The sequence below is a fragment of the Anolis sagrei genome, chromosome 1, assembly GCF_037176765.1.
Source record: "Anolis sagrei isolate rAnoSag1 chromosome 1, rAnoSag1.mat, whole genome shotgun sequence".
NCBI lineage: Eukaryota > Metazoa > Chordata > Lepidosauria > Squamata > Dactyloidae > Anolis > Anolis sagrei.
The window spans coordinates 141511164-141562162 of record NC_090021.1 but is presented as its reverse complement, the minus strand read 5'-3'; the positions used below and the strand labels follow the sequence as shown (position 1 = coordinate 141562162).

General features: G+C 41.4%; 1 protein-coding gene and 1 non-coding gene across 2 annotated transcripts; both read right to left on the bottom strand.

Moving 5' to 3' along the window:
• Positions 1-10920: 10920 nt before the first annotated feature.
• On the bottom strand, positions 10921-33390 carry HSPA9 (heat shock protein family A (Hsp70) member 9). The gene is made up of 17 exons (XM_060786365.2): positions 33231-33390; positions 29739-29797; positions 28344-28431; positions 28071-28252; positions 26462-26586; positions 24883-24956; positions 24472-24578; positions 23732-23894; positions 22111-22203; positions 21333-21542; positions 19931-20158; positions 18980-19084; positions 18054-18171; positions 16772-16866; positions 14344-14436; positions 13427-13567; positions 10921-11641 (listed from the first exon to the last, which is right to left on the bottom strand). Exons 1-17 carry the CDS (start codon positions 33294-33296, stop codon positions 11573-11575), a joined length of 2016 nt encoding a protein of 671 aa, XP_060642348.2. The 5' UTR covers positions 33297-33390; the 3' UTR covers positions 10921-11572.
• Positions 17474-17541, bottom strand: LOC132762252 (small nucleolar RNA SNORD63). The gene has a single exon (XR_009630138.1). It is a non-coding gene; the product is annotated as a small nucleolar RNA SNORD63 (small nucleolar RNA).
• Positions 33391-50999: the final 17609 nt, after the last annotated feature.

The window sequence follows — 50999 nt, the reverse complement described above, 5'->3', positions numbered from 1 at the left end:
TGCAAGGATGTTGCTCGGGACGGCCGGATGATTTGATGTTTTTATCATCCTTATGGGAGGCTTCTCTCATGTCCCCGCATGAGGAGCTGGAGCTGATAGAGGGAGCTCATCCGCCTCTCCCCGGATTCGAACCTGTGGCCTGTCGGTCTTCAGTCCTGCGGCACAGGGGTTTAACCCACTGCACCACCGGGGGCTCCTATATTGTGGATGATCTGCCTTGATATTCTGGGATAGAAGGCTCTGTAGACGGGCCCCTAAAATATCAAGGCAGATCATCCACAATATCTGCTTTGAACTGGGTTATATGGCAGTATGGACTCTGACAACCCAATTCAAGGCAGATATTGTGGATGATCTGCCTTGATATACTGGGCTATAGGGCTCTGTAGAAGGGCCCCTAAAATATCAAGGCAGATCATCCACAATATCTGCTTTGAACTGGGTTATATGGCAGTATGGACTCTGACAACCCAATTCAAGGCAGATATTGTGAGTGATCTGCCTTGATATACTGGGCTATAGGGCTCTGTAGAAGGGCCCTAAAATATCAAGGCAGATCATCCACAATATCTGCTCAGAACTGGGCTATCTAAGGGCCTTTCCACACGCCCTTTATCCCAGGATCTGATCCCAGATTATCTGCTTTAAACTGGAATATATGAGTTCTCACTGCCAGATAAACCGGGATAAACATAATCTGGGGTCAGATCCTGGGATGAAGGGACAATGTGGAAATGCCTTGCATCCACACTCCCATATAATCCAGTTAAACATGGATTTTGTACAGTTGTGTGGAAGGTGCCAAAGTTACACAGTGCTGGAAATAGGTGCTTTCCAACATTTCAGTGGCCAAAGCCAAGCCAGTGCTGTCATTACTGGCTAAAAACATTGCCCTTGTTTGTTCAGTGCCAGTCTATGAATTTATTTGGCCATAGTTGACTTTAAAGCAAGACTGGGTGAAGTGTGGCCCTTACAAACAGGACTACAGCTCCCATCAATGGTGAAGAAGGGTGTCCATTTAAATAAAAATGCATCGGGACCTTCATGTTGTTTTGCTGAATCAGGCCTCACAGCTTGTGTCCACCCCAAAATTTAGTTTCCCAACAGTGGTCTGCCAATTGTTTCTCACTGCTCTATAAACGGAAAATGATCTTTGGCACAAGGGGTTGGGAGGGATAGCTAAAAGGGCTGTGCAATTTTTTCATTACTTGTCATAAGGCAGATCAAATGTGTTAAATTTGTACTTACGACGCAACATCCGATCTATAGGCATGGCCTGCACCCAAACTTAAGAATCGAAACTTACCCAATCCTTTTTTGTTTGAATTTTGTAAACCTCGGGAGCCTCCCAAAGTCAGTTTCATTTTCGGCGCAAGGAAGCAAAGCAAAGCCAAAAAGGCTGCCTTTCGTCTTTTAATTAATGGCCTCTCACCATTAGGAATGGGAAGCAGCAGGAAGAAAGCAGAGTTTGCTGGAAAAGAGACTAGAGAAAGTACAGAATTCTGGGAAATGTAGTTTGGGAAGGCGAGGAGCAATATGCCAGAGAATTCAAAGGGCCCTGCCCTAAACTACATTTCCCAGAATTCTGCTCAGCATCAGAAAGCCCCAGTCAGGATAGGGGAGAGATTTTTCCCTCCATAGAAGCAGCCAGCCAGAGTTCCAATAAATTGTTGAATCTGAGGAATTATACTTCTATTAAATCAATCTCTGTGCTGGGTTGGGAAGAAAGTTCTATTGGTTAATATGAGAGGCATTCAATGAAATAGCTGTTGTGGCTTTAAAAAAAAACATGTTTTTGTCAAAACCTTTTTTTAAAAATCCCTAAAATCAGTAGCTGTATTAAAGGGGAGCTTGGAGCAAGGGCAAAAGTGATATTCTCAGGAGAGAAAGATGGTTATGTAGCAATTGAATAAGAGGAAGATGATGATGGTGTGTTAAGAACCACAAGGCAGGCACGGAGGAATAAGTGCATACAACAGAGGTAAGACAAGATAGCACACACCTTTCCTTTAAGAACTGTAACCCAGTGTGTTCCAGATTTGAGTGAGAATGCCCAACCAGGGCATTGGTCACCAAGAAGGTCCTTCAACATGTGCCATTTACAAGTTCCAATTTGTTAGACTGGAAAAATGCATACTCTCCATATAGTGAGAAGCCAGAAGACTTAACTGGACTAGTGGAGTCAGTTTTTACGTCCCACAATCCAAATTAGGTGGATATTCACCAGCTAATGTTTTCTCTCTTCACTTCAGAAGAGAGGAGGTGCCTTTTTAACTAGGCGTCTTTGATTGCCGAGGAAATGCCCCCAGCTGGACAGAACTCTCCAGAATGGGGATACAGGTGCTTCCACCATAGATCCTAAGTGGGACCCCAACAAGGCAGAAGGCTGTGTAAGTCTTAGCCACTTCCAGCAGACAATAATCAAGGCTCTCAAGAAGGGTCCCCCAAAAACTTTGAACGTTAAGAAAATGCAAGGTAACCCAGGGCAAGTCTGAAAGCCCGGGTACATATTTAGAGCGTCTTTTGGAAGCCTACAGAACCTACTCACCTTATGACCCAGAATCCCCACAGTATGAATATTTCTGAAAGTTGGTGGGAATTATGTTATCTTGTGTCAATATCTTTATGCAATGCTTTTGCAGGGAACTAAAATAAAATCTTGTGTCACTGTATAGAAAATTAAGGAGAGCTCTTGTAGGTTTTTTTTAAAAAAGTTGTTTATAAAAGCTTTGAAAATTCTCCAAAAAGCAGTGGATAAGTGAAACGTTCTGAAACTTGATGTGCTAACAGTGGTTAATGTGTTCTACCATTGTAGCATGTTTCACCTTAATAGCTGTAAAACTGAGGGAGAAAGGAGCCCCTGAACTTTCCCCACTTGCACAATTACTATAATGAAAAAGTAACATAATTTCACTACTCTCGTTATACAAACAAAATTTTCACTAATGACACCTTAACAATTTAGAAACAAAATGCCAGCGCCCCCTAACTGCTTCTAAAGGCCCTTTCACACAGCCGTATAATCCAGAATATCAAGCCATATAATCCACATTATCTGCTATAAACGATTATCTGAGTCCGCACTGCCATATTATCCAGTTCAAAGCAGATAATGTGGGTTTTATACAGCTGTGTGGAAAGGGCCTTAGTTACCTGGCACCCATGGAGATTGGTAGATGCTGGGTAAATGTAGTTTCTGTCTTATTGTTGAAAATAGGTCTAACTAATACTATACCCCATACTATATCGTACCATAAACTCTGTCTTGACTTGATTTTAATATTGAAACACAGTAATTCAATACAAATAAAGACAAATTTAATAACACAGATCTGTATAAAAACAGCTTTTGTCAAAGTATTGTTTCTTTGGATTTTTTTTGCCAGTTACTAGAGTTCTGGTTAACCACGGCTTTACTGTATTACAGTGGAACCTTGACTTAAGAGTGTCCCAACTTTAGAGCATTTTGAGTTAAGACCTGTCATTTGGCTTAGGGTAGTCATGCTGGCCACATGACCTTGGAGGTGTCTACGGACAACGCTGGCTCTTCGGCTTAGAAATGGAGATGAGCACCACACCCCAGAGTCAGACATGACTGGACTTATTGTCAGGGGACTACCTTTACCTTTACCTATACTTGAAATAAGAGCATTTTGAGTTAAGCGCACTACTACCAGAGGGAGCGTTAGTGTGAGAGAACAGAGATTCAAGGGAGCAGCCCTCCGTGCCTTGTACTCTTGTCCACTTTGGGAGATTGCTGTCTTCTTTGTTCTTATCTGTTTTGAAGGACTTTGAATTAGTTGATTTTGTGTGATTTCTATTCCTGGTATGTTTGACTTCATGAAGAGGGAGAGAGCAAGAGAGAGAGGGAGGCTGGAATGAGCATGAAGAAAATAATGCTTCTGTCTCTTCACTTTGTGCTTCCTTGCCACAACTTCGTGCTTCTACCATTTTAAAGTTGATCTTTTTTTTTTGTTTCATTTGAATGTGCAGGTTTTGCCTTGCTGTTACACCAGCCAACACTGTTGCCTCAAATGTGCTTCTTTGCCATAACATTGTGCTTCGACTATTTTAAAGCTGGTATTTATTGTTCCATGTGAATGTGCATTTATACATTGTTATGTATGTTATTTATAAAGTACATTTTTTATTTAAAAGCACATAACAAAAATGGAGGGGGCGGAATGGATTAATAGCATTTCAATGCATTTCAGTGGGAAAATGTGCTTTGAGATAAGAATGGTTTGAGTTAAGAGTTCAGTCATAGAACAAAATAACCTTTTAAGTCAATATGAATGTATCACTGAATAACCATTTCCAAGCCATTTTAGGCCCCTTCTATACTGCCATATAATCCAGATTATAAAAGCAGTATTTTTTTGTTGTATCAGGAGCAACTTGAGAAACTTGCTTCTGGTGTGAGAGAATTGGCCGTCTGCAAGGACATTGCCCAGGGGATGCCCAGATGTTTTGATGTTTTTACCATCCTTCTGGGTGGCTTCTCTCATGTCCCCGCATGAGGAGCTGGAGCTGTTAAAGGGAGCTCATCCATGCTCTCCCCAGATTCGAACCTGTGACCTGTCGGTCTTCAGCCCTGCCGGCACAGGGGTTTAACCCACTCTTTCACCGGGGGCTCCATCAAAGTAGATAATCCACAATATCTGCTTTGAACTGGATTATCTGAGTCTATACTGCCCTTCGGGAGGGTTGAGAAGGCCAGGGTACAAATGTCTGAAATATAATCCAGTTCAAAGCAGATAATCTGGATTTTATATGGTAGTGTAGAAGGGACTCAAGTTCACCTTTTTATGTAGAAAAAGACCTGAAGGTATATTGAAATCACACACATCCAGCATGTCTAGGTCACTTTAACATAGGATGAGGAAGTAAACAAGAGTGCTCTAGCACTCTAGATTTTTTGTAGGGAATGTTGTCATAGAGCAGGCTTGCACAATATGTGGCTCAAGGGCCGGATGCAGGTCTTCCCAGCATTTAATATGGTCCGCAGAGGCCACACTAGAGAGGGAGGTCATATGCAGCACTACAGCAGAGTTGCTACTCTTCCTTTCATCGGTTGCCTCCTCCTCATTTGGGGACAAATCCAGCAACTCAACACCAGTTTTGCTGCTTGCTCTGAGGGAAAGACACCCTTTCACAAATCTTGAGTGAGGCACTATAAACCCCTCTGCGTGCTGGAGAGGTTTAGCCTTTTTAATTTCAGCCCCTTGCTACTGCTAAGATGTGCAGGCTTGACAAGTCATCCTTTGGTTTCTGCCTGTTGGACAAAGCTGAGCATTCAGCGCTGAATCTAGATGGGCAATCTAGAGAGTTGTAATAGTACAAAGAGCTACTGATAGATCTGAGAATCCACGAGACAGTCTTTCTTCTAGTATTGGGCATGCATTGTAATGACCACTACTTTGTCAGCCTAGAAAACAGGCCAGAAGCCAGATTGAAACCAGTCCAGGTGAAACATGCTCTCCAGGAATGTCTTGAGTCCGAGTCAGCAGTACCTGTTCCCATTCTGTTTGGTTTCCAGATTTCATAGTTACTGATAGATGTGTGTGTCATGAATTTAGATAAGCTGTTGTAAGACAGCAAGAACATTCCTGTGAATCACAAAGGTTGTGTAGCCATGATTTTGTTCTCATTGGGAATAATTTGATGCTCCCAAGGAATGTATGAGTGGATCAAGAAAATTGCACGTGTGCGCACACACACACCTATTATTTTTAATCCCGTGTAAGATAATATTCAGAGGTACACATGAAGGTTCAGCCTCTCTCGTGGGTGCTAATTAAGTTCTTTTCATGAATTTATTTATTCAACTGCTCCAGCTATGACACTGAACCAGATTTCATATCAGTGCAAATGCCATCTGTAGGTTAGTCATGCAATACTAGTGCAAACATTTTAAAAGGATATTGCCAGACAAATGGGCCTTTTGCTCGATATCCAATACTCTTTAAGTTAGTGCTTTCATAATAGACCATATTTCAGCTTCCCTTCATGTTTATGCTCAGAGTACTGAAGCAGAGTCTATATCTATATATCAAAGTATGGTTGATAACACAAAGGCTTGATAGATCTGAACCAAACTTAGCCCACAAACCCTTCAACTTCAACTAATTGAGTGGTTTGAATTTTTTTTTTTAAAAAGCATCCTTTTCAGGCCTGTTGTTGAGGGAAAGGACAAAGAGGCTGCAGTTACCAGTAGGTGAAGTGGCCCTCTGTCATGTGACTGGGAATGAAAGGAAGCAAAGCGGAATGGCTGTTGTTACGTCACATGAGTATGAGGGGAAGGGAGGAAGAAAGAAAAGGGGAGAAGAGAGAAAGAAAAAATAAGGGAAAAGATGAAAAAAGGATGAAGGAAGAGAACAAATAAAAAGAAGGAAAGAGAAAGGAGAGGAAGGTGTACAAAAGAGGGCAACAAGAAAAGAGAGTGGTGTATGAGAGAAATGGAGTAAGGAAAGAAAGAGCCACAAATACTACCTGCCCACTGTTGCCACTGCAAGTTACTTCTGGTGTGAGAATTGGCCATCTGCAGACATTGCCCAGGAGACGCCCGAATGTATTACCATCCTGTGGGAAGCTTCTTTCATGTCCCTGCATGGGAATCTGGAGCTGACAGATGGGAGCTCACCCCATATTGTGGATTCAAACCACTGATCTTCAGATCAACCGTTCAGCCGGCACAAGGGTTTAACCATTGCTCCACCATGGCTCACATTTGGTCTAGGTTAAATTCTGTGTATATTTTATGTATTTCACTTTGCACTGTTGCCATGTAAGCCACCCTGAGTCCTTTCAAATAAAGTTATTATTATTAGGCCTTCTCAGAGCTGGAGAAGGGAGAAAGCAGGCAGTAAAGGCATTTGGGCAATGCCAGGTATATATGCTATAGGTCAATTAAAAATGGGGAGCATCCTTTTCTTAATGTGTAAGTAAACTGGATCCCAGCTGAACTGTTTAAAATCTTAAAAGATTATGCTGTCAAGGTGATGCATGCCATTTGCCAGCAAATTTGGAAAACACAAGAATGGCCATCAGACTGGAAAAAATCAACTTATATCCCCATACCAAAAAAGGGAAATGCGAAAGACTGCTCAAACTTCCGTACAGTGGCCCTTATTTCTCATGCCAGTAAGGTAATGCTCAAGATCCTTCAAGGAAGAATCCAGCAATACATGGAGCGAGAGTTGCCAGATGTTCAAGCTGGGTTCAGAAAAGGCAGAGGAACGAGAGACCAGATTGCCAATATCCGCTGGATAATGGAGAAAGGCAGGGAGTTTCAGAAAAAACATCTACTTCTGCTTCATTGACTATTCTAAAGCCTTTGACTGTGTGGATCATAATAAATTGTGGCAAGTTCTTAGTGGGATGGGCATCCCAAGCCACCTTGTCTCTCTCCTGAGGAATCTGTACAAGGACCAAGTAGCAACAGTCAGAACTGACCACGGAACAACAGACTGGTTCAAGATTGGGAAAGGCGTACGGCAAGGCTGCATCCTCTCACCCAACCTTTTTAACTTGTATGCAGAACACATCATGCGATGTGCGGGGCTTGATGAATGCAAGGCTGGGATGAAAATTGCTGGAAGAAACATTAACAACCTCAGATATGCAGATGACACCACTCTGATGGCCAAAAGCAAGGAGGAGCTGAGGAGCCTTCTAATCAAGGTGAAAGAAGAAAGCGCAAAAGCCGGGTTGCAGCTAAACGTCAAAAAAACCAAGATTATGGCAACAAGAATGATTGACAACTGGAAAATAGAAGGAGAAACCGTGGAGGCCGTGACAGACTTTGCATTTCTAGGGGCAAAGATTACTGCAGATGCAGACTGTGGCCAGGAAATCAGAAGACGCTTACTTCTTGGGAGGAGAGCAATGTCCAGTCTCGATAAAATAGTGAAGAGTAGAGACATCAGACTGACAACAAAGATCCGCCTAGTCAAAGCCATGGTATTCCCTGTAGTCACCTACGGATGTGAGAGCTGGACCTTAGGGAAGGCTGAGCGAAGGAAGATCGATGCTTTTGAGCTGTGGTGTTGGAGGAAAGTGCTGAGAGTGCCTTGGACTGCGAGAAGATCCAACCAGTCCATCCTCCAGGAAATAAAGCCCGACTGCTCACTGGAGGGAAAGATACTAGAGACAAAGTTGAAGTACTTTGGCCACATCATGAGGAGACAGGAAAGCCTAGAGAAGACAATTATGCTGGGGAAAGTGGAAGGCAAAAGGAAGAGGGGCCGACCAAGGGCAAGATGGATGGATGGCATCCTTGAAGTGACTGGACTGACCTTGAGGGAGCTGGGGGTGGTAACGGCCGACAGGGAGCTCTGGCGTGGGCTGGTCCATGAGGTCACGAAGAGTCGGAGACGACTGAACGAATGAACAACAACAACAAACTGTAGAAAGCCAGTGTGGTGTAGGTGTTTGAGCATTGGACTACGACTCTGGAGAGCAGATGTTAAGTCCTGTTTTGCCATGGAAATTCACTGGGTGATATTGGGCAAACCACATTTTCTAAGCCTTAGGGAAAGGCAAACTCAACAAATCTTGCCAAGAAAACACTATTGATGGTTCACATTAGGGCCACCAAAACTTGGGGAATGACTTGTAGACACAAAAATGTAAACCACATTTTCTTTTTACCCCTGTCCCTCTCCTTTTGCTGTATGGACAGCAAATCCCAGTCCGCTGATGTCTCAGAACATTCTAAGCTAACATTCATTGAGCAAATAAAGATGGCAATTGCGGGAAGGCAGAGCATTTTTCTATATATGTCTCCATTTGCATAGGAAGGATGTGGGAATGTGTTATGGGGAAATACTGGTATCTATGGGCACTAATAAACATACAGTTGTGCCTCACTAAACAATACATCTCTTAAATTTGTTTTTTATGACTAGCGCAGTAGCATGATGGAACAGACCCATGGAAAAACAATTAGAAATAGGGTGTTCTTGCTATGCTTAAAGGTAAAGGTTTCCCCTGACATTAAGTCTAGTTGTGTCCAACTCTGGGGATGGTACTTATAGTGGACAGAATTCACCTTTTTCGATGAAAGGTGAATTCTGTGCTTTTTATGATGTTTTAAATTTCACAAGGGAAATCTGACAATCCATACTCACAAGTCAGCATGAATTATAATAAATTTAATAGGGAACCTTTACACTTTTTCATTAACTGTCATCAAATCAACTTCAATTTGTGGCAACCCCATGAATGTAAGGCCTCCAGGTTACCCTGTCCGCAACAGCCCTGCTCAGGTCTTCCAGACTCAGGGCTTCCTGGATTGAGTCTATCCACATAATTTTTTTCCTAGTGCTTTCTACATTCTCAATTATGATTGTGTTCTTCTAGTGAGTCCAACCTTCTCATGATACAGCCAAAAGACAACTGTATCTGTTTATTATCTTGACATCTGAGAGTTCAGATCTGATCTGCTCTTTGGCCCACTTACGTGTCTTTTTAGTCCACGGTATCTGTAAAACTATCTCCCAGCATATTTCAAATAAGTTGATTTTATTCTTATCGAGCTTTCTTCCATATTCAGTTTTTGGAACCATGCATAGTTGACCTACCATGTTTTTTACATAGCTTCACAAAGTAGGCTAAGCTGACGTAGCTTAACTATAAACCAGTAAATATAAATATAAGTACAGGACCCTTATACGTACCTGGATTGAGTTCCACCAATTGCAGAAAACCTACACAGCCACAACTTTGTGAGACAGGAGCACTACTAATAATAGAACAGAGTTGAAAGAGGCCATCGAGTCGAACGCCCCTGCTATGCAGGAAAAACACAAAGCACCCCTGACAGATGGCTATGCAGCCATCTGTTGGGGGTGCTTTGATTGTGGATGCCTACTTCTTTGTCAAGCAGACACCTACATATTTATCAAGCATCTGCCTCCTTGAAGGAAAAATATCTGCAGCTATTCTTCATTCTTCTGTCCCTACTACCTCCATTTTAAATGGAAGGGAATAGGGAATATAATGTATTCTTTACCACAAGCCTGGGCAACTGAAACCACAACACATAAACGATATACACACTGGGTTGCTTTGAATTTTCCAGGCTGTATGGCTATGTTCCAGAAGCATTCTCTCCTGAAGTTTTGCCCACATATATGGCAGGCATCCTCAAAGGTTGTGAGGTCTGTTGGAAACTAGGCAAGTGAGGTTTATATATCTGTGGAATGTCCAGGGTGGGAGAAAGAACTCTTGCTTGCTTGAGGCAAGTGTGAGTGTTGCAATTGGCTATCTTAATTAGCACTGAATCAAAGCACCCCAACAGATGGCTGGATATACACAACCATCTAAGGGTTTTAACACCATTTTCTGATTTGTGATTTTATTCCTTTATGAGAAATCAGATAGTTAAATAATAGTAGGTGCAATTAGTTAATTAAAGATGAATTGTGGATTATTTTAATGTAATGGGTCCCCGGATGTTTTGGCCTTCAACTCCCAGAAATCCTAACAGCTGGTAAACTGGGTGGGATTTCTGGGAGTTGTAAGCCAAAACACCTGGGGACCACAGGTTGAGAACCACTGCTTAATTTAGGGTCAACAATTTATTTCCTGTATTTCCCTGTAAATGGATGGCTGCAGTAGACATGTCTAATGAAGTAGAATCCATATTCACTTAATAAGCCACTTTGTGATAGTTAGGATAGATAGCAGGAAAACGTCCACATGCTTTTAGAGAGATAAATTGTTGGGTGCAATTTGTCTTTCTCGGGAGCAACGTGCAGAGGATGAGAAAGGATGTTTGAGCTCTCCTACAGTAACAAGATGCACCCCCAAAAACTCTGTCATGTATGATACTTTGCTAAGTAATAGGATTACAATTAGGCATTGGGGGAAAATGAGGAAAGTTGTGTACTTGTTTTAAAAATTCTTCAGACTAGATCAAATAAGAACAATTTTATTAATAAGGAAGCAGCATGTCTGCAGGGAGAGAAGAGTTGCTGGGCAGAGCAGAAAGTCTAGACTAGCAGTGCTTTGGAGTAGCTTTACTTATAGGTACAGCTACAATAAAAACAATCCGCTTCCTTTTAGACAAGGACACTAAATTAAGGTGCAGATCTGCATATTATCTACCAAAGTAGACCAAGCCCTGAATCCATGCCCCATTACAATCCCTTCATGCTAAAGCAGAAATCTGTTCCCAAAAGGAAGATCTATTACTAAGGGTGGAACTTATAATGCAGGGATCAAGAATCTTCACCCGACCATGAATCTGTAACATAGTTCTTAAACCTTCAGACATTACTGCTGCTCTTACTCCTCCTAATCAGAAGTAAGAACTCCACAAATCCTCAGGACACACTTGAAAATGTCACTGACCTTGGGAAGTCGTCTTGCATTAATTGACTTTTATAGAGTGATAATTACACAAGTAGACACCTTCACTACATGTATACATTCAGGAAATTATGTATAGAATACTGCAAAAACACAGTAAGACATAAGTCTGCCCACAGATGCTCAGGAAGTACCCTTACTTCCCAAGCTTTGGAACAATGTCCTCTTCCTACTCCAGTGTCTGCACGATTGCAGGTTATTGCTTTTCCTCCTTCTGATCGCCAGAAGTCCCGGAACTTCCAGAGCTCTCCCGCTCTGATGCCATCTGAAAGGAATGGGACAAAGAAAGTACAGTGTTAAGCACAGCGATGTTGAGGCACATGACATTCCTTCTAGCAAGCTGCTTTGAGAGATCAGGAGAATTTTCATTTTCCTGTGTCAAGGTGTTTCAACAATGAGAAAGGCTTTGTACAGGGTGAGGCAGCATAACTTCCTTTTTTAAAATGTGTGCCATTCAGTCGGTTGAAGACGTAGCAGTGCGCTAGTGGTCTCGTTCGAGAGGCGGGAGTATAAAGTTTTGTCCTGACACAGTTCAGTTGCCATCATGCGTTGGAACAGTGAGGGCGTGCTTTTGCCATTGAGGCCTACTTTTCGAGCGGATTTGAAATGGCCGGCCCGCTCTCCAGATTTGGCCCCTTGTGATATTTTTTATGGGGTTTTTTGAAATCCCGTGTTTATGTGAACCGTCCAAGGACCCTACAAGATTTGAAGACCAACATCCAGGAAAAAACTGCCAACATAACGCCTGTTATGCTGGCAAGAGTCATGACAAACGCCAGAAATTGGTTTACTCTGTGTATGCAGAATGGAGAAGGGGGGACGTCACCTACCTAACTTGATCTTCAAAACTACGTAAAACAAAACTTTAGGTATGTGCCTACATTATAAAAAAATTAAAAATTTCTGATTCATACCATGGGTTTTATTAAGTTTTGAAAAAAGGAAGTTATGCTGCCTCACCCTGTATTTGCAGAATTTATAGCAACTGGGTTAAGTTTTCAGAGACTTTAAAATCCTTATCAAAAGTCAAGGGAGCCATGCTGGCCAGAAGAAATATTTGTGAGTCCAGGTCAGTGCTATAGCTTCATGAAACTCATCAGAAGGGCACAAAAACATGTACAAACTCCTGAGACCTCATAAACGATGCAAGACAGACGGAAATCCTGGCTTGATGTTAAATTCGGAATATATCTACATGATGCTCTGAGATAAAATGAGGAGAGGTAAAAAGGTAAAGATTTCCCCTTACATTAAGTCTAGCTGAGTCCAATTCTGGGGGATGGTGCTTATCTCCATTTCTAAGCCAAAGAGCTGGCATTGTCCATAGACACCTCCAAGGTCATGTGGCCGGCATGACTAAATGGAACGCTGTAACATTTCTGCAGAAACAGTACCTATTGATCTACTTACATTTTCATGTTTTCAAACTGCTAGGTTGGTAGAAGCTAGGGCTAAGAGTGAGAGCTTACTCCCCTCCCCGGATTCAAACTGCCGACCTTTTGGTCAGCTAGTTTAGCAGCTCAGTGGTTTAACCTGCTGCACCACCAGGGGGCCCTTGAAGGAAGGTAGGATTCACAAATATACAAATGATACTATGGCAGGTGGTAATATATTTTTTTTTTTAAAAAAATTACCTAAACCTGGTGTTCTCGAGCTACTGGGATTAGCATCATTACACTCGCTCTCTCCAATGTTGTAGAGATTTGTGTCTATGTGATTTTATCCTGGATGGGAGATAGTTCCCTCCCCCAGACCACCTTATAAGGACACACACACCCCATGGCTATCTCCAAACTACATTTCCAGCATCCAATAGGCGTTAGTACAAGTCTGAAAGAAACAACAGCCAGCCTGTTCTCTTTTCTCTCGGCTGTGTATCGGCTTCCCTTTCAAGCTGGGAGGGAACAAGGGACTTGCAGGCACTCAAATGCAGACTGAACTGGGGGATGGGGGGTGTGTGTGTTAAGACCATAAGCCCCGACACTTCTAGGTTCAAAACCACCTCCATCCTCCCCTGTCCACTCAATTCTCCAAGATGTTGCTATCTTACCTTCTTGTAGGCCATTTCAAAAAGTTTCAGGGATGCTTGCTGTAAAGTGGTTGCTGCCTGCCTGATGTTCTCGCCTGTTTCACTATCTTTACGAGCCAACAGCTCTCTCATTTTCGCAATTTCTTCTTTCAGTTTGTTGCACTAAAAAGCAGAGTCAGAAAACACACCAGTAACTATTTCAATTCTCTGTCAAAGGCAGCAAATTGCAACATTAATCAAGCAAACCATAGCAAATCACATCTCCAGTAGTGAAGGGCCCTGCATATATTTCTCTTGTTGATGACTAAAGTCTACACCTCTGCTGTACTACAAAGAAACTCCTAAACTGCTTTGCCTTGCTGCTTTTGGAAATGGTAGCACAAAGAAGAATGTGGCACTACACCATCCACTGTATCATGTGCCAGTATCCCTACTCCCTACCTGCAGCACCAATCTGGAAGAGGCTCTGCAGAAGAGAGACTATGTGTACTACAAATGCAAACAGTAGTCTATCGTGCTTGGTTTGTATTTGATTGAATTGTAGTTTACCAAATTTTATACATTCAAGGCAGGGGTTATGAATTCAAGTGATATCAGTAGCTGTTGACAGAACAGCACTGGAAAGTTCCCTTCCCCATACACACCATTTGAATAATCAAGATAGCTTCTTTTCCCGCCTTTTCCAGCACTTTTTCCACATATAAGGGGGGCATTATCTCCATTTATATTGTCAGGTATTTAGCATGTTTTCTAGGGCTGCTATAAAGATAATGATTTACTTAAAAACCTGCTCACTGTCTTTAAGTTCTGAAAGAACTAAAACCAGCAAACACATGAACTCCACATATGTCCAAGGTGAATCACATCCATACACATTAATTACCAATGAAGACAAAGAACAACAACCCTTTTACCAAAAAGAATCAGATGATACCAACCTCATCAGCTGGCAACTGATCTTTAAATTCTTCCATCTTGGATTCTGTATCATGAATAATTCCTTCTGCCATGTTCACAGCTTCAACACGTTCCTAAAAACAGAACTCTTGTAAGATAGTGTGCAAAATACTTAAAAATCTCTTTTGTCAATGGGGTCACAAGGAACTAGACATCATTTGCATATATATAGGGTGTAGTTTTCCATAAGCATCTTCTGTCAAATCTCAGCACGCTTGTATGAATAGCAATGTGATTGTAAAAAAAAAAAAACCACTCTGCCTCCATGAACTTGGAGATGTGAACTTTTCATGACTTCCTAATCAGGAAGCCAGGGTAAGTGCAAGAAAAAAAGTGACAGTATCTAGTTAATGGTGGGAGGCATGTGCCCAACAGATGGTAATGTTTACATTGTATAAGATTTATTTACAGGCAGACTATCTTCTAAACCAGTGGTTCTCAAACTGGATCCCCAGGTGTTTTTGCCTACAACTACCAGAAATCCCAGCCAGTTTACAGGTATTAAGATTTCTAGGAGTTGAAGGCCAAAACATCTGGGGACCCACAGGTTGAGGACCACTGTTCTAGACTATGTGGGAAAACAGAGTTTGTAATTTTTAACTACTTTGACAATACATACTTTACATAGAGAGGAAAATGTGGTTTTCCAAAGTCATTCCTAGTGGCATTGGATGTAAAACTGGTACATTACATTGTCATGACATCAGATTTTTTAGTAAATTACAAATATTGCCAAAATCACAACTACTTATTCAAAGCAGGGATAATATTCCCAGATATTAATCGGGATATAATGAATACTTAAGTCATTCATGATGATATTTTCATACCATCAGTTCAATGTTCCAGCTAGTAATTCTGTTAGTAGAAAATAGTTATTATGAACCTGTTAATTTCCCCTGGCTTTTAAGACCAGCTAATGTTAGTAGTTTTGGATTGGAGCAATTTGATGTTACTGTTTATTTGATCAGACTATTATTTATTTGTGATGCTTTTATCTCTACTTTTGCTGAAGCTATATATAGGATATACATTATATAACCATGAAAGCTGGAAAATTTCCGTTCCAAAGCCAAATTCATCATGGTGTATAGTGATTGTGATTTATATATGATTGACTTGTGTGTATGAAATTTGCCAGTGGGGGATTGGCTGAGTGATTTACGAGAATTATCAACGCCTTGTTGGAGCAGGGACAATTACCATCTACCTTTAAATAAGCAACAGTAAGACCTATTTTAAAGAAGTTGTCCCTTGACTCCTCAATATTAAATAACCACTGGCCCATTTCTAATCTCCCCTTTTTTGGGCAAGGTTCTGGAGTCGATTATCTTGATTCTTCATAGCCTGGTTTTAGGCCTGGTCATGGAACTGAGACAGCTTTGGTCACCTTGGTGGATGACCTCCGCAGAGAACTAGACAGGGGGAGTGTGTCCCTCCAGGTTATCTTTGGAATCTCAGCGGCTTTTAATACCATCAGCCATGGTATCCTTCTGGGTTGGTTCTCCAGAATGGGTCTTGGGAGCACTGCTTTGCAGTGGCTCTGCTCCTTCGTGGAGTATTGAACCCAGATGGTGATACTGGGGCACACCTGCTCAGACCCCTGGACAATGACCTGTGGGGTCCAGCAAGGTTCGATTCTTCCCCCTATGCTCTTTAACATTTACATGAAATCGCTAGGTGAGGTCATCCGGAGTTTAGTGTTGGGTGTCATCTGTATGCAAATTACATTCAACTACTTTTTTCCACCTAATTCCAAGGAAGCTTCCTGGATCCTGGAACGGTGTCTGGCAGCTGTGATGGACTGGATGAGGGCCAACAAGCTGAGGCTTAATCCAGACAAGACAGAAGTCCTCCTGGTCAGTTGCAAGGTCGATCGGGGTATAGGGTGGCATCCTGTGCTCGACAGCATTACACTCCTCCTGAGGATCCAGGTCCGCAGTCTGGGGAGTCCTTCTGAATTCATAGTTGAGGCTTAAAGTTCAGGTGTCGGTGGTAATTCAGTAGGGGTTTTATATACTGTTTTATGTATGTTGTTATGTATATTGCCATTGTTATTTATTTTATTGTATGCTCTGTATTTTACAGCACTATCACGTGCTTTTGAAAGCTGCCCTGAATCCCTTTTGGGAGATGGTGATGGAATATAAATTATTATTAGTATTATTACATCATCACAAATATGGAACTGTGTGCCATTTTGCTATTCTCAAAGAAATGAAGAAACCATTAGCTCATAAGCTACATAACTCTTCTGTACATAACTCATAGATGTTTTAAAATGTTCTTTGAAGATTAGTGAGTATAGCCTGATATTGCCCTTGGAATTACTACAAAAACAATCTATTGCAAAATGTGATCATGAGGCACAGGCTACTGACTTTTTATTTGGCATCCTGATAACATTACCTTTTTTCGTCTGTCTTCTTCTGCATATTTCTCAGCATTTTTCACCATATTTTCAATATCATCTTTGCTAAGACCACCAGAAGACTGTATCACAACTACAGAAATGTGAAAAAAGAATACACTGTTTATCTCTAGTCCCTCAAAGTACCAAGATTAAACAGGAGGAGCACACTCTACTGGTAAAAGATTTACCTACTAGCCAAGCTAATCCCTTCCTCCAATGTTTAGTCTTTCTCACCCTTCAACTACCTTGGACTATAAATCCTATCACAATTCCAACTAGAATGGCTGACTGCAAATTGTAGTCCAATACGTCTGAAAGATGCCATGGTGGCAAAACTTGACCTGGGTTAACAACTAACAATCATTAGTAGCAATTTGTGCTCTCATTTAAATGGAGGTACCAGGCATTCATCAGTGTCTACACATTGTGAACACAGCTAATGAGCGGCCTACCTCTCTAGAATTCTGGTTCCACATGTATAGTTTAAGACAATACCGATGGCAACAAAGACACAGTCCCATGACCTCCACCATTAGCATTTCTTTATTGGAAAAGAGTGAAAATGACAGCCCATCTTTACTTTAAGTACCATGTCCTTCTTGCATAACCTAGCCCTTTTTAACATCTTTTATGTTCCGTAATCATTAGGGGCAAATTCCATACTCCCAAACCCCTTGGAGGCCAGCTTCCTAATGGTGCATGCTCAGTTATCAATCTTCCACACAACTTTTCAGAATGAGGCGTTGATATAATTGCATCACAGCACACACTAATCAGGTACTGGCCCGTAACCAAAGTTCAGACAACTAGTTCATCAGACTGGAAATGTTGTTTGAAGCTTCCTTCTAAAGTAGGGGGATAGTGGGAGCATCTTCCCCACTGCTATTTACAAGCCGCACAGTCAATTCCAATGAAACTAGAAGTAAAGTCATGATCTTTCCAGTCATTAACTGAAATATGGCAGATTATTCTAGTTTTTAGGAGTGGTGGAGGGCACAAGATGATAAGTGGCCACATTTTCTGGTAATTTATTTATTTTCTGTTTTTATCACATTTACTTTCTAAATAAAATTTATTAAAAAATAAATAAAACTGGGATCAGCAAGATGGCCACATGTGATACACTGGTTGTATTTTTCCCCACCCCTGTTCTAGATTATTCTTGGCTCAGCCTTTTAAGTGTGTGTGTTTATGGATTATTACCAAAAACACTAGATTGCAACACCAATATTGGTAATCTGTTCTCTCCTTTAGAGAAGCAAACATCTATGCACTCACTCTGTTGCTCTCGTCCTGTGCCTTTATCTTTTGCAGACACATGAACAATTCCATTGGCATCAATGTCAAAAGTCACCTCAATCTGGGGGACTCCCCTTGGAGCTGGTGGAATTCCAACCTGGAAATGCAAAGTGTTCTGTTGATAACTCTGAAGAAGTCTCCATTATTGACCTGAAGCCATGAGCATTATGAGCTTGAATGTGTCTTCAACTTATTTATTAATGTGGGCTGCTACTTTACTCATCCCTTTCCCCTAGGAATTTCAACAAAACTGATAACATAGTCAAGTCATCTAATTAAGGCCAACTGAACAACCTTGGGCAGGTGGCAAAAATACCATGCCTCGATCCAAACAGCAACAAAAACAAATGAAAACAGATTTGTTGATCACGGCTAAACCGGAGGAGGGTTGAAGTACAACTCCTCCAATTTCCCATGCCAAAGGTCTTAGGCAGTCACCCTGGAACCTCTAATTAATTTTTGATGAATTTCTGCCAATAAGAAAAAGGCAGTGTTGAATTAGCTGGAACAATACTTTGAACTATTATAAAACAGCTCCTGTGCTATAACTACCCCTCCCATTTGAGTGATGTATAGATGGTACTTGGGCAGATACTACAATTTATATTAGGAAAAGCAACACCAAGAGAACACCTGCTAGAGCCATTTTAAAATCTGCATGCTTTAAGAAAACAAACATAATAGTAGTCCAAATATTAGCTAAACTTAACAAACATAATAGTAGTCCAAATATTAGCTAAACTTAACAAATGGGAACCTGCTTTTAGATATTGTTTCTACTACAGGAATCACTTATGGTGCTTTGGAGAGATATCCTGCCAACCTAACAGGTAGAGTGAATTAACTTTCCACGATATTATAGTTATTAGTGTAGAAAAATGCCTCCACATTAGACATTAACGTACCAAAGTAAATTGACCAAGCAATTTGTTGTCCGTAGCCATTTCTCTCTCGCCCTGATGGACTTTGATTTCCACCTGAGTCTGTCCATCTGCAGCTGTAGAAAATACCTATGAAAGAGAAACGCATTTGATTCTAGCAATGTTTGTGACTGTGTTGTATAACTAAACAGTGGGAGGCAAAGACAAAAGACTTAAGACAGTCAAGCCAAAAGGAACCTAGGAATTTCTTTAGTGGTATTATGCTACCTCAATGTCTCCATTCTGTTAGCTGGTGGGGAGTAATACACAGATTAACGATTAATTAAATTGTATGACTTTGCTGTCATAAAATAAGGCAGTGTCCCTAATGGCCCATCAACCTTGCCTCTATCTCACATCTCTTATGTGAGATTCTTCTATATGCTACCAGCCACAGTCTAATGATTATGTCATGAAATCTGTCATCACGGAATAACACAACAGCTGTGTTGTATGACATATGTAAAAAATACAAAAAAATCACAATAGTTACAGATTACTGTAAGCGTTCTGGGCAAAATCCTGTCATCATCTAACACTAGTCTGACAGAGGAAAAGGAAGCAAAATCATTTGAAGTATTCTACTGAAAAGACGAGGTTTGCTGCACCAGTCCTCCAAAACCCATTTCAGATAGACATTACAAGAAGTACAACTTAGCCTTAGGAACTGGCTTGGAAACCTCTCTTTTCCCTTTTTTGATGTTTCTTTAACTCTAAAGGCAATGAATTTGAATTCACTGATTATATGCAAGCCGTTCTATAAAACTTTCAGCTGAAAAAAAAACCCAGGATAAATGTGCTTTTAATAATAGAATACCTTTGTCTTAGATGAAAGGGACAGAAGAAAAAGAAGTGCAAGAAATACAGTGAAGGGGTACAGAAAAGCACAAATGGACCTATCTGATTTTTCAATATCTAGAACACTGTCCCGCTCACCTGACTCTTTTTGGTTGGAATAGTTGTGTTTCTGTTGATGAGCTTAGTAAACACACCACCAAGTGTTTCAATTCCCAGAGAAAGAGGAGTCACATCCAGTAGGAGCACATCAGTAACATCGCCAGCCAAGACACCTCCTTGGATGGCAGCACCAATAGCAACAGCCTCGTCGGGATTGACTGCTTTGCTAGGAGCACGACCAAACATGTCCTGTACAGTCTGCTGCACCTGAATGAACACGCACAGAACATTAACACAATATTCAAAATTGCATCTCCAATTGGTCCTACAATACAAATTGCCAGTGTCTTCTCACAATGGCAATATACAATTGTCACTACACTCCTGTCCATTACTAATAAGGAGCAGAAGCTTTGAGATTCAATATGCAAGACAACCACTATATCTTACAGGAGACAAACATAGCTTTCACATATATCCACAGGTAGAAAACATTATGGGATTTTCACTTTTTTGACTTAATGTCAGGGCTTCCCCTGACATTAAGTCTAGCCGTGTCAGATTCTGGGGGTTGGTGCTCATCTCCATTCCTAAGCTGAAGAGTCGGTGTTGTCCATAGACACCTCCAAGGTCATGTGGCCAGCATGACTGCATGGAGCACTGTTACATTCCCGCAGAAGGGGTACCTATTGATCTACTCACATTTGCATGTTTTCGAACTGCTTGGTTGGCAAAAGTTGGGCCTAACAGTGGGAGCTCAATCCGCTCCCTGGATTCAAACTGCCAACCTTTTGGTCAGCAAGTTCAGCAGCTCAGCGATTTAACACGCTGCACCACCATTTTGACTCATTGTGAACCTTATGTAATCACATTTTGAAAAGTGCTGGGACCGACAAATATATGGCAATAAGTTTGATCAAAATATTTATTTACAAGCAAAAGGTGTAACAGTAAAGAGAAATGTGGGGAAACCTAAAAAGAGAAAGGTGATAGCTTGAAAAACATGGGTCTCTTATCATGACATAAATGCTTTCCCTCATTCTGCATTACAATCAGTGAACGTTCCTGACATCAGATGGAAGCTGCTAGCCAGTGCTTCAATGCTAAAAGAGAGTATATTGCCCAATCCTGCAAAAGGTCTTTGTAGCACCCTTTTGCCTAACACAGAAGTGCTTGTGAGCAACTGAAAACTCTCCAAACAGCCCTACAATCTGAAAATGCAAACCGTACATCAAAGCTAGTTCGATTTAAGGTGTAAAAAATAGCATGCACAAAGAAAGCAACTGATTCTTAACTGTATCAAAAGTTAATCTTTTTTCCCCCACCAAACCTCTTTACTTATTAACATATTGTGTTAGTAGCTGGACAGGTCCAAAGGGCACCCGACTGACTCCAAGAGTATGGGATCCAAGTTTCTCAAGTCACAGGGAATCCAGCATACCTTTGGCATCCTGGTCATACCGCCCACCAAGATAACTTCTCCAATGTCACTTTTGCTGACTTCAGCATCTTGCATGGCTTTCTGGCAGGGTGCAACTGTCCTTTTGATGAGATCAGCCACAATCCCTTCAAACTGAGAACGAGACAGTTTCATATTCAAGTGCTTTGGTCCTGAGGCATCCATTGTAAGGTAGGGTAAGTTGATGTCCGTCTGCAAGATAAGGAGAAGCAAACATTAAAAATGAAGCATAAAGTAATTATCAACCAACTTTCTTTGAACAGCGAGAGACTTCGTCCCAAGTCTTCTGAGAAATCTACTGTGTTGCTCTTCTGTATTCATATGAGAGATGAAACTTCAAACTATAAGGCATTTATTACAGTTGTTAAAGTTCAATAGATACCTCAGTGAATTATTTTTTGGGGTATTTTTGAAAAAGGGGAGCTAAAACAATTTCTCTAGCAATCTCAATGACCCACCAATGAGTACTCTTAGCAATCAAACTCAAAATCAAGACTGCTCATGTTTTTTGACTCAATAACAGGACATGTTGCTACTATCATCATAACGCCAAGTTCACTGTGCCTGCCACTTTACTGATGCAACAGAGAATCTAAACAATAAATGCTTTTGCCATAGCACCAATCACAAATACAGGATCACTGAAAACATCAGTTTGCCTTTAAAATGCTACAATGTGCGACAGCTTTAAATTATTCTCACAAACTGATGAAACCAAAGATCAAATATTGAAAATTACTGTATATTGGCAGTTGCTCACCTGGACTGAAGAAGAGAGTTCACATTTTGCTTTTTCTGAGGCCTCTCTCACTCTCTGTAAAGCCATGTTATCTTTAGTTAAGTCAACACCTGTCTAAAAGACAAAAAAGTCATATGTTTGTTTATTATTTATTTATCACATTTGCACCCTGCCCTTCTCACCCCTAGAGGAATTCAGGGTGGCGTCACAAAGGCAACAATTCAGTGCCACATAAACATAGACATATTGGTAAATCAACAATCACATACAATCCCACCCAATTAAAAACATAAGCATTAAAACATCAAAACAACAATTAAAATCACAGAATCCAGGTCATGTTCCAGGGCCAGTCTGAGTTGTCTTTCTGTTATTTGTAGTCTTTTACTGTACTGCTTACTGATCAAAAGCTTGGTTCCAAAGCCATGTCTTTAAATTTTTCTGAAGGCCAAGAGGGAGGGGACCAATCTGATTTCATTTGGGGGGGGGGAGTTCCACAGACAAGGGGCCACCATTGAAAAGGCCGTCTCTCGTCCCAACCAGTCACGCTTGCGAGAAGGGTGGGACCAAGAGCAGGGCCTCCCCGGATATTAGCCTCCGAAGTGCATCATAGAATGAGATATGTTCGGACAAGTAAGCTGTTCCTTTATTAATGAAACAAATCCATGACTTGGTTGTACATTAAATATTCAAACCATTTTTTTTCTGATTCCTCCGGCTCCAAATATTGAGAAGCAAGCAACAGTATCAATACTTTGTGGTAAATGTATTCTAACATACAAAATATCCTGAACTTGAGGCAAATTTCTCCATTGTAGCCTTTTGTTGGATCTTTGAAAAGTGAGAATGGGAACTTTTTTCAAACCTAATTCAGTTATAGTCCAGTAAGTGAAGGTGAATTATCTATATCCTACTAAAAGGAAAGAATAACCCACCATTGCTGCAAAATTTAAAAAGGATAAATGACATAGCATCTATCCAGAACTGTTTAAAGTTATCATATGCATATGGTAACAAGCAAGCCACTCATTACATACATACACTATGCTTTACATTTATAGTATCAAGTTTAGTAAGATATATCATTTGTATTCTGCCTTTCTTCTAGAGTGGGACCCAAAATTCTCTACAGGTCTGAATGTAGACTTTCATCAAACTTCCCCTAACACAGCTAAGAAAAGTGGGAGAGCCAAAAATCTTTTGGCTCTCCAAGTCTCTTGGACTTTAACTTCCAAAATCGCCAGCTGGAATGAGCCAACTGTAAGGATTTGTGGAAACTGTATGTCAGCCCCCATTTATAGTTCCTAGGAAGTAACTACAGAACTCATGTCTATTACAATTAAACAGACCTTATATAAGTAGAAGTCCACAGATAAAAGGAATAGACACATATATTTGTTTTTCAGAGAATGCTATCTCTGTACTACTTTCGAAAACCAGAAATGTATTTTGGAGAAAACTTAGTTGATGCATGGTCTCCACAAGATCAATGGGACAAGAAGAAGAAAAAAAGTCTTGAAAATCAGTAGGTGATTTGTTAATCTATGCAAATGTAATTACAGATATATTTTAAAGATTGGATTAAACTCAAAATATGAAGATAACTTTTTGAAAACTAGATTATGGAATATGATTTACTTACCTCTCTTTTGAATTCTTTTACAATATATTGTAGCAATGCCTGATCGAAATCTTCACCGCCCAAGAAAGTGTCACCATTGGTAGATTTGACCTCAAAGACTCCCTTCTGAATTTCCAAAATAGAAATATCAAAAGTGCCACCACCCAAGTCATAGACTGCAATACTAGATGAAAGAAAAAGCAGACCTCAGTATTTAATGTATCCATGCAGCATGGGGAACTTTGTTTAATCAAAGGCTACTATATTAATTGCCCTTTTCTACCTTTTCTAATCTAAAACTTTCAAAATATATCAATTTTTCAGTATCAGTTATGCAACCTTATTTTGGTAAGCAATTGATTAAAACTGAATTCTCTTCAAAAAAAGAAAAAAACAGTAACAAAAATATGGTTCATTTATAAGAGAAGTCGTTGGCATCAAGGCTTCCGACTTTTAAGTAGTTGCATATAAAGGGTGTATTATTTGTTTACAACATTTATATGCCACCCTTCTCACCCTGAGACTGAGATTTTGCATTACATCTGATGAAATATTTATTATTTGCTATGTCAAACAAGACTTTATCTGCAAAGTTACTTGCTAATTAATGAATCTTCAATTTCAGGAACCAGTCCTCTTGTCCTAATATATCATACAACAATACTCAGAAGCTGGCAGCTAAATGAGCCAATCTACTGGACATGTTTCCTGAAGATATGAAGTAGGATTGTCAAAGTCATATGGGATAGTCACGTGCTTACACTTTGTCTTCAGCCTTGTCCAACCCATAGGCCAGAGCTGCAGCCGTAGGCTCATTTATCACTCTCAGAACATTCAGTCCGGCAATCTGTCCAGCATCCTTAGTAGCCTTGGAAGAAGAGGGAAGCATGTTAATTATTGTTTGAGCATGCATACGTCTAGATCTGATGCTACATTTTGTCACTGTGTGCCCCCAAGTCATTTCTGGCTTATGGCGATCTCAAAGAGAAGCTGTCACAGATTTGTTCAGAAGGGGTTCCCCATTGCATTCCTCATACTATGCTATAAACTTCTTTTCAGGGATAACTTTTGACAACCTGGCAAGAAATTTCAATACAGAAAGATACACCGAACTTTATTCTGAACTCATTGCAGAATGAAAGACAATGGAAACCCGATTGCAGCAACCTTACCTGCCTTTGAGAGTCATTGAAATAAGCCGGGACTGTGATGACAGCATTTTTTGCTGGATGTCCCAAGTAGTTTTCTAGAAAACAAGTAGAACGTATGTGTTAGAAAAAAACTTGACTCTCTTATCTTAGAGAAAAAGACAGCTGACTGCATTACAGCTACTAAAATGTATGCCACTGTATTTCAAACAATGCAGATCTTGCAAGCCCATTTGCCTCTGAATTATCTGAATACTATTACTTGTTTAAAATTTTTAATCATCTGTTATAGCTAGAGCTTCAGAAAGAAAGCTGTACCAACCACAGCAAAAGCAAAATACAACGATATAGTTTAGACATAGGAACAATAGTCATTATCAGAATCAAAAGAGAATATAGTAGGCCATCCACAATTATAGTGAGAGAAGAGTACTAGACCCCAACAAATCTGGAAACACAGTGAATAAAAATTGCTCTTTTATTATTTTATTTACTTTTTGCTTATTGAATTTATATTCCATCTTTCTTTCGAAGAGAGATTCAAGGTGGCTATTACGTTAGGGACATTTATCTAGGGCAGTGGGTTCTCAATCTTCCTAATGCCCCTTTAATACAGTTCCTTTAATACAGTTCTTCATGTTGTGATCTCCAACCATAAAATTATTTTTGTTGTTACTTCATAACTTCATTGTGTGATGTTGTTCTCCAAACTATAGGCTGTCTCTGAGTTACAAACAATTCCTACTTAAGAATGGGACTGAGACAACAGGGAGGCAAAGGAATCTATCCTTTGGAAGGGAAGTTCACTCCTGAAAGGGTTATCAAAATTGTACTTTGAAAAGTGGCTCTGAAATAGAAAGTAATATTCAGCTCAGTTAAAGGCATGACAGAAATAAAGGTCTTTATGTTTCATTCAAACTCCTGTTCAGAAGGGGCAATGCAATTAGATCTTCCATAGCTTTGGAGCTTTTATCAGAAGCCCCAGATAACAATATGCCTGTATGGAAATGCATTTTGTAAATGGTCTTGGTCCATGTATTCAATGTAATTGTCATATATTTCTATACAAATTAATTATAAATCCATTGATTTATTGTCAAAGGCTTTCAAGCTGGTGTTGTTGCCTGCATCCCTGGCTGGCATATTCAGAGGATGTGATGCTGGTAAAAGCAAGTGGAATATATACTTACCACCATCAGATACTCTGAAGATGGCAGCCACAGATGCCAGTGAAATATCAGGAGAAAATGCTGGTAGAACACGGCCACACAGCCCCAAAACCACACAACAGCCCAATCCATTCATTTTTTTTTGTATTTGTGGAGAAACTGATTAATATTTTGTACTTCCTTTGAGGAGTTGAGAGTGCAATATAAGAAATATTATTTCTTCCTCTGCCTTGTGGGAAACTTAGGCTGGAAGAAAGTGACTGCACATAGGTACTTGTATTTTAATGTTTTAGTGTATTTTGGGATATGATGTTTTAAACGATTGTCTGTGATGTTGTTGTGAACCGGCCAGAGTCCCTCTCCGGAGGTGAGAAGACCGGTATATAAAAGTTCTAAATAAATAAATAAATACTTAAGCATTTTTCTATACAAACCTGCAGTTTCTTTCATCTTCATTAATATGAAGGCACCAATCTGGCTTGGGGAATACAGTTTCCCATGAGCTTCTAACCAGGCATCACCATTACTGGCACGGACAATTTTAAAAGGAACATTTTTGCTGAAAATGTAATTTTCAAAAAATTAGAATCCACGGCAGCAAATTCAACACAAACATAATAACTCCACTGGCTGATGAAAATGAAATCAATTCTGGCAGATGGGACACTGTAACATTACAGCGTCTTATACTGCATATAAAATGCAATGAAAATATAGTAATAATTTCCATAGCAGCACTGCTTCCCCAAAATAGAATTTTCTCTATTCCCCTTTCCAACATTTAATTCTGTAATTGCAGGCTTACCTAGGCTTCACTAAAATCTGTTTCGATGATAATGCATAGACTGGCTGCATCCTCTCCACTTTCCAGAAAGGAGAAAGTGAGCAGCTTTCTAGTCTTCCCAAATATGAAAACTGCACATGCTGCCATCTCACAAGAATCCCCCTCACTCCAAATGCTCAACAGTGAGGCTTTCTTACAAAGCCATCATGACTTTCTTCATCCTTCTTTCCTATGCAAGACTTACAAGCAGATTTATTTATGTTATTTACTGCATTTATATTCCACCCTTCTGACTCCAAAGGGAACTTAGGACGACTCATAACAAAGGCACATTTCAATGCCATGAATACATATCACAGATTTAAAACATATAAACTTAAAACAATTACTTAAAATCACACAATCCAAAAGCATATTCCAGCAGCCATCCCGGTTATCACTTGCATTATTCATTATTGCACTGAGACCATTATTGCACTGGGAATCATTGTCCAAAGGCTTGGTCCCACAACCTCTTCACTTTCTTCCTGAAGGTCAGGAGGGAGGGAGTTCCATAGCGGAGAGGCCACCTCCGAGAAGACCCCGTCTCTCATCCCCACCAGTCATGCCTTTTCTCAGGATACCATCTTCACATTTATCAGTTCAGTTTTAGATGGGCCTAATCTAGCCCACAGAAGCTCCCAAACCAGTGCAGACCATGAAGTAGTCCAAAATCAACAGTGGAGGTTCTCTTCCTGTTTATATCCCATCAAAGATAAAAGAAAAGAGCAGGGAATCCCAATGCTGCTTTATTGCCCCCATTTACTCTTCCTGACTGTGAATAGTACACCGTGGATGAAACCATCCCCGACTGGGCCACAGATTTGTGAAGTGGCCCTAAAACTGTGGCCATGTAGGGTGTTGCCCACACCACAATGTATCCAGGTGGAGAAGACATGACATGAACAAATCTATTCTGATAAAGCCAGCCTGGAAAAGTGACCCTGTCCCTTGATATCATCCAGCCCATTCTTGGCCATCGCTGAGCTGTACAACTGCAAGCCTGGAGACACTTGTAGATAACATAGCTCTACAAACACAAATTTATTTATTTATTTAATGCATTTATACCCCGTCCTTCTCGACCTCCGAGGAGAGACTCAGAACGGCTTCCAAACAGGCAACAATTCAATGCCATGCATGATATAAAACACATAATAAATAATAAAAAACTATTACAACTCCCAGAAGCTTTTTGAGAATTTTTTAAAAATGCTTACATATCTTTCTGCACTTCTGAATCATCATATCGCCGTCCAATTAGCCTTTTGGTAGCATAAAGGGTATTGTGTGGATTAGTTACAGCCTGCCGTTTTGCTGGCATACCAACCAATCGCTCACCATCATTTGAAAATGCTACAACAGAAGGCGTGGTTCTGGCACCTTCAGCGTTTTCCAGCACCTGCATAAGAGAAAATAATTAAATGTTACCAATAGTTAGTAGGCTAAAGTAATCAACAATTTAAAAATACCAACAGTTATTTCTCACTCACTTTAGCTTGCTTTCCTTCCATGACTGCCACACAGGAGTTGGTTGTGCCAAGATCAATTCCAATGACAGCACCTTTGATTGCTTCTGAGCTGAAAGATGAAGGTTACCATCTAGGTTTAGGTCACTGAGCAATATTTTTTAATAAACAAAAACCTGCTTCCAAAACTCTAAATTAACATACAGATTGCTACACAGAAACAAACAACAACATGGAGACTAGCATACTTTATTCCAAGCCAAAATTATTGTTAATTGCTATCAGGCTAGCTTCAATGTAAAACCCTTTGAATAATAAGACCTCCAAGTCACCCTGTCATCAAAAGCCCCACTCAGGTCTAGCAAACTCAGTCTAACCACCTAGTGAGAATAAACAGTATTATATGGCTGGCTCGCACACTGCAGCACTTTGTTGCAAGATCTACATTTACCGTAAATGCTTGGAACAAAGAGGGGAGCATTATCACCGTTGGTAGTGCTTATACACATTTCAATCATCAAATAGAAACCAGAAGAAAACGTGTTATTGATGCTACACTTTCACCTATTCAGTACCCTGAGTAGGTTGCTGGTCTACTCTTTAACTATAAAAGGAATATTTGACATTTCTGAAACTGTTTGAAATGCTTAAAACGAGTAAATATCCACAAAGACAATGATCCACATTCATCATGAACTTTAATCAGTCAATTATCACACTGCAAAGACACAACTTTGCTTGTTTAAACCCTTAACCTTAAGTATGGCATCAGTTCCCTGTACTTTTTTATACCCACCTTTATCCAACACTTTGAACCAAAATAATTCACCATTCTCACTCTAACCACACAATTCTTCACCTTTAATCTTTGCAGCCTTTGCTTCTCCATGCTCCATATCCCTTTCTCCATTCCTGTCCAAAAAGAATGGAGAAAGGGTCTGCTATGACGTATCTCTCCCCCTTTCTCTATTCTTGTCCTTTCTCCATTCCTTCCCTATTTGTGACCTTTGTTCACCTAGCTATCATGTGAAGGCTCCTGCAAAAAAACAAAAAACCCAAACCTATGATCTTCCTCCTTTGCTGTTCCTTAAGCACATAATACATGCCAAATACTCTTTTTTTAAAAAAAAATAACTCTTCTCAATATCCAATATGAAGGCTTTTGCACAATCATGCTCTCCTTATAACCAATATTCTCTTGTATCTTACGTTCTTCTTCTTCTTTTTTAAGATACTAATAAAGAGAAAAGGTTATGTCAGAACTCTTGTAAAGCATATGGCATTCTTGGACTCTGGAAATAGATATGGTTATTTGTCTGTACAACAAAGATAAGTACATTTATGTGTAGGATTCTCAATACAGGTTATTTCAACACTTCAGGATCCATAATTGTTGGTTTGTTCAAAAACACTACTTACGCATATTTCCTGCTAGCTACAGCTCTGAGGATATCTTGACTTAACCCATCCCAGATAACCTACAAAAGAAAAAAAATGTTTTGCAAAGTCATTATCTCTAAGGAGAATGAGTCAATTTTCACAATCACAAATAATTTTCTTAAATCATAAATCACACCCTCTAGCAAAGTGAATTATAACTGAAAATACAGCCACTGAACAAAACCATACTGGTTTATTATAGCAGCCAAATCATAAAAAGTGCTAGACTGAAATCCCAGCCCTATGTATGTTTAGTCAGAAACAAATCCCAGTAAGCTCAACTGTGTTATCTCTCATGTAAGTATATTGAGGATTATAGTCTCAGCATTCAAGCTACATGAAGAAAACATCAATATACAAAATTGTATATTCTAGAGCACTGGTTCTCAACCTGTGGGTCCCCAGGTGTTTTGGCCCACAAGTCCCAGAAATCCCAGCCAGTTTACCAGCTGTTAGGATTTCTGGGAGTTGAAGGCCAAAATATCTGGGGACCCACAGGTTGAAAACCACTGCTCTAGAGGAAGGTTTTTATACATGCAACAGTATGTTCAAAGAAACCAATACTTTTCATCCCAAATGCATCCAATCCAATCCAGTGAACATTTACAATAAGTATTATATATATAAAGTGCCCCCCCCCCCCCGCAAATGATCCACTGTATGTCCTGGTACGGTTTGGGGAAAGATGGGCTACAGTTGATGGGACTTGCAATAGCTTTAGCCACATCCAGAGACTACTACAAACCCCATTACTCTCTTTACACTCTGGTGAGGTTTCAGGAGATGTTCAATGGATGATAGGACCTGCAAACCACATCCAGAGACTAGTGCAAATCCTTTTGGCTATGGATCTGCACCAAACTTGGGGCACTGGCTCCTCATGACCCACCTTACACACTAGTGAGGTTTGGGGGATAGGACCTGCAGTACCTTCATGCACATCCAGGAACTACTGCAAACCCCATCAACCATGGATATGGACCATACTTGGGGACACATGACCAACTTTTGATCCTGGTGAGATTTGGGGGAGAATGGACAATGGATGATAGGCTCTGCAACCCACATCCAGAGACTAGTGCAAACCCCATTGGCCATGGATCTGAATTAAACGTGGGTCACAGACCCCTCATGACCCACTTAACACTCTGGTAAGGTTTGGGGGAGGATGGACAATGGATGATTGGACCTGCAGTACCTTCACCTACATCGAGAAACGACTGCAAATTGCATCAGCCATGTATCTGCAGCAATTTCAAATAGGTCCATATGTAACACTCGACAACAAACAATGCCTTTCTCTAATAGCCTGGGGGTACCCATACTAAGTCCCAAGAAGAAGCTCAAGCAGCAGAGGCCCTCCAATCAATGGCCCCATGACTAAGCCAATTCTGATATAAGTCCAGTCACCACCATCAGTCTGCTGAGGACTGATGATGATGATCATAATAAAACTTTATTTATATACTGCCCTATCTCCATTAGGGGACTCAGAGCGGTTTCCACATATGCAAAATAATACAAAAAACATACAATATAAAACAAAAACATAACAAGAACACCCTCAAAACTTGGCTTTTCTGTTGCACTTTTGGAGGGTGATTTTACATTCCCTTTCGTTCACCCCCCCCCCCCAAAGGGTGTCCTCATATTGCACTGCCTCCTGCCTGCATGAAGGGCTTTCTCCACTATCCCATTTATGAGTTTCCCTTACAATTATATATGTTTTATTTCTATCTCATCATGTGTTTTTATCACTGTAGCTTGCTCATGTGGTCATTGAGACTGTGTTTGATTTTATTGCATCACTTTGTTTATTGTATTTTATGCTTGTTTCATTTCATTGTAATGTTATTTTATGCTTCTTATGTTATTGTATTGCAATGCACTACTGGGCTTGGGCCTCGAGTCCCCGTTGGGGAGATGGTGGCGAGGTATAAATAATGTTTACTGTTGTTGTTGTTATTATTATTATTATATACATTTATTTTTTATTTACATCACTTATATCCCGCCCATATCAGCCCACAGGCGACTCAGGGCTTAATGAAAAACATTGAGGCTATGCCCCATGCAACTGTCTTAGGTCAAAACCTAACATTTCAATGTTAATAATATTTTTTAAAAGATGGTCTACATATTGGCACAATTCGATGACAACAATACAATATAACAGCAAAAACAATTAAATGCATTTAGACAAAAAAAGACAAATTACAATAACAATTTAAAAAGAGCTATATCCGCTCATTCCAATCCTCATCCATTTCATCGTCTTGGCCGTTCCTGGGTCATTCTCCATCTCAAGCTTGACTATCTATTCTGGGGTTCCGAATGCTTGCTCAAAGAGCCAGGTTTTTACTCTCTTCTGAAAAATCAAGAGGGAGGGGGCTGATCTAATATCCCTAGGCAGGGAGTTCCACAGCCGAGGGGCCACCACAGAGAAGGCCCTGTCTCTCGTCCCCGCCAAGCGTGCTTGCGAAGCAGACGAGATCGAGAGCAGGGCCTCCTCAGATGATCTTAACTTCCTGGAGGGTTCGTAGGAAGAGATGCGTTCGGATAGGTAGGCTGGGCCGGAACTGTTTAGGGCTTTATAGGCTAAAGCCAGCACTTTGAATTGGGCCCGGTAGCAAACTGGCAGCCAGTGGAGCTGATGCAGCAGAGGAGTTGTGTGCTCACTGAGCACTGCTGCTGTTAGCAACCTGGCTGCCGCACGCTGGACCATTTGAAGCTTCCGGGCCGTCTTCAAAGGCAACCCCACGTAGTTGGGGTTCCACACTCTTCTTTGTGAACGGTAAGCTGCCAGGGGGCAAGGTTTCAATAAGGGGCCTGGACTATTTGGAACGGGCTGGGCCAAGGCTAGTGCAAGAACATGGGGAAAATGGGGCTGACTGAATGCTACAGTGCAAGGATCGGTCTCAGCAACGGCCCTACTAGAGGACCGGGGCCACTCAATCCCAGGGCCAATTAAAAGACTATAAAAAAGGTCTGGGACGGAAGAAAAGGTGCCCTCAGATGACAGGAATGGATGGAGTACAAGGCCAAGTCCTAACTGTTGGACCAAGGGCTTGAGACTAGTCATTATGATGGCGATCTAATGAATTTCCTAGGGCTTTCTTGGGCGAGGAATATTAAGAGATAAATATATAAATAAGTATAAAAATAAAAGGTGACTTTGCCAGTTCCTTCGTCTGAAATATATAACCTACTGCAGGCCTGGGCAAACTTGGCTCCTCTAGGTGCTTTGGAAATGTGGGAGCTGGGAGTCCAAAGCAGATATGGAGGGCCGAGGTTTGCCCAGGCCTGGTTGAGAGGCAGCGCCGTGGAAGGAGGCCTCTTCTGTGAGGGGTTCCCCACCCTCACCCCATTGTCCTTGGCTCCCCTCTGGCAGGGCCCTTCCCCGCTTTCCCCCTTCCTTCCTTCCTTCCCTCCTTCCTTCCTTCCCCGCCGTCCCCTCAGCAGCGCTCTCACCTGGGCAGGCTTGCAGGGAGCCGTCCCTCCGCGGCGCAGGACCAAAAAGCGAGCGGCGCCCAACATGGTGGCAGCAAGAACGAGGCCGCAGAAGAGAAGCAGGAAGAGACGAGAGGCGCGCGGCGGCTCGCGGGTACTTTCTGGAAGTCTCTAGCCCACGTGGGTGGGGGCGTGAGTCCGGGGGGCGGGGCCTCGCCTTGACATAGCTGCCTTCCTTTTGCCCAAACTGAACAACAAAAATAGCAAACTCTTTAGGAAAAATACACCGTAGGTGATAATTTCTAAGGTATATTATAATCTCAGGAAAAATTTCATATATTTCTCTATGCTTCTTTTGCACCTCAAATATCCAAAACAGTTATTTTCAAGAAACAGGCAATCTTTAGACAGCTCTATAAGGTCCTCGTACGTCGGGAACGCCACGCTCCCAAGGTTAAAGAGTGAAGGTTGACGGAAAGACGTCGTCCTCGGCGAGGCGGGGCATGATTTCGCGCATGCGTACTGAGCGGTTTGAGGTTCCCCTGGAATGTGCTTTACAGGCGCAGAATGAGAGCACGCTTGGCAAGCGGCGGTGACGTCAGAAATTCCTGGGCGCGCGCGCTTTTACGAGTGGCTTATGAAATCAGGTTGCAATATGGTGCGCAGGGAGAGGCGCCTCGTGTGGAAGGCTAGTGCGTCACAAACGCGTGTCGAGGCAAAGGCCCCTTCCACACTGCTGAATAAAATCCCACATTATCTGCTTTGAACTGGGATATATGGTAGTGTGGACTCTGGGCCCTTCCACACAGCCCTCTATCCCAGAATATCAAAGCAGAAAATCCCACATTATCAAAGCAGAGGTTGTGGGATTTTCTGCCTTGGTATTCTGGGATATAGGGCTGTGTGGAAGGGCCCTCTGATATCCCAGTTCCAAGCAGATATTGTGGGGTTTCCTGCCTTGATATTCTGGGTTATATGGCTGTGCGGAAGGGTCTCTTTAAAGGAATAGACCTAGTGAAGCCAAATGTATTATTATTATTTATTTATTATTTGCATTTGTTGACCGCCACTCTCAGCCCGAAGGCGACTCGTGGCGGTGTACAGAACAAAGAACATAAAGACAACAATTACAATAGGTTAGGACTATAACATACATCTTACTAACACACAGCTAATTAAGCTAAAAATCCGCATCGTCTTGTTTGAATCATAATCGATCTCGTAGTCATAGTCCATTCCGGTGGTCATTCCAGGAAAACAAAGCACTTAATTGAAGGCCTTTTCGAAGAGCCAGGTCTTCAGGCCCCTACGAAAGGCCATGAGGGAAGGCGCCTGTCTGATTACAGCAGGGAGGGAGTTCCACAGCCGGGGGGCCACCACCGAGAAGGCCCGATCTCTAGTCCCCGCCAGGCGTGCCTGTGAGGCAGGCGGGACCGAGAGAAGGGCCTCCCCGGACGATCTCAAGGTCCTCGTGGGCTCGTAGGCCGAGATGCGGTACTCGAGGTATTTTGGGCCGGAACCGTTTAGGGCTTTGTAGGTTAACACCAGCACCTTAAATTGGGCCCGGTAGCTAATCGGCAGCCAGTGGAGCTGGGACAGCAAAGGCGTTGTGCGCTCCCTGCGTCCCGCTCCGGTTAACAACATGGCTGCCGCGCGCTGGACTAGCTGGAGCTTCCGGGCCGTCTTCAAGGGCAGCCCCACGTAGAGAGCGTTGCAGTAGTCGAGGCGGGATGTGACCAAAGCGTGTACCACCGTGGCCAAGTCAGACTTCCCAAGATACGGGCGCAGCTGGCGCACGAGCCGAAGCTGTGCAAATGCTCCCCTGGTCACCGCTGAAACCTGGGGATCCAGGCTCAACGATGAGTCCAGGGTCACACCCAAGCTGCGAACCTGCGCCTTCAAGGGGAGTGCGACCCCGTCCAGCACAGGCTGTAACCCTATACCCTGTTCGGCCTTGCGACTGACCAGGAGTACCTCTGTCTTGTCTGGATTTAATTTCAGTTTGTTCGCCCTCATCCAGACCGTCACAGCGGCCAGGCACCGGTTCAGGACTTCGACAGCCTCCTAAGAATACAAGCGCATTTAGAAACCTTCTGAACTGCCCTAGAGTGCATCTGTTCATTCGTTCAGTTGTTTCCAACTCTGTGACCTTATGGACCAGCGCACGCCAGAGCTCCCTGTTGGCTGTCACCACGCCCAGCTCCTTCAAAGTCAAGCCAGTCACTTCAAGGATGCCACCCAATCCAAAGTGCTTCATCCTTGCCTCTAATATCCTTCCCTCCAATGAGCAGTCGGGCTTTATTTCCTGAAGTATGGTATGGTGCTGGAGGAAAGTTCTTGAGAGTGCCTTGACTGCTCATTGGAGGGAAAGATAGTAGAGGCCAAGATGAAGTACCTTGGCCACCTTGGCCACATTTTTCTAAAAAGCCACAAGAGCTCTCTCATTGCATGTCTCTCATATTAACCAATAAAACTTCATTTAGGGATTTCTTCCCAGCACAGAGATTTACTTACTAGAAGTATCAGTCAATCCTCCTCTTTGCAGATTCAACAGTTTATTGGAATTCTTGACTGGCTGCTACTGCGGAGGGACACATCTCTCCCCTATAGCCTGATTGGGGATTTCTGATGCTGAACAGAATTTTGGGAAATGTAATTTAGGGCAGGATCTTTTTAATTTTATTCCATAGGGCTCCTTGTTTTTCCAAACCAAATTTCCCAGAACTCTGTGCTTTCTCAGTCTCTTTTCCAGTGAACTCTGCTTTCTCCCTGCTGCTTCCCTCTCTTAATGGTGAGAAGCCATTACTTAAAAAGGAAAAGCAGCCTTTTTGGCTTTGTTTTGCTTCCTTGTGCTGAAAATAAAACTGACTTTGAGAGGCTTCCAAGGTTTACAAAATTGAAACAAAAATTATTGGTTAAGTTTCAATTCTTAAGTTTTTAACTCATAAGCTTTATGAGCCAGAGACCAAAATTTGGGAGGTATTTTCCCCCATACATTCAGCAGAAATTGCTGAGTCATGCAAAGAATGCTCAGGCTTCTGCCCTCCGCCCTTTGCTCTAGGATAGTGGGCAGTGCAAGATCAGTATCTGCGTTCCACCTTTTATGCCCACATTCCCATATTTAGAGTGCAGGAAATGAGATCAAGCACAGCTGTACCCTCCTGACCAGATAAATCACAGATAGAGAGAGAGAGATGTACATTTTCCATTGGCAGGAAGCCATGGAGTAGCTTTAGGTCAGTGGTTCACAACCTTTTCTTGAACAGGGACCACTTATACAGGGACTACTTTGACCAGGGACCACTCTCCAACATTATTACCAAAAGGGCTATGGATTAGTTTTAGATTTGCTTTGGTTATTTGGGGTGCTGATTAAGAAAATTACTTTGGATAGATCACATCAGGTCTAGCTTGTGATACAGAGCATATGCCATCCAGTAGTCGCCATCTGCCCACTCAAGACAACAATATGTAATAATTAGAGCTGATGTGGTAGTAGTAATCCTTTGTGGGTAGTCAGCCTCTCCCCTCCCGACATCCCCATTGCCTTGGCACCATAAGAGAGTCACTAGTTGCCATGTGGTTTCGAGGCAACAGTTTAGTAATGGTGAGGCCTTGAACCACAGGTTGGGACCACTGCTTTAGGTAGTTAAGATAATAATATAAAACCATTGTTCTAGTATCAGCCATTGTTCCACCTGCAAAGATAGTAGGCACTTCAAACAACTGGAATTTGGGCATTTTTTCTGAACTCTTGAATAAATCGGGTTACTGTGAGTTTGCCAAGCTGTATGGCCATGTTCCAGAAGCATTCTTTCCTGACATTTTGCCCACATCTATGGTAGGCATCCTCAGAGGTTGTGAGGTCTGTTGGAAACTAGGCAAGTGAGGTTTATATATCTGTGGAATATCCCTGATTGATTCTTGTCTGGAATTCACCTGCTTTTTGAGTTTTGCTCTTTATTTACTGTCCTGATCTTAGAGTTTTTTAAAAAATTCGGGTAGCCAGATTTTGTTCATTTTCATGATTTCCTCCTTTTTGTTGAAATTTTCCACATGCTTGTGGATTTCAATGGCTTCTCTATGTAGTCTGACATGGTAGTTGTTAGAGTAGCCCTGTGTTTCTGGGTTTTCAAATAATATGCTGAGTGCAGGTTGGTTCATCAGGTGCTCTCCTATGGCTGACTTCTCAGGTTGAATTAGTCTGCAGGGCCTTTTGTGTTCCTTGATTTGTGTTTGGGCAATGCTGCGTTTGTGAAATGTCAGGAGATAATGCTTCTGGAACGTGGCCATATAGCCCGGAAAACTCACAGCAACCCAGTGACTCTGGCCATGAAAGTCTTTGACAACATATTGAATAAATGTATTCTTTCCTCTTGATACAAGGAAAGCTTGCATCCACTTTGCCTGCCTTTGAGCCCACAAAACTGGTTACCCCAGGCCTAGGAAGAACAGCAGCATAGTGGTTGCTGGGCTGATAGGATTTGAAAGCTTTAGCCCCAAATACTCTAAACTCTGAACTGTGCCATCTGCTTTCTGGAATGCAGTAGGCCCTTCATATCTGCTGGTGTTTGGTTCCAGGACCTCCATGGATATCAAAATAGGTGTATGCTCAAGTCCCATTATATACAATGACATAGTAAAATAATATCCTGGATATAAAATGGCAAACAACTTAAATGAGATGCCAGAGAGAGCCCAGGGATTTGTCAAATGGTGACAGCAGGGTATGCCTACAAATCAGCGTAGTGTTTGGTGCATGGAAAAAACATTCATCTGTTATCCATTGAGGATTCTTTTTTCTTTTTGGTTGCAGACAGTGCACCTGTATTCCTCTTTGGCAATGTCTTTGACTTTGCCCAGAGTTCTTCAAGTTCCTGATCAGTCAGTCTTAAAAGTGCAAATCTTTAAATTCTATCACGGATGTTCTTCAGATTGTATTTTGGCATGATCATTGATTGAATGTCCTTCTTTAGCTTTACTCTAGTTTTTGATATTAGTGGTTCGTGGTCTGTTCCACAATCTGGTGCTGGTCTTGTTTTTGCGGAGAAAATTAAGTTTCTCCATTTTCTGCTTCCAATTATATAGCCTCTTTGATTACTGTATTGGCCTTCAGGTGGTGTCCTTGTATAATAGTTGACCCTTTGGTTGCCTGAAAAATTCAGTCAGTCATATTTCTGATTCATTTTTTGATCCTAGGCCAAATGTTGGGTGGTCTCATTATAGAATTTTCATGGTAAAAGACATTCAAAATGTGTTTACCATGATCTTCTCTGTGAAGTGCTAGCAAGTGTTAGCTTTGATGCCATCACCAGTATTCCTTGAGTAGCACTATTCCTTGAGTAGCAGTTTGGCACATTTATTCTAGCTGAATAAAATCCTGCCTAACATGGGAGAGTCTACACTGCTGCTATCAGCTTGACAGGAGCATACAATCCCATCCCCATGTTAAGATAGTGCCTTTTGTGGGCCATCAAGTATCTCTGCCTATAATTCTGGTGTCTGTTCTTACTGAAAATTCAGTTAAAGTGAAAGGTGGCACAATCCTAAATGTCAGCACTGTTTCATAAACAACTGTTTGCTGCCTACCATGAAGAAAATATACTAACAAGTGGCTTGAACCAGATATGAAAGAATTGAATCAAATCATTTTATCCTTCTTCTGGAACATTGTGGTTACTGGGTGTTTCAGGGACATGAGCTGGGGGAATTTGAAGGACAGCAAGCAGCCATGGCCTTAACAAAAAAGGAAGAATTTAGAAAGCACAAGCCATTTTCCTGTAAGCTCAAGGACAATTGCAATGCATTTAGCACAAGGTTGCTTTGAAGACTCTCTAGAGGCTGTAGTGGTGTGAAACAGGGTGCTGGGAATGGAAAGAAATCACGACTTTTAGGAGATAGATAGTTTAAGGGCATGTTGGTTCAAGCTGTTTAGTTTCAGTGGCTGTTGGTGACTGGCTTCCAGTTGAAATAGTAGTGCGTATGCCTTCATGCAACAGTGAGCAGAGTTTAGAAATACTACTTTCCTTATTTCCCAAATTTAACATTTTCAGATTCTAGTAGGAGGGAATATAAAGCCCTGCAGATGTTATACTGCAGCTTCTTATTTAGAAGAAAATAAATAAATACCTTGGAGCTACTTTTGGGTTAGGGGTCCTGCAAGAAGGGGAAATGGTATGGCGGGGAGAACAAAAAGAAGGGTTGGCAGGCTATCACTTCTGGTTCCTGGCATCTGCCAAATGAGGTAATTGCCTCTTCTGTTGAAGAGTGGCAATTCCAGCTAAAGAAAGAAGAACCGTTATTTGAACAAGACAAATTGATGCACAGAGATATACTTTGCACAGTTGCAAATATTTTACCATTAAAAAGAAACCAAACCCACCCTAACTATGTTGTAAGTTTATGTAGCTCTTCATTTTACGCCTATTTTTTTGTTACCAGCATATGACCTGTCTACTAGTCTTTCACATGTTTTTGCAGTTGTTTCGCTTCTCTCAGAGCGGGAGTGATAAGGGGTGTAAATAATGTTAGATGATGATGATCCTGTGTGTTCTGCCCTTGGCATTTATGTAGGCAATCATTTCTCGGTGTTGAGAACCAAAACAAAGGGAAGGCCGTTCCCCTCCTCAGCTCCAAATTTGCTCTTTCCTTCCTGAAGAGGATCAACTCCTCTACATAGAGAGCTAAGGAAATTGTGCACATATATTCCCACATGTAGAGCCTAAATCCCCTAAAGTCACCTGATTCCATCTTGAAAACCTGACTGATTCAGCACTGATTAGTACTTGGATGGGAGAACAACATGAATTTCACTGAGTCTTCATAGGCAAGGAATACTCACGTGGTTTTGGCAATTCTTTCCTCTGAAATATAGATCACAGCACCAAGTACCAGGTTGTGCAGCAGCATACAAAATCCGTCAGGGAATGACTAGTCCCAAAAGTTAACTGTGTGTCCAGTAATCTTCTTCACTGAATCTACAATTTGGTGATGGATCTGGGCATTGTATGTTTTTACCCTGTTTCCCCTTCCCTTCTGCTCCCTCACCTATACTGTGCTTCAGTAGTTATATTTATATTTTTAATGTACCAAACATACCAAGTTTGTATGAAAATGTGACTATTTCCTGTGCTGGTCAATGACCGAAATAAATGATTTGATTTGAAGTACCAGGTTGTGGTGCAGCTGGTTGGGAGTCAGTGCATTAAAATCACCACTGACTGAAAGGTCATGAGTTTGAAGCCAGCCCAGGTTGGAGTAAGCTCGCGATCATTTGTCTAGCTTGCTGTCAATCTTTGCAGCCTGGAAGACAGTTGCATCTGTCAAGTAGGAAATGTAGGTACTGCTTATGCGGGGAGGCTAATTTAACTAATTTACAACACCATAAAAATCTCCAGCAGAGTGCAAAAGAATGAGGAAGTACTCCATCGGTGTCACAAGTGGACGGTGAAGCGATAGCTCCCACAGTGGCTGGAATTCAAGCATACCCTCATGAAGCTGGAAAGTTAAATAGTCTCTGTGTGTCTGTCTATATATGTTGCGTGTCTATGGCATTGAATGTTTGCCATGTATATGTGCATTGTGATCCACCCTGAGTCCCCTGCTGGGTGAGAAGGGCGAAATATAAATACTGTAAATAAATAAATAGGTGGTCTCCCATCAGGTCTGTTTAACAGTTGTTCCATGGTTACATGGTTGATCCTGCATGTTGTTGTCTTTTCCATGCAACAGTGCAGCCAGGCACTGTAACTGACAGCAGAAGAAGTCAGCCAGAAAATGTGGCTGAAAATGAGGTGGAATGAGGAATGAGGTGAGGCAAGATTTTGCTAACAAGACCAGAACATCAAGATGGGAGGAATCAAAAGCAATTCAGCTTTGTGGTACAGTGAAAAACATGCCCCCCTCAAGCAACTGCAATTGTAACAAAATGAAATTGCCACCCTTTTCACATGAACAAAGCATGTGAGTGCATGGGATTTCTTAGTGATTATTTCAGATCCTATGAATAGAGATGAGAGGAGAGCAATGACCAATCTCGATAAAATAGTGAAGTGTAGAGACATCACACTGGCAACGAAGATCCGCATAGTAAAAGCAATGGTATTCCCCGTAGTAACCTATGGACGTGAGAACTGGACCATAAGGAAGGCTGAGCAAAGAGAGATAGATGCTTTTGAACTGTGGTGTTGGAGGAAAGTTGTGAGAGTGCCTTGGACCGCCAGAAGACCCAACCAGTCCATACCTCAGGAAATAAAGCCCGACTGCTCATTGGAGGGAAGGATAATAGAGGCAAAGATGAAGTATTTTGGCTACAACATTTTTTTTGTCATGTCAGGAGCGACTTGATAAACTTCAAGTTGCTTCCGGGGTGAGAGAATTGACTGTCTGCAAGGACGTTGCCCAGGGGACACCTAGATGATTTGATGTTTTTATCATCCTTGTGGAGTCTTCTCCCATGTCCCCGAATGAAGAGCTGGAGTTGATAGAGGGAGCTCGTCCGCCTCTCCCCGGGTTTGAACCTACGACTTGTTGGTCTTCAGTCCTGTTGGCACAGGGGTTTAACCCACTGAGCTACCAGGGGCTCCGGCCACATCATGAGAAGACAGGAGAGCTTAGAGAAGACAATTATGCTGGGTAAAATGGAAGGAAAAAGGAAGAGGGGCAGACAAAGGGCAAGATGGATGGATGGCATCCTTGAAGTAACTGACCTGACTTTGAAGGAGCTGGGGGTGGTGACAGCCAACAGGGAGTTCTGGCATGGACTGGTTCATGAGGGCACAAAGAGTCCGAAGCGACTGAATGAATGAACAACAATGAATAGAGAAAATGAATATGTTATTGTTGCTTCAGCCCATTCAGATCCCTGCACAATTAGACACACCCAATGCTGCTTAGGGCATGGAAGATCCAGTCCTGAGATTTGTGGTCCCATTATGAGATTTTAACACAAATACAAAATGCTCTTGTACCAGAAAGGGGCAGCAACGAGCCACTCAGCATTTTCTTTCTTTCTGACTGCTCTGGTGAATAACAACCAAGTCAAAGGAAGACAGCTCAATTCAAATTGCTGACAAATGGCATGCAAGTATTGGCAGACTGTAATTAAAGCAAAAGCATGCTCGGGGGAAAGCTCTCCCAAAGCTTTGTTTAGAACAACTCCCCTTTGTTGCCATTCCATTTGCAGACTCAATGCACGAAAGAATGGATGTCAAATCTTTCAGAAAAAGAGGCTTTAATTCTTGGCTCAGTCACACTAACAGCAAAGATTGCTATCAACAGAGCAGCAGGAGCACAAAGTATGTGTGGGGGATTCATTTCTGTAGTAAGAAAAAAGCAAGGCAAGGTGGTTAGCGTTTTCCTCTCCTTTGTGCAAATAGCTGTGCTTAAGCAGGTCTGATCCCTGGAGACCATGTTGCCCTCATAATAATTTTGGTTACTGTTTTTTTGCTTGCTTTCTGAATAGCATTGGTTTTATGGCTGCGGCTTGGATGGAAATTATGCTTGAGCCAAATGGGACTTCTTTAGGTCAGTTGCAAGTTTTCCCCTGAAACGAACAGAACCAAAGCTGGACCCCAACCAAAGCTTCATGTAGGATGTAGGTTTCCAAGTGGTGATGTAAGTGGACAAAAATGTGAAAATCTCCAGCTCAGCTAACAGTACAATTTACAGACTGATTGGTCTGTTGTTGCAACATGCAAAGTCTTTCCAGGTGGGCAGCATGTAAAATCATAGAATTGGGCCATCTAGTCCAACCCCCCTGCCATGCAGGAAAAGCAGAACCAAAGCACCTCTCACAGATAGCCATCCAGTCTCTGTTTAAAAGCCTCCAAAAATGGAGTCTCCATCACACTCTGAGGCAGCTCTCATGGTCAGGAAGTTCTTCCTAATGTTCAGGTGGAATCTCCTTTCCTGTCATTTGAACCTATTGTTCTGAGTCCTAGTTTCAAGGGCAGCAGAAAACAAGGCTGCTCCCTCTTATGGCATCATTTCGCATATTTATATATAGCTATCATGTCTCCTCTCAACCTTCTCTACTGCAGGCTAAATATACTTAGCTCTTTAAGCCACTTTTCATAGGACATGGTCTTCAAACCTTTGATCATTTTAGTCTCCCTCCTCTGGACACTTTCCAGCTTGTCAATATCCTTGCATTTCTGTGCCCAGAAGTGGACACAATGTTCTCGATCAGGTCTAACCAAAGCAGAACAGAAGGGCACCATGATTTTCCATGATCGAGACACTGTTCTTCTTTTGATGCAGCCCAAAATCCCATTGTTGTGGTGGTTTTTTTTTATAGCTGCTGCACCACATTGCTGGCTCATGTTTAACTTGTGGTCCACGAGGACCCCAAGATCTTTTTCACATGTACTGCTGTTGAACCAGGCATCACCCATTGTGTGCATTTCAATATTTTTTGCCTAAGTGGAGTATCCTATATTTCTCCTTGTTGAAATTCATTTTGTTAGTTTTGGCCCAGCTGTCTAATCTGTTAAGGTTGTTTTGAATTCTGATCCTATCTTTTGGAGTATTAGCTATCCCTCCTAATTTGGTGTCATCTGCAAACTTTATAAGCATGCGCTCTAAACCTTCATCCAAGGCCCCTTCTACACTGCCATATAAAATCCAGATTATCTACTTTGATAATCTGGATATCAAAGTAGATAATCTGATATATAGCAGTAAAGATTAATAATTCAGTTCAAAGTAGATAACTTTGGAATGGATTATATAGCAGTAAAGACTCATAATTCAGTTCAAAGCAGATAATATGGATTATTTGCTTTGATAATCTGGATTAAATGGCAGTGTGAAAGGGGCCCTAATAATTAATAAATATGTTGAACAGCTCAGCCAGGACAGAACCCTGCGGTACTCCACTAGTAACTTCTTTCCAAGATAAAGAGGAACCATTGGTGAGCTCCTTTTGGGTTTGGTCACTTAACCAATTACAAATCCACCTATCAGTAGTATTGACCCATGTTTTACTAGTTTATTTGCAAGAAGATCATGGGGGACCTTGCCCAAGGTCTTGCTGAAATCAAGATATACTACATCCGCAGCATTCCCTGCATCTACCAAGCTCGTAACTCTCTCTCAAAAAAGAGATAAGACTAGTCTGGCATGAATTGATTTTGAGAAATCCATATAGACTTTTAGAGATCACAGCATTTTTTTCTAAGTGATTACAGACTGCCTCCTTAATGATCTGCTCCAGAATCTTTCTTGGTATTGATGTCAGGCTGACTGGACATCGGTAATTGTTTGGGTCCTCTTTTTTCCCTTCTTGAAGATAGGAACATTTGCCGTCCTCCAGTCTCCTGGGACTTCTCCTGTTCTCCAAGAATTCTCAAAGATTATTGTCGTGGTTTTGTAATTCCTTCTTCTAGTTCCTTCAATACTCTGGGATGCAGTTCATCTGATCCTGGAGACTTGAATTCATTTAGAGTAGCCAAGTATTCCTGGACTACTTACCTATTATGGGTTGCATTTCCCCTACCCAATTTTCCTGAAAATAAGACAGGGTCTTATATTATTTTTTCCTCCAAAAGATGTGTTAGGGTTTATTTTCAGGAGATGTTTTATTTCTCCATCAACAACAACCTACATTTATTTTTCAACAACAAAATCAACATTTATTCAAATATAGTCATGTCATCGTGTTTCTTGTTCATCTGTTTACATATGGTACATATGGTACTATACTGTAGTAAATTGTGGCTACACCCTTTACCAAGCGGACACCCTCAAAAGAATCACACTAATTCTAAGAAATCCAAAACAGTAAGGGTTGGCAAGTGGCACTCTGAAGCCTATTATATTAGAGCGTTGTGGGTTCTTCTGGTTACCAAGGGGAGCCAATCACTACACTTGGCTGCAGTTGAACGTGAAAGAGTGCAACTAAAACACCAAGTGATCTGACAGCATATAACTTGTCTGTGACAGGAGTGACTCCAGCAGGACACATCAATCTGGCACTTGCCAACCCTTATTTATTTGGGTTTCTTGGGATATTTTGAGTGTGATTCTTCTGCTTCCTTTGATAAACGGTTTATATGATCTGTTGCATTCTAATGCCAATTGATTTTACTTTTTTACATGCATAGCTGCCTGGACACTATTTAAGTTGACTTTTTATGAACTGTAGCTAGGGCTTAGTTTTGAAGTAGGGCTTATATTTTGAGCGTTCTCAAAAATCCTGGAAACAGGATATTACCTTGTCCTCTCCATATTACTCATAACACAATGACACCAGGAGTCATTTCTAGGTTTATGATGTTGATCCATAAATATCAGGGTATAGGATGACCCTGAACTGGTGACCTAGGACCTCATCCCACAAGATGGGAGGGAAGCATTCATTATGTCTTTATGTCAGGATTTGTCTGTAAACGAACCAGCTAATTTATTTACTCCCACCATACAGGATCGTCTCCTCTAATTTAACAAAAGGGAAAGAAGATGGAGAAATAGCGCACTTACCACCCCACATTACATTACCCGCTTTTCACAGTTTCTACGCACAGGAGACCACTGAAGTCAATTCCTGTCCATTTTAAAGCCTCCCATTTCTATACACTTCAAACATCGATTAACATGTTGATCCCACGGAATGCTCTTCCATCATCTGATTGGCTCTGTGGGACTCCGTTTTTAGGTGTATAGAAATGGAGGGGACACAGTGTTTGATGAAGTCCTTTAAGTGCCTGTCAGAGGACAGGTCAATAACATCTACCCATGCCATTATCAGTCAACCAGGCTTGACTATGCTCACTCTTTCCAGCACAATGTCTATTCAAGGTTCCCCTCCATGTTTTCAGTGTAGACTAGTAAAGGTAAAGGTTTTTCCCTGACATTAAGTCCAGTCGTCCCCAACTCTGGGGGTTGGTGCTCATCTCCATTTCTAAGCCAAAAAGTCAGCGTTGGCCATAGACACCCCCAAAGTCATGTGGCCGGCATGACTGCATGGAGTGCTGTTACCTTCCTGCCAGAGCGGTACTGATTGATCTACTCACATTTGCATGTTTTTGAACTGCTAGGTTGGCAGAAGCTGGGGCTGACAACGGAAGCTCGCGCAACTCCCTGGATTTGAACCTGTGACCTTTAGGTCAACAAGCTCAGCAGCTCAGTGCTTTAACCCACTGGGAAATAGTCAGTGTAGACTATATAAATATACATAATTTAGGATAGAGCAGGGGTACCCAAACTAAGGCCCGCAGGCCAGATGGAGCCCTCCAAGGTCATTTACTCAGCCCATCCCTAAACTTTAGACTGAAGGTCACCCTAAGTCTGAAATGACTTGAAGGAACACAACAATCCTAATTAGCTTGACTATCTTATCTGTCAAAAACAAGCACACACTTCCCATTGAAATACTAGCAAGATTATGTTGGTTAAAATTGTTCTTCATTTTAAATATTGTGTTGTTTTTTCATGGTCTTTTTTGTACTACAAATGAGATATGTGCAGTGTGCATAGGAATTTATTCATTTTTTTTCAAGCTATTGTCCAGCCTTCCAACCGTTTGAGGGACTGTGAACTGGCGCCCTGTTTTAAAAGTTTGAGTACCCCTGGGATAGAGTGTATGCAGCTGAAATTACTTCTATGCTGGCTTTATTATATATTGATCTTTTTCGTGCTTGGTCATTTAGGACAATTCCAACTGACAATTCCAGAGGGAGATCAACTATATATAGGATTTAGCAGTCCAGTTTTGCCCAATCATTTCCAAAATGAAGGACTCCACATATATACGCACACTAGCATTGTCTTAGAGAAGGCTCAAGTTCCAATTTGGGGTACATGAACATGATAACATATTTCTATGAAGAAGTGTGTCTACATCAGGCATGGGCAACTTGGGACCTCCAGGTGTTTTGGACTTCAACTGCAACAATTTCTAACAGCACTCTTTAGCAAAGACAAAAAAAGCTAAAGGCTGTAAAACTACAATTTCCATAATTCTATAACATGTAGCAACAGTAGTAAAAGTGGTGTCAAACTACAATAATTTTACAGTGTAGATGTACCCTAACTTCATTGAGGACCTCTATTTGAGTTGGAACTAACAGCTGGATTTATGCCGTGCCTGTACACTGAACTGGGAAACCTGAGAAATAATTTCGAATAATAAGAAGTCAGGAAAGATTGAGCCATTCTTTATCCTTTGAGGGGAGGAGGGAGCTGACAGGAATGAAAATCACACCTCATTTTTTCTTCATAATGATCTTTCTTGCATGGAATAGAATCAGCGTGCCTACGCTCTTCTCTACGAAACAGACCATTGCCTCTTTGGGATTAAATAGTACTTCATATCTCATGAACAAAAATAGTTGTCTCAGAGGTAGGGCTTTTTCAACCCACAATTAATATTCATTCTTTTCAAATGTTATTCAAATTTGGAGCATGTCGATGAATTAAAATAGATGGGTATAAATTTCGCTGTTCCAAATATAGGTTCAGTCGTGCAGTGGAGGTCTACCTTGACACAACTTTTCTTAAAGTGTCAGAAGCGACTTGAGAAACTGCAAGTCACTTCTGGTGTGAGAAAATTGGCCGTCTGCAAGGACGTTACCTGGGGGACATCCGGATTTGTTGCCATCCTGTGGGAGGCTTCTCTCATGTCCCCACATGGGAAGCTGGAGCTGACAGATGGGAGCTCACCCTGTCTCACGGTTTTGAACCGCTGACCTTCAGGTCAGCAGTTCCGCCAGCACAACTGATTCTTTCTCATGTTTAGAAAAAAGCTCTGACATAGTTTGACAGGGAACTATGGAAAGGTGGGCTATGTATTGTGAGCTGGGACAACTAAAGTACACCTATGAATCAGTGGAAACCTGATCCGCACCACTTTAACTGCCATGGTTCAGTGCTATAGAATCATGGGAGTTAAGTCCTTTTAGCCAAGGAGTGCAACTAAGTCACCAAACTACAAATCCCAACATTCCATAGCATTGAGTCATGACACTTAAAGTGGTGTCAAACTGCATTTCTTCTATGGTGTGGAGATAACACCATTGGTAAGTCAGTCTGGTAGTGTTCCATTATCTGGGTGGGAGCCACAAGGGAGTGCTAGAGAGAAAAGGATATTCAATTTTACGGTGGTGGGGTGGGGAAAGAGGAGTTTATTTATTTATTTACATTTCTACCCCCCCTTCTCAATCCCCAAGGGGGGGACTTAGAACAGCTAACACTGGCAACGATTTGATGCCACAATATCACAATATAGCAACAATATAAAACCATAAATACACAATAGATTAAAACAAAAACATTAATTATACAGTCATATAGCCGTTTCGATCATCATAACAATCATATGGTCCAGTTCAATGTCCAAAGTGTCGTTGTGCCTGCGAGCCAAAAGCCTGGTTCCAAAACCACTATTTCAGTTTTTTCCTATAGGAAAGGAGGGAGGACGCCAATCGAATCTCGCTGGGGAGCGAATTCCGCAAGCAGGGGGTCACCACTGAGAAGGCCTGTCCCTCATCCCCATCAGACGTGTTTGTGAGGCCAGTGGGACCGAGAGCAGGGCCTCCCTGGTGGATCTTAAACTACAAGGTGGAACGTTAAGGGAGTTGAAGGAGAAAAACAATTTCCCCTGTTTTCACTGGTTATGCCCCCTTCCCATATAAACAAATTAGGGTTGTTTCCATAATGGGGACACGGGTGGGGGGGGGGGGGAATAACTGGAGAACAGAGGAAAATGGCATTCTTCCTTCAACCCACCCTCCACCCCCATAAAATGGACTATCCTTCTCTTTCTAGCGCCCCCTTGTGGCCTCCGCCCAGATAATGGAACAGTACTGTCAAAGCTTCATGACTTAATGGGGGTTACTTCAATTTAGCATAGCAAATGAAATTAGTCTTGCGTGGGTTGTTTTTAATCCTTGAACCCCTCCCTTTTCCAGCCTATATTTAAATCTATATGAAAAGCTGTTCCATTTCAGTTTGCCTATTGTGACCCATATTGTTTGAACTAAAATGTGGGATGGGAGCCAGCATAAAAGGGACCCTCTCCCACTCCACAAACTACCCGTCATAATGTGCGTTTCTAATGAATTGCACTTTGCTGACCATCGCCTGGAGACATTTTGTTTGATATATTGAGCCTGCTGTGAATGACATATTGAATCTAGAGAGTAAACAATTTCTGAAAACAATTATAGCATTTTACAGAGAGAATAGCTCTGCGTGACAAATGCATGTTTCATGCAAACAGGAAATTAGATTTAGATAATAAAAAGTCAAGAGGCTTTTTAAAAAACCTACAACCAAAACATACAGTAGCCTTATTTTTAGAAAGCCCGCAGGCAAGAAGGAAGCAGATAAAGACATTACAATTTTCGACAGGCTTCTCATTCAAGCATAGTTAAAAATTATCTATGGTTAAGAATAATACAAACCTATCTGTAGTCATTACTGCTAATCTTATCCCTTTGCCTCCCTTAGGTTGGAGCAGAGGCATATTTTGGAACAGGGAAACATCTTGCTGAAGAGGATTCTTTCAAAAACCAAGGCTTAGGAGGGTACTACTTAATAATGCCTTTGCCACAATCACATCTTCTTTTCTGCCTTTCTGTAGTATGCCCCCAACCATCCCAATTTCTTTAGGGACAGTGTCAATTAATTCTATTTCATTCCACTTGTCTCAGTTCTATTCTACCTTTTCAGCTGCTTTAAAAAATGTCCCAGCTTCTCTATTCTACTCAATTTCCTCCTTAGCCCCCAGCTTCCTTCAGTGGCTCAAACTGAGTAGCATGGCACGGGCAAAAAGCTGATGTTCCAAGTAGAATTTCCTTCTTTTTTATAGTTTGATCACATGTCCTAGATTTCAATTGTGAGATTTCAATTGTGAGAATAGATCAGTGTGATGCCTTGTAGTGAGCACTAGACTATGACTCCAGAGACTGAGGTTCAAAGCTCCACTTAATCATGGAAGCCCAAGCAGAGGCGGCCCTAGGTAATTTTCAATGGTAAGTAAACAGTATTTTGGCACCCCCCCCCCCCCAGCCAATCACTGATATATATTTTATGTTTGTCGTGGGAGTTCTGTGTGCCATATTTGGTTCAATTCCATCATTGGTGAAGTTCAGAATGCTCTTTGATTGTAGGTGAACTATACATCCCAGTAACTACAACTCGCATATGTCAAGGTCTATTTTCCCCCAAGAGCGCCTCAAGAGTGCCCCTGGGCAAAATCAACTATACTACAAATGCTTACTTTGTGTAATGGGTTGAGCCGCCCCTTAGGACAAGTGACCTTGAGAAAATCATACTCTTTCAGATTCAGAAAATGGCAAAGGTAATTCTCCTCTGAACAAATTTTGTAAGAAAACTCCATATTAAGTTAATCTTAGAATTGCCATAAGTCAGAAAAACTTACTGTATATACTCAAGTATAAACTGACCCGAATATAAGCCAAGACACCTAATTTTACCACAAAAAAAACTGGGAGAACGTATTGACTCAAGTATAAGCCGAGGGTGAGAAATGCAGCAGTTACTGGTAAATTTCAAAATAAATATAGATACCAATAAAATGACATTAATTGAGGCATCTGTGGGTTAAATGTTTTTTAATATTTACATATAACTGTAATTTAAGATAAGACTGTCCCAACTCTGATTAAACCATTATTCTAACCTTCAGTGTAAATGTGCTTGTGTATCCTCCCAATAATAATAAATAGAGTAAAATAATAAATGTAATAAAAATAGAGTAAAATAATGGATATGTAATAATAACAGTAATAACAGAGTAAAATAATAAATGTAATAATAATAAAAAGA

What these genes read in the sequence shown, in the direction of transcription:
- HSPA9 (XM_060786365.2), bottom strand. Translation starts at nt 33,296, where the DNA reads ATGTTGGGCGCCGCTCGCTTTTTGGTCCTGCGCCGCGGAGGGACGGCT. An exon ending in TTCCAACCAAAAAGAGTCAG is followed by an intron (nt 19,085 to 19,930) that starts GTGAGCGGGACA and finishes TCTCTTTCATAG; the next exon opens with GTATTTTCTACAGCTGCAGA. An exon ending in AAGAAGACAGACGAAAAAAG is followed by an intron (nt 14,437 to 16,771) that starts GTAATGTTATCA and finishes TTCTGTTTTTAG; the next exon opens with GAACGTGTTGAAGCTGTGAA.